General features: G+C 45.1%; 2 protein-coding genes and 1 pseudogene across 4 annotated transcripts; 2 read left to right on the forward strand and 1 right to left on the reverse strand.

The window, feature by feature from the left end:
* Positions 1-8,849: 8,849 nt before the first annotated feature.
* FOXE1 (forkhead box E1) lies at positions 8,850-10,386 on the forward strand. The gene has a single exon (XM_054727481.1). The coding sequence runs from the start codon at positions 8,850-8,852 to the stop codon at positions 9,981-9,983; it is 1,134 nt and encodes a 377-aa protein (XP_054583456.1). The 3' UTR covers positions 9,984-10,386.
* A 13,905-nt stretch (positions 10,387-24,291) lies between these two features.
* On the forward strand, positions 24,292-24,417 carry LOC114231763 (U2 spliceosomal RNA; annotated as a pseudogene).
* Positions 24,418-39,146: 14,729 nt separating this feature from the next.
* Positions 39,147-58,638, reverse strand: TRMO (tRNA methyltransferase O). 3 transcript variants are annotated; one of them, XM_054727253.1, is made up of 6 exons: positions 58,444-58,638; positions 56,514-56,688; positions 54,125-54,282; positions 50,764-51,426; positions 46,770-47,025; positions 39,147-40,210 (listed from the first exon to the last, which is right to left on the reverse strand). In XM_054727253.1, exons 1-6 carry the CDS (start codon positions 58,517-58,519, stop codon positions 40,204-40,206), a joined length of 1,335 nt encoding a protein of 444 aa, XP_054583228.1. In that variant the 5' UTR covers positions 58,520-58,638; the 3' UTR covers positions 39,147-40,203. The 3 variants fall into 3 exon arrangements, with proteins under 3 accessions (XP_054583228.1, XP_008140094.2, XP_028001765.2); XM_008141872.3 differs by lacking the exon at positions 39,147-40,210 and having other exon boundaries at positions 46,587-47,025; positions 50,773-51,426; positions 58,444-58,635; XM_028145964.2 differs by lacking the exon at positions 39,147-40,210 and having other exon boundaries at positions 46,587-47,025; positions 58,444-58,635.
* Between the last annotated feature and the right edge of the window lie 2,199 nt (positions 58,639-60,837).

Genomic DNA, 60,837 nt, shown 5'->3' on the forward strand with positions numbered 1-60,837 from the left:
ATACCACTGTACACTCACTAAAAAAGGCAAAATTTAAAAGACTGAACACATCTCAACCTGAGGGCTGGTGGATTCTGCTCAGCCGAGGGAAGAGCCCCAGTGCTGCTGGGTGTCAGGTAGTGATTCCCCCAGCTCCCCAGCCTTCCTGTTCATATTCCTGATCACCACCATCCACAAGAGTTGTCAGAAAAATCCACAATGCTCACCTGATCGACCCCTTCAGACCCACAGTGAGCCCCAGGCCTGGAGTTTGCACAGGAACCCAAGGCTCTAGAGGAGGCCTATCTCTAGAACCTCCCATCCACCAATGCCTGCAATTCAAAGGAGGCTCCTGATGATGGTATCCCCAGTACTCCTGAGACTCCTCAGAGACTACTGATATCACAACATAGATGAGAATAAAAATAATTGTTCTCAGTGAAAGCAATCAGACAAAAAGAATACACTGTGTTATTCCATTTTGTAAAATTCTATAAAATGCAAACTAGTCTATTGTGATATAAGTAGATCAGTGATTGCCTGCGGATAACAGGAATGGGGGGATTGGATCAATCCCAGGGGCATGAGGAAACTTTTAGGGGCAATTGAGGTTAATTATCTTGGTTGTGGTAGGTTGCAAGATGTCCTTGGAGACAATTTGGTAGCACTATATTAAGAACCAAAAATGTTCCTGGCCCCATAAATCTCACTCTTTGGAATTTGTCTTAAGGATATTTCCAAATAAATAAAAAGCTCTTTATACAAACACATTCATAGCAGCATCACCTATATCAAAGATACTGTAAATTACTTAATTGCACAGCAATTGTGAAAGGGTTAAATCAACACTAGACCTTTTCATTCACAATTACAGATGAAAAATGGGAAGTAAAAGGCAACATGTAGTTATGTTTACAAAACAAACCAAATGCACTATGTTCAAAGATTACAGAATTGTGCATATACTATGGTTACGCCTATGTAAACATGTGTGTGTGTGTGTGTGTGTGTGTGTGTGTGTGTGTGTGTGTAAGAACACAAAGGAGAAAAAAAACATAAAACATAGAAAAACCTAGTAGATGAATGATAGGTAATTGGCATGTGAGTGACTTTTTTCTTCCTGTTTTATCACCTGAAATGTTATAATGTTTTCATAACACTTTTTAAAATGACTTTGTTGGTTTTGGCTCAGTCTCCCAACCTGATGATTGTTCCAATTCTTGTAACTGTCAGCTACCAGCATCAGCACCTCAGTGTGGTCAGCCACAAGCCCAATCAGCTTGCCTTCTGTGTCTTCTTCTAAATCATTGATAAAATGCTGAACAGTGGTAGGGGGTGGTGTAAAGGGACGCACTCTTTTCTTCTCTTGGTGGAATTCTTCCATCACTGTTAGTCTGTTTAGTTTTTTTTTCTATGACAGAAACCAATTTCAAAGGGAGGAGTACTAGGTGGTCAGCAAAGTGAACCTGGAGGAAGAGGTGGAGCTGCTTACCTACACTTTCACTGTTTTATCCATTCATTGGGTAAAGCCAATGTCAATCATCTCTGGCAAGCAAATGCTCTAACAATCAGAGGCAGTTCCACAAATCACATATAGGAAATAGTAGGTGGTCTATGAGAAAGTTAGAACTTTGAAAAAGGAAGCAATAGAACCATTGCAAGATGTCCTTGGAGACAATTTGATAGCACTATATTAAGAACCATCAAAATATTCCAAGACCCATAAATCTCACCTTTAGGACTTTGTCTTAAGGATATTTCTAAATAAATCAAAGCTCTTTATACAAACACATTCATAGCAGCATCACCTATATCAAAGACATTGGAAATTTCCCAGCTGTCATGAAAGAGTAGAGGTTTCACTATGGTTATTTTACTGACCTAGAGCCAAGTCCCAGCAGTCCATTTGGTCCCACCATCTGGGTCCATTTTGGCCTGGCTAGGGCTCAGGGAAGACAGAGGAGCCACATACACCACCTGCCAAGGGTGAGGCTCCCTAAAGGACCCCCAGTCTCTCACCTCTTCCCTACTCTGGAGTATGTCCAAACCCACATCAGGAGGGCAAGTCTAGTTCCCTGACCTTCCCTGTGGATCCTGGAGTCCTACCCTACTGGGTGGTAGCACATGGACTATGCTTCTGACTATGCCCAGCCCAGTGCTGAAGCTTTCCCCAAAGCTCCTGCCAAAAGGTTGGACCAGATCTGCCTGAGCAGAAAACCAGGGCTGCATGTAGACCCCAGGCCCTACGTTTCAAGGAGACTAGGGAGCTAGGCTGCCCCTGTGAGACCCTTAGACCCTAGTCCAGTAGGGCCAAGTTGGCCAAACTGTCCCTCCAAGATGGCCCCAGTATCATCCCAGAGGCCTCTGTACCTGAATCTTGGATAAAAGATATTGTCTGAGTCTGAACCTTCCCTCATGCCCTCCGTATTACCTGTAAGACATCTGCTTCTGGGCTCTTTTGCAGCTGCCCAGCCTGCCTAGATGGCCTATCCAGTCATCATGCCTTCCAGATCCAGTGCTCTGCCTGCTCTCCAGGATGAATCCCCAATGCCAAGTTAGTGACAGACTTGAGACTTGCCCCCAGATCTCCTGATAATGTTAGTGTATTTAATGTATGTAAAGTGCTTAAAAGAGTGTCTGCACATAAAAGAGATTTTATGTGTTTGCAGTTAATACTGGTAATCTTCACAACTCTTACCACATCATTTTATTATCCCCATTTTATACATTGAAAAGTTGAGGCCCAGAATGGATAAGTGGCCAAAGGTCATATAGCTAAAAAGAGGCAGGCAAAGAAACTGATCCAAGACTCTCTAGGTAACCTGCTCTCACAGCAGGGCCATGTTGTGCCTTGGGCCAAGCCCTATGCTAATGACTCAGGTGCCCAGTTGCATGGAACCATACTTCCTGCCACTGAGGAGCTCCCAAAGAAGAGACAGTCACATAACCAAATCATCATACCATAAAATGTGTGACAAGTGCCAAAATCCAAACATGCTGGGGCCAGGCTCAGCAGAGCAGAGGGAGAGGAGGCTCCAAGAGGCCCTGGGGCAGAAAGGCCCGAGGATCGTGACTCCCACCTGCTCCAGTGTCCTCCTGGGTGGATGTGAGTTTGTCCCCGCCTTGCCACTGCCCAGCCTCCAGGAGGGAAGAAGCTGATATGGCAGCTGGGTCTTGGCTGGATTTCGGCGCTGGCTCCCTTCACACCTGCAGGCTCTCTTCAGCAGTGACTGGGGAGAAGTGCCCAGAAAGGGAGGATATGCACAGGCCGATTCACACACTGAGGCCGAAAGACCAACAGTGAGCTCGAGAGAAACACACAGCCCTGAGACAGAGAGAGACCACCCCCCCTCACCCCCCATAAAAATCGAAGGAAAGGGGCTAGAAAAGAGCTGCCTAGCCTTCCGGGGGTGCGTCGGGGTACAGTGTCTTCTGACGCCCTGGGGGCTAAGCCAGCAGCCCGCCCAGCAGGGGTCTTGTTGGGTGGGGAATGCCTAAGGCACCTGGCAAGCTCTCACGAGCTCATCCCCTTCCCGCCCGCACCCGGGGAACCTAGACGGCGTTGCAGGGGGAGCTGCTCTGATGGCTGCAGTACAGGCTGGAGGAGTCAAAGATCCCAATCAGAGGCCGGGGTCCGCGCAGACCTCTATTCATTCCTGTCTCCGGTGGTTGACCTGGAATCTGAGGGGGCCCTTTTGAGACAGCCTACAAACCCTGAACTCTATCGCCCAAAATGAACATCCACAATCTTCCGTGCAAATTCCAGGCTTCTCGGAGTCCCAAAGATCTGCAAAGAGCTCAGCACACTCAAAAAACCAGGACGCTCGACGACTCCAGGGGGCTGCTTTTGCACCCACGGTCCCGGAATTTAACGGACTTGTGCCTGCCCATCGCCACCTCCACCCGCCCCGGGGCCAACGCCAACGCGGAGCTCTCTCCCATCCCGTGGCCGGGCTCGGTCTGAGCAGGCTCGGGTCGTGCCTTCTGCTCCGCGGTCCTCGGCTCTGGAAGGCTCGCTGAGCGCCTGAGATAGTGTAACCTGGGGGAGTCACCTGGGAGAGGGGGCAAGGTCCCGGCCTCCGCTCAGGCTGCGCTGGGGTCCCGGACTCTCTGAGCGCGGACAGTCGGACAAATTCAAGTTCTCTCGAGTCTGGTTGCCCTTTTCGCCGCCGCCACTGAGCTCCCCGCCCGCTCGTGAGCTCCCGCTCCCCGCTCCGAGGACTCGCAGACATTGGGAGTGAAGAAAAAAGCGAGGTGCTTCCTCCAGGTGAACCCAGAGGCTGGTTGTGGGGAACAGAAGGCTCCCCTCTCTGGGCCTCAGTCCCTCCGTCCGATCCCCCGGGAGATGATAATTCTCTCTTCGCAGTATTTAAGTGAACCAACGGGGAGAAAGCACCCGAAGCTAACCCACCCCCACCCCCATCAGGCCGCAGAAAACATTTTACTTTAGTCAAGTGCTACTTCTTCCAGTTAGCTGCATCTTATCTCTGCCCATGCGTGGGTACGGCTTGAATTTTCCCCAGCTTGTCTTTTCTCACATCCAAGTTCGCCCTGAAAACAATTTAAACGACGAAGAAAACGATCTCGGGTCAGCGATGTACCCCACTTCATCCTCTGGACTCCCTGGAAGAGGGACCACAGGTTGTGAATCCCCCCACTTAACAGATGGGAAACTGAGGCCTAAGAAGGGCAGCCGATGGCTCAAGGCCTCCGGATCAGTAACGAACTAGCTAGAATCAGAGCTCTCATCCCGCGGTGCTGCTGCAATCCTCGCCCTCGGGCAGCGGCACTGCTGTGACAGGGGACCCCCTTCATGGCAGGGTATTGCTCTGATGCTCTCTGAGGCCATACAGCTGTGGCCCTGAGGGACTGTCCCAGAGTAACCCAGCCACTGTGTTGCCACTGCATCGAGATTCTTGGATCTGATTTGCAAGCAATGGGGCCAGGAGGTTCCGTTGCCACCGGTGAGGTAAGGGTAAGGCGAGTGGCCCAGGCGACCATTAAGCACAGGTGAGGCTCTGAGAACTCAGGAAAAGAGGAGAGGCTGCCCACCAGGAGGGAAGGAGCACCAATATCTAACTTTCCCTTTCGGTGCTGAGCCCTCCCTGCACGACGGTAAGCCAGCCCCTTGCCAATCTGGGCCTAGGTCCTTCCAGCTCAAATCTCCAAGGTTTCCTTAAGGAGAAGAGCTGGTTACTTCTGAATCTGCATGAAGGGCACCGGGTGGGTGAAGGGATAGGGAGGGATTTTCCATGACTCCTTGGATCTCCTCCTTTATATTTACAAATCCTTCAGGGCACTTCAAAGAAGTCATAGGGAGAAAGCTGACAGGGGCTTCTACAGATTGCCAGCATTTCCCCCACCCACCCTCACCCCAACGGGCGCACGTACACACGCACCCAAATTGTATATTAAAATATCCTTCAAGGCAGCAGGGTTTTCCAAAGGGTGCGGGGGATACACACAGGACTGAAGGTAGACACAAAGCAGATGTAAATCACCCACCAATGCCAACCTATCCCAGCTGACCGAGGAGAATGATTTCCAAGGGACTGGAACCTAAACAATAGCTTTCAAACGGTTCTCAATGGGGTCTGTTACCCCTGCGTAGCACCTCCCCAGAGAAGAGGGGAAGATTTGACCAGAGGAAAGCAAGGAAATGCCCACGCTCTGAGGGATCTTTTTGTATAGTTTTGATCCAAACGGGTAAACTGTCACAGTCACTCATCAAATCCTTTAATTCAAATGTTACATCGTGAATTCATAGACTCTTCAAAGTACAGAAATTTGAAATGCATCATTAGAATAAAACATTCATGGACTAGAATCTTTAGGATCTTTTGCTCATGAAAATCTTAGGATCTTGGGATTTCTAAACTTGGGATGCTAACTCTTGGTCTATGTGGTCACAGCAAAGTTTGAGAAAGAGGAATTGGAATTTTAGAATAATGGGTCCACTGAGAAGAAACCTTGATGAAGAAATCATGAGACATGAAGGCTTCTAACTTTAGCCATTGGAGCTTAAAGTACAGAATCATAAACTCATGTAACCAAATAAAAGTCATGACCGACCAAAGTCAATGGTCATGAATATTACAAGAATTATTAGAATTAGATTCTTTGAGTTAAAGAATAGTGGATCCAGTACTAGCATTTCAGGCTTAAGGAAGAAGAGAGTTGTGGATTAAGAGGAGCCAAATTTTCCAATTAGACATTCCTAGACAAAAATTCAACTTAAGTAATATATACCACCTTAGAGCTGCAAAAATATCTAAAATCTCGAGAAGTGGTATCATATTTTCAGGCACAAAAATCTTAGTCCCAGAATCTTAAAATATGAGGAATATGCTTTTAGACTTTGACCAGAAGCTTAAAATCACAAGAATATAGTTACAGTCTAAGAATTTAGACTTCTGGTCATGAAACCTTAGAATTACAGAATGTGAATTCTTTGATTTATGGAATTATGTTAGGATAGTGATCCAAAATTTAAAGTTTGGAAATCTTATTCTAGAATCTTGGGACCACAAAATCAAGTATTGTAAGATTGACATGATGTAATCCAGTTAAAATAAAAAAAATATTTAACTGGTTTTATTTTCCCTTTGTAAAACATAACTAGATTAAGCCTGGATTTTCGTGTCCGTGTGACTTTGGAAGAAGGAAGCTGGGAGTTTTGTTGGGCGAGTGAAAAGCCCCACTCCAGTCGTTCTAGCACCGCACCTATCCACAGAAAAAGGTCCTCATGCAAATCGTGCAATGGCTTCCACATCGCGAGTTGGCGAAGCAAGGACCTGGGTTCTCTGCCTCTTTCTTCCAAAGACTGTTGCCCAATGCCTGGCGGGGCTGAGCCTGCCCCCAGCTCTCCGCCACGAAGAACAAGACTAAAACTCCCAAAGGCTATGCCCCACCCTGCACCCACAGGCCACCCTGCACCCACAGCCCCGCAGAAAGCTGCCTCCGGGCAAAAGCCTCTGGATTTGGCACCAAAGCCCGGAGTCCTAAGGATAGAAGAGACCTCCGATCTCTGCACGTGCCCTCCCACCCTCTATTCACAGAGCAGAAAATTAAGGTTCTGCTTTCGCGGAAGGGTCTTTTTTGCGGAAAGACCAAGTAGCAAACCCTGGCGGGCGGGGCTGCCGCCGCAGGGAGTCTCAGGAGAGGGCTGAGGCTCGCCTTCGGGGGGAGAGAAGGGGGGGGCGGCTAGCTGGAAAGTAGACACCCGCGAAGCCAAAGGGTCCCAGCAGCCCGCCCCTTCCTCGGGAGACGCGCCCACTCGGAGCACCCCCGCGGCCATCACCTCCCGCAGCCCTCACTCTCCGCAGAGGAAGGGGCGGTTCGGCGGCCCCCTGGGTCTTGGGAGTCGCTTGGAGCCCTCCGTGACCACGAGAGGGCAGAAGCCCAGCCTTCATCCTCTAAGCTGCGCGCCACTCACCATCACACATACAGAGAGGGGTCTCGAGTCACCCAAAGACAGATGATTGCAGGTCGAGGGCGGCCTTTCCCTTAATATCCCCGTAATATCGGCAATAGAAGGAATCTGGAGATGCAAACCCTCCGTACAGTGGGTGATCCCTCGACCCAAAGAGAACGTGGCTGTCTCCAGCGCAGTCCGAACAGACGCGGGTGTGAGGTTCCCCTCGCAGCAAAATCACGGTGGGGCTATGGCAAGTCACCTCCCCTATTGGGTCTAGGAATCCTCCTCTGAAAGATGGGGGACTGGACCAGGAACGGGCCAGCAAGTCTTGCCTGGGGTTTGCAAATCATCCTGGAAAGACCTTGGGAGCCAGTCACCTGGAGAGTCTTCTCCCTTCCCAGTCCCCCACCCAACAAGAATCAAGCACCGTCCTGGCCAGTTCTCACCCTCCGTGGACAAAAAAAAAGGAAAGCAAACCCTTTCTTTCACCTGTGGGTCCCAGCGCTCCACAGAGGCTGGGAAAGTCCGGAAGCGCGGAGTTCGGGCGCCGAGATCCCCAAGACAGTCCCTGGCCTTAGTCTCCCCGTCGGCGTGCAGAGGAGGCCGGCCGGGGGATCTCCGAGCACCCTCCCCGCTCTGATGTTTGGGGCTCCCGCCCTCCACCACAGCTGCTCCTACCTGGAGAGGTGCGTCCGGGCCCAGGGGGCGGGCAGTCGCGGGGGGGGGGCGGGCGGGGAACGGGCGCCGCCCTAAGCTTCCTGGCGCCTTTAAGGAGAAGAAGCCGGCGGAGGGAGGAGCCGGTCCGGGTTTGTGCAGGAGGGGAGAGCCTCTTCTGCGGTGTCGGCGGTGGAGGCCAAGGCTGCGGAGAGGGAGTCGCCGGCCGTCCCGCCTGCCCCGCGCCTCGCCTCCCTGCTCTCTTCGCCATCCGCAGCCTGGGCCGCCCGGGCGCGGCCTTAGCGACCCCATCAGAGTGCACACGCCCTCACTCGTTGCCCTTCTGGCCTTCGGGCCGAAGCACGACCTCGACGGTTATCCTCTGATCAGCGGGAAGCCCAGACCAGTGCAGACGCCTCGGCCCCGGGACCACTGCCAGACCCGTTGACCTCCTGGCACCGGCGCCAAAGGACCGTTCAGCCCGCGACGGGGCCTAGTCCCGGTCCCAACGCCACTGCCGGCGCCTGGCCTCGAGCTCCCGAACACGAGCAGAGCCGTCCGTGGGCAGGACACGCCGCTCGGTGCCTACCGAGGCAGCCCGAACGCTGCGGGTGCCAAGCCTCCAGCGCGCCGCCCCTGCCGGGGAAATCGTGCTCGGGCGCCAGCCCGCGAGGACCTCGGGAGCTCTCCTCGGAGGAGCCCGGCGTCCTTCCCGGGACCCTGCGCGCCGGGCCTGCGGTCCTCAGACCCGCCCCCGCCCCTCGACGGAAGCGCGCGGCGGGGACGCGACGGCTGCACCATGACAGCCGAGAGCGGGCCGCCGCCGCCGCAGCCGCCGCCGCCGCAGCCGGAGGCGCTGGCTACCGTGAAGGAGGAACGCGGTGAGGCGGGGGCCGGGGTCCCGGTGGAGGCGGCGGGCCGCGGCTCGGGCGGGCGGCGACGGAAGCGCCCCCTGCAGCGCGGGAAGCCGCCCTACAGCTACATCGCGCTCATCGCCATGGCCATCGCGCACGCGCCGGAGCGCCGCCTCACGCTCGGCGGCATCTACAAGTTCATCACCGAGCGTTTCCCCTTCTACCGCGACAACCCCAAAAAGTGGCAGAACAGCATCCGCCACAACCTCACGCTCAACGACTGCTTCCTCAAGATCCCGCGCGAGGCCGGCCGCCCGGGCAAGGGCAACTACTGGGCGCTCGACCCCAACGCCGAGGACATGTTCGAGAGCGGCAGCTTCCTGCGCCGCCGCAAGCGCTTCAAGCGCTCGGACCTCTCCACCTACCCGGCCTACATGCACGACGCCGCCGCCGCCGCCGCCGCTGCCGCTGCCGCCGCCGCCGCCGCCGCCATCTTCCCGGGCGCCGTGCCCGCCGCGCGCCCGCCGTACCCGGGCGCCGTCTATGCGGGCTATGCCCCGCCGTCGCTCGCCGCGCCGCCCCCGGTCTACTACCCGGCTGCGTCGCCGGGCCCGTGCCGCGTCTTCGGGCTGGTGCCCGAGCGGCCGCTCAGCCCCGAGCTGGGTCCCGCGCCGTCGGGCCCCGCGGGCTCCTGCGCCTTTGCGGCGGCCAGCGCCTCGGCCACAGCCACCGGCTACCAGCCCGCAGGCTGTGCGGGAGCCCGGCCTGTCAACCCCTCCGCCTACGCGGCCGCCTACGCGGGCCCGGACGGCGCGTACCCGCAAGGGGCCAGCGGCTCCCTCTTTGCGGCTGCTGGCCGGTTGGCGGGGCCAGCCTCGCCCCCCGCCGGTGGCAGCAGTGGTGGCGGCGTCGAGACCGCCGTGGACTTTTATGGGCGCACGTCGCCCGGTCAATTCGGAGCGCTGGGGCCCTGCTACAACCCTGGTGGGCAGCTCGGAGGGGGCGGTGCAGGTGCCTACCATGCTCGCCATATGGCCGCCTATCCTGGCGGGGTGGATCGTTTCGTGTCCGCCATGTGAGCCGAGCAGACGGTCGAAAATTCATAGATGCCTTGGCTGTTTGCACAAGAGTATCCCCAAGACTGAGGACAGGACTGGAGAGAGGGCCGAACTGAGGGCTACAGAGGAGAGACGTGGACGGGAGAGTCAGCCTCCGAGTGCATCGCGTACACACCTGGTTCACTTTGTAAATGGGAGGACGTTGGGACAGGCAGCTCAGCTCACGGACTGGGACAAAGGACCCTCAATCAGGTGACGCTCCTAAAGACATGCCTTTCAGGGGGCGCAGTGTCGTGTCTACACCAGACTCTAGGATCCGAATCACATGACTTCACTCTTCCCTGTACGGCGGGGAAACGGGCCTTTTTACACGGGTTCCGCCTCTTATGCCTTTAACTATGTTACTGCAATAAAAGGCTCCAATAGCGCCTTACTTTTAAGGTGAGGAAGACAAGTTTGCAAAAGAAGTAGTTTTGTTGTTTTCTTTTGTTTTGCAATTGGGGAAATCGCTCTGTTTTGCCTGGCCTGCCGCTGGTTTTCCCTGCCTCTGAGAATAGCAAGATACGGCCGGCCGAGTCTGGACTGTGCCTCAGCTCCACAGTGTGACCCAGTACCATCACCCACACCCCAGTCTCCCCGCTGTTATATACAAGAGGGCTGCAGCATTCACATGATCTTGAAGGGCCCTAGCACCGTGGATGCTGGCCTGTATATTTGGCAGCATTCGTGGGCCACCCAGGGCCTAAACTAGCCCTATTCCAGGGAATTAAAACAGAGCTCATGGCAAGCATCTAAAGTCTCTGGATTCGCTCCAGGCCGTCATTATATCATAATTTCTTGAATCTTTTGAGCATGATGTGCTGATCATTTGGCAGCTGTTTCATCTGGGTCCTAAATGTAGTTTTCCAATGAAGCAGGTAGAAATACATTTGTCCATGCTCCACTCTCCCTTTTCATCAAGCAGCCCTGGACCCAGTGGATGAGCTCAAGTTCAAAGGGATGACAAGGATTCAGGGGAGCCCATTAGTGACGCTTTCAGTTTATGGGGTTGGCTGTTCCATCCCTGGCACCCTCTGCCACCCTCTCCCCGTGCAAAAAGGAAAGTGAAAAATTAATTGAGGTGGTCGGTGAAGTAAGCTTTAGAAAGAAACTAGATTTTTTAAAATTTTTGTTTTGTATCTGTTTGTTTGTTTGTTTGTTTTGAGAAGCAAGCTAACCAAAAGCAGAAAATCCAACAACTTTCCCACCTTTCTCTTGAGAAATCTTGTAAGTTTCTATTCTGGAGTAAACATGTCCAGCATTACATATTTCAGAGGCTCAGGTGCAGCTTTCAGATAAACCTGAGTGTTCAGATGAACCATTTTAATAAAAATCTTTGAGCAAGTGAGTTCTGGCAAGAGAAACTCGGCCTCTTTCTGTGTAGTTAACTTGGTAGGGAAGGGTGGTGGGTATGTGAAAAAGAAGACTAAAAACCACTGGTACTTACTTTTAATTTTGGGGATTGCGCTGTCCCGTTCACATGCATGTGAATGTGATTCATTCCAGGCGGGTATTTGTCTAATTCAGTGTTGTCCAATAGAAATAGAATGCAAGCTACATGTGTAATTTAAGTTTTTCTAGTAGTCAACATTAATAAAATAAAAAACAAGTGAGATTAACTAATAATATTTTTGTATTTAACCCAATATAGCCAAACTATCATTTCAACAAATAATCAATATAAATATTGTTGAGATGTTTTTTGGTTTTTTTTTTCATACTAAGTCTCCAAAATCTGGAGTGTATTTTACAGCTTTAGCTCATCTAAATTTGGACTAGCCACATGCCCCGTGGTGGATAGGAGTGTGTGGCTGATGACTACTGCGCTGGACAGTACGGGTCTAGATGCTGGCCCTTCCTGACTTTGGTGGTGCTAAATGACCACCTGGAGGCAGAAGGTGGCAGGAGCACTGACCCTGCTGACCGTGAGTCTGGGTTCGAGTCCCAGCCTTTTGAACTTGTGAAATTCTAGGGGTTGGTCATCATCTCCATATGGACCCGTGCTGGTATGAAATTCAAAGGTTCTCCATGCGCAGCTAGACCGGCTGGCTCTCCTAAGCAGAAGTCTGGATGCCTTGCCTACTTGGAAGCCCTGGAAATTGAGAGCCCTCCACCCAAGGGTTTTGTCCTTAGCTGCTAACAGCCCAGCAGGGGATTTGGGCTGGGAAAGGATGGTCTATGCGCCCGTTAGTACAGGAGTGTACCCTTTCTCTCTCTCTCTCTCTTTTTTTAAATTACCAAGTCAATTGATTTGACAGCGCCAATAACCTTAAGCCATTGTCCTCATCTGTGAATGGGAATGTGTGACCCCTAGCTCACAGAGTCCTTCTAACGTTGAACAAGACACCAGAGGTGAAAAAACTCTTCGTAAACAGTAAAGTACCAGGCACAGGAGGGAGGAAAGGCTTTACAATAAAAAAGCGCCACCTTATCCCCAAGCCTTCTGGAGCATCACCACAAAGCCCGGGAAAGGAGAAAGATGGAGTGTAAAGTGCCCGCGCCTTCGTCCCCCACGCTCCTTGTCAACTCGGACCACAGGTGAGAGTGTGCCAAAGCCAGGGTCTGTGCCCATAGAGGACGCAGCGAGGAAGGGACTTGGTGTGAACAGTGGGCACGGGGAGAGACAGGGGACCCTCGATGGTTGGAATCAAGGCTTTGACAGAGCGTCAGTCCTCAAGCCTCCCACCGGCTGCCGACACCCAACGCTCGCGTGCCACCGGGGCGGGCCTGGCTGGAACCGACGCTGCAGCGCCGGCGAGCGAGCGCCCGCTCTGGCTTCCGCGGTGGTAGGGAGCGCGGCCAGACCCTCCGCGTGACTGTAGGCTCTTGAGAACATTTCACTGCAGTATTTTGGAAATTCCAACTCCAAGAACCCCCCCAAACCGTGGGACAGGACCTCCCGGTTTCCCATCTGGGGGCTCAGAGACGGGAGGTGCGTTACTATTTACTTTTTCTTCTTCCTGTTATGAAGCCAGAAAAACCGTTTGCCCCTCTCTGAGCCCTGCACCCCAGCGTTGTGTGCAGGCGCCCCCAGGCCCTGGGTAATTAGATGCGTTCTTACCTAATTGCCCAAGGCTCGTTAGAATTCGCCCCAGAGCTGTGTAACATTTATTCTCTTTCAAATTAACTTTGCTTGCAATTAAGCTCAGGAAACCAGCAACAAAAGCAGAATTGGCCCGAGGTCGTTTACCAGAAAACGGATTAGGGCACCTTCTTCCCCAGTTTAAGGGGAAAGATTCCAATTCAGACAGCAGAGGTGAGGGGGAGCAGCAAGCTGCTCAGGGTGGCTGATGGTGAATCCTCCTCATCCTGGTGATTCGTGTGCCCAGAAGAGTAAGGGTAACTGTTGAAATGAATCCGGGCGATTAGAACTGAACTAAACAGCCATGACATGAAGCCGCGGTATGTAGTTACAGTTTACTCAGCACATTCAAACATCATCTCATTTACTAAGAACCTTGTGAGAACTTTCTTTTATTAAAATTAAATTTCTTTTTAATACAAAATTAGCACACATTCATTTATTTTTTAAAAGTTAGAAAGAAAAAAATGTCAAAAGAACCCATAGCTCACCCAGAGAAAGCACAGTAAACACCTCAGTGAGTGTTTTGTCTAGTTTTTGTTTTTCCTGTGTAGGAAGCCTGTGCCGGAACTTTGTCACTGAATTGCTGTGAGATTTTTTAATTTTTTTTATTTTTTAGCAACTTTTTAATTTTTCAATCACGGTTGAAATGCTGTGAGATCTTGAACAAGTTTCTTCCTGCACTGGCTAGGCCTCAGGTCCCCTTTCATTCTCTAACTCCTCTTTTCTTGGTCATTTGAATCCCGGATGCAGTTCTCCAAGGGACAGGAGACAGACTTGGAGAGAGACTTAGAGCTGAGGCGTGCCCCCCCCCCCCCCCCCCGCCACTTTACACAAGAGACCCAGACCCTGAGGCCTTGCAACTCTTAAGTGGAGGCCATAGGCCAGCTGCATGGACAACCCCTGGGAACTGGCTAGACATGCAGAGTCCTGGGCCCTACCCCAGATCTACTGGACCAGAACCTGCATTTCAACAAGCCCCTTGGGTGATGCATATGCCCTAGGCCTGTGGTCGGCAAACTTCGGCTCGGGAGCCACATGCGGCTCTTTGGCCTCTTGAGTGTGGCTCTTTCACAAAATACCACGTCCTGGGCGAGTCTATTTTGAAGAAGTGGCATTAGAAGAAGTTTAAATTTAAAAAATTTGGCTCTCAAAAGAAATTTCAATCGCTGTACTGTTGATATTTGGCTCTGTTGATTAATGAGTTTGCCGACCACTGGGCTAGGCAAAGAGGCAGAACATTAGAGAAATGGGGGTGAGGAGAAATGTGCTATGTTGTTGAGATCAGAGGTCCAGAATAACTTCCAGGAGCCTCCTGTTTCTGACCCATAGCCCCAATACAGTGCTATCTTGCATAGAGGAGATCTGGGCCAGGGCTGTGGTGGAGCGTTTTACCTCCTGCCTCAGGTGCACTTTCTGAGTCTTGGAATCCTAGCCCTCAGAATGGATCTTACCTCATATTCCCAGCCTATGGCAACTGTGACAATGACATTTATTGAGAGTGCATCTAAAAGTATCTTGAAAGCTGGGGTACCAGTTAGAGCTGGGGCAGGAACCCAGGCTCCTGAGGCACTTTCTGGACCTTAGGTTTTGGTCTTCGTACACTCCCTAAGCAACAGTCATTTGCTCAAGCATGGAATAGACTTGGCCTTTGATCCTTCAGCTCTAGACCCAAGTCTGGGGTAGGTGGGGGTTTAGGAGAAAAGTAAAGCTTTCTTCTCGGGACACAATAGCCAGCCAGAAGTGGCCCCCTCTTTGAGTCCATCTGGGCTGAGGGATCCTCTAGTTATTAACCGGTTGGCGACCACTGCTCCAAAGATTTCTTTACACCAGCGGTTGCCAACCTTTCAGACCTCACGGACCACCAGTTGGCAACCGCTGCGAGTCTAGTAGAGCATTTTAAGTGCCCCTGGACAGCCCCAAATCCTGGGCACCTGAACAAGTCCTCCCCTGCCCCTCATACACACATCTTTCTGGAGAACTTGGTTTCTGTGCTCATTCTGTTCCTGAGAAGGGCTGACTTCTAGGTGGGAATTGGCATGACAGGTCACGTGGGGGGGTGGTGGTGGTGGTGGTGAATGTCCCTGATAAAAAGCAGTTCAGACAGGGAACATGTACCATGAAGAATGGGGCAGAGCCCAGATTGGGGAAGCATTCTTCCCAGAATTACACAGCAACTCACAGGGAGACCAGGACTCTCATCTCTGCTCACATGAGTTCTTAATAATAGGAAAAGATAGGAACATCACGAGTGTGTGTAGAATTTCTATAGAGCTAAAGAGGAGGCACATGACTTACCCAAGCTCTCATCGCTAAGTGCCTAAGTGCCCAACCGGACTAGAACCTGTGCCTTCCCCAAGGGAGACTGTATTTGATTATCATCTTCATACAAGGCAATGTGGAAATGGAAGTAATCACACCAGGTAAGGAGAAGGGGGCTCAGGGCAGCTTGAGGGAATTCCCTGTTAGACCCTCCATTATATGGATGGGTAAACTGAGCCCAGGACTGGTTTATTAAATAGTTTAGGACAACCCAAAGGGAAAGGCAGTGTGGGCTAGTGGTTCTCAGCCCAAACTGAGCAGTAGGAACTAAAGAAAAAATGGGGTGGACAGATGGGGGTAAGGATAGGAGGTCCTTAATGAGTTTGCCACTGGTCATTCCCTGAGCCTGCCCCTTCTCAGCAGAGCTCCTGGAGTGGCCCCTGCTGCTCCCGGGAGAGGATAACTGCTCTCTAGAATTCCCAGTGCCCCTCTGTCAGCCCTGCAATCCCTCTTCTAAGAGCTGAGGCTTTTGTACCTGATGGGTTAACCAGGTACCAAAGCAGGTAGTCAGGGATCATTTGTCAGCCCCTCCCAGGTGAGAAAGGGACTGGGAAGCTGGAATCAGGGTGGATCTCAGCTTTGGTGGAAAGAACCAGCTTATCTCACTATCTATGTGTGGGCAGAGCAGACCCTCAGCCGTGGTTTTTCAGGCTTGGCCGCACTCAGCAATGAGAGATGAAGTGTGAGAACCATAGCATCACAGAGACCAATTCTCGCCTCTGCTGTCAGTCCCCAGCAGCCAGCCAGGACCTCCCCATGGGTTCTCCTGCATCCTCCCTCCATTTTGCCCCACTGCCCTGGAGAGCAGGCTCCCTGGTGTCCACAGCAGAAAGCCCAAGCTCCTCACCTAGTACTCAGGACCCTCTATGATCCCTATGGCAACCCTGTTCTCAGCCTCATCTCGCATAGCTGCCCTTCCTGCATCCCTAGGCACCAATGAGCTTGCTGTTCCCCAGACATGCCTCTGTGTTCCTGTCACCATGAATTTGCTCTGACCATTACCTCTCCAGGAACTATCTAACCCCACCCTGCACCTCCAAGTGTCCTCAGAGGGGAGGCTCCATCATCTCTGTCTCATGGATCACAGCACCAGCCTCCTAATGGCTCTCTGCTCCCCTCCACTACTCCCCTCAGTCAGTCATTTCCCACACAGCAGCCAGTGTATGACCCAGTTCAAACATCAGCGGATCTTGTCACTCTCTCTCAGAGATCCAGACCTCAGGACCAGGGAGTGAGATTAGGAACATGGAATGCCTGTGGGAAGCCTTGTGAAGGGCTCTTTTTCTTTATTATTAAGAGAGAGAGAGAGAGAGAGAGAGAGAGAGAGAGAGAGAGAGAGACTTATTGTTCCACTTATCTTGCATGTGTCCTGAATGGGATCAAACCTGAAACCTTGGCATATCAGGATGATGCTCTAACCAACTGAGCTCCTCAACCATGGTGTGAAACATATATTTGAGAAACATATATTTAATATTAGCCTTTTCAAAGTTTGCCCCTCCCATGTAACACCTTCCTTTTACCCTAAATTTTCATTAGAGTCTATACAACTATTCAACCTCGGATGAAGTGAGGTCTGCTCACATTTTTCCTGCACTGGTGCTCAAAAGATGTCCTATCATGGGGACTGGACACAGGGGGCTTGATGGTAGAGCTCAGAGTGACCAAATGAAGCATGTGGAGGTACAGTGGGCAATGCTGAACAGAAATAAAACAATACATCCTCTTTCTGGAATATTCAAGAAGAAGGTGTGCCAGACACTGTTAGCTGTCTAGACTGCCCTTTTTCTTTGGTCACACGTCCCTGATCTTTTCCAGGTTTCAGTTGGTCATGTGTTTCAGGAGAAGTCTTACCCCTTGGGGTACCCCTGGCTCAATCTGAACTTGTCCAAGGTAAACATGGTGATGATTTCATCACTCTTGCCAGTGATTTTTTTAATTGATTTTTTTTTTTTTTTTTTTTTTTTTTTAGAGAGAGAGGAGGGAGAGGGAGAAACATCGATTGGTTGCCTCCTGCATGCACTCTACTAGGGATCATCAAACCCACAATCTGGGCATGTGGCCTGACCAGGAACCAGTGACCTCTCAGTGTACCAGACAATGTTCAACCAACTGAGCCACACCGGCCAGGGCTTGCCAGTGATTATTTAGAAATGGGCACAGGATACTTTCCAGGCCAGTGAGATGTTCAGAAAAGTCTGCTAGAGGCTTCTGGGAAGCATTTCTTTGTTTTTACAAAGAAGGGAAGAGAAACAGCACTTTTCCTCCTCTGAGTGTTTTTGGAATGTGACTCATGGAAATGTGGTAGCCATATTGGACCCGGAAGGCGCCAGCCTAGGAGAACAAACCAACCTGCTGAGGATGGCAGAGCAGAGAGGTGGGAAGAACCTGGGTGCCTGATGCCATCACTGAGCTGATGAAAGAACCAATCCTTGAACGATTCATTACACATGTGGGCCCCTACTTTTAAAGATAACAAATATCCTCCAACTTTAACCTTTTGCACTCGGATGTCGAGTGTGACTCGACACGGTTAGCATCGGTAGCAGGAATCGAGAAAAAGCAAGCGAGTGCAAAGGGTTAAGCCTTCTTCCTCCAGCTTTCTGTTACTTGCAGCCAAATGCATCCTAACTCATACAGAAGATGACCCTTACAGGGAAGGAAAAGAATTGATTCTTGGTTTATTCCCTTTGATATTTCCTTTGCCATTCTTATAAATAAACATGCAGCTGACAGGTTTTCATTTAATGGAAGGAAAACCAAGGCCCAGAGAAGGTAACTTTCCACGGTTGCACAGAGAGCTAACCTCTTAGACCTCCTTCCAGGGCTCTCTCACTACACCATTGCTCTTCCTCAACTTCACGTGGCTCAGCAGTGGCACAGCTGACTAATCATAATCCTGACATATTGAAGAGTGGCTGTGATCAGCGTGTACCAAGCACTTCCATATACATTACCCTTTGGGTCCTCACAACTGCCCTGGGAAGCAGCAGGTTTCAGCTGCATTTTTTTTCAGATGAGGAAATTGAGGGCCAAGAAGAGAGGACAAGCTCAAGGTCACATGACTGTTGCATGGAAGAGACTCAACCCAAGTGTCACAAAATCCACAGCAAAAGGAATCTGAGGGTTTTTCTTCCCTGGATGTGGGAATTGAAGATTTGTATCTATGTATTGACTGGAGCTCCAGGGAAATCCTCTCTCTTTGGACCTCTGAGTCGCGTGGATCCTCCACACGCCCCTGATTTACCTCCACAAAGTGTGTGAGGCTTAAAGATAATGTTCTGAAGTGTGTGGATCTGGTTGCTTCAGATCCTACAAAGTAGAATGTTTTGTTCCAAAGCTGAAGGAGTCTGGCTGTTAAGACAAGCCCATTATGGGACCATGCTTCCTGTCACCCCGCCCCGACCCTTCCAGCTTCTGCCAGCATTAGTCCCACCAATGTGGAAGCCGCAGGAGCAGGCACATAGGTCACAGAACACCTGGGAGAGGCTGTGGGCAGCTGGGTAATTTCCAAATTAACTGTAGGAGAAACCTAACAAAACAATCTGCATGCTAAGCGTCCTGGGAGCTCTGCTGTGAGACTGACAGCCTGGAATCCAGCAAGTACAATGCCGCCAACCACAGACAGGAGGGCCCTTCCTCCTTGTGGGGAGGAGGTCTGACTTCCTTCCAGCAGGGGCCCGTCTGGGCCTGCAGCTGCCTGATAGGAGAGCAAAATCCCAGAACTGAAATAGTCTTTCCACCCAAATCCCAAACTACAATGAACATACACAGCTTTTCTGAAACACGGCTGCCAGGTTGGCCAGCGCCCTGAGTTATATGCCCTGGCAGACACCTCACTTCTTTGCAAGGGGCTTTCAGGTCTCATTGAAGTTTTCCTCCTGAATTCATCCTCAGGAAACCTGAGCTGTCCTCACTGCCTTAGTAGATTGTACACATGCACGAAATGAACCTGGAGTCTATAACATATTATTAATAAAGGTAAAATCTTACCTTTGTCTGGTTCTTTCCTGTTTTCTGAGAGGCTGCCTGCCTTTGTCAGAAAAACACTAGTTCGAATTCTGGGTCTGGTACCTGGGGAAGTCTCAGCCTCAACTTCCCCAGCAATAAAATAGGTACAATACTGCCTTCCCTCTCTAGTAACAATCACAATGGCTAACATTCAGTTAAGTGCCTCTCAGTCTCCAAAATCTCCCCTGGGAGGTAGTGACCATGAAGTAGGAAATGGTGGGCGCAGAGTTTGAATTCCGGTTGCCGAGCATCAGAACTTCTAGGTGACACCAGTTTGCATCAGAAGGCTCCTGGTTCTCAGAGAGGCACTAGGCTGGGAGTCAAAACACCCAGGCCTCCCCCTCCCCAGCCACTAACTTTGTGTGTGACCTTGGGTGAGTCCCTTGCCTGTGGTTGTCTCACCTGTACACTTGGTAGGTGTACGTGACTGGAGGCCATCAGATGGCCTCTACTGTCCCTTTAGCATGAAGTTTGGTGAGTCTGAGTGCCCCTCCCTGAACATGAACAGGAGTATAGAATAGTATAATGTGAAGGTTTTCGCAAATTGTAGTGTGATAGTTTACTACCAAGATCTTCTCCCAAAGTGAATGAGATGGGCGAGTTCTTTTTATTGCATTCCTATCTAATAAAAGAGTAATATGCAAATTGACCATCACTCCAACACACAAGATGGCTGCCCCCACGTGGTCAAAGATCCTGCCCCCATGTAGATACAAGATGGCCAACAGGGGAGGGCAGTTGGGAGGGACCAGGCCTGCAAGGGAGGGCAGTTGGGGGCGATCAAGCCTGCAGGGGAGGGCAGTTAGGGATGACCAGGTCAGCAGAGGAGGGAAGTTCGGGGCAACCGGGCCTGCAGGGAAGGGCAGTTGGGGGTGACCAGGCCTGCAGGGGAGGGCAGTTGGGGGTGACCAGGCCTGCAGGGGAGGATAGTTAGGGGTGACCAGGCCTGCAGGGAGGGCAGTTAGGGGCAATCAGGCTGGCAGGGGAGTGGTTAAGGGGTGATCAGGCTGGCAGGCAGAAGCAGTTAGGGGAAATCAGGAAGGCAGGCAGGCGAGCAATTGGGAGCCAGCAGTCCTGGATTGTGAGAGGATGTCCGACTGCCCGTTTAGTCCCAATCCCAGTAGGGCTGGAGTAACAGGCGAGCTTCTGAGTGCAGAGGGCCCTGCACCTGTTACTCCAGCCCTACTGGGATTGGGCCTAAATGGGCAGTCGGACATCCCTCGAGGGGTCCCATATTGGAGAGGGTGCAGGCTGGGCTGAGGGACACACACCCCTGTGCATGAATTTCATGCACCAGGCCTCTAGTCATGTTTATAAAATGGAGAATTGAAGTCCAAGAGGGACCATCAGCTTAGGAGGCAGCCCACACTAGACTCCTGATGCTAGAATCTGACACGATGCTCTTGCTGTTATACTGTATGAATTTTCACAATGAATGGATGCCCACAGCATACTACTGATCCAAGTACAATGCTGTGCCTGGCATGGTGTCTTACTTGCAGTGGTGCTCACAACATGCAGACATAGGAAAGTGGCTTAGCAGCAAGAAGAGTGAGAATCAACACCCACCTTCGTCAGCCTGGGTCTAGGGGGATTTAGGACTAGTGCCCACCCAGATCCAGGGCCAATCTTATAGGCTACTCAGACCCAGGGTGCCAGGGATAGCCTGGGTCCCCAAGCCTCTGCCCTCTGTCCTGTTACATTCACCCTCCAGGTGGAGCACTGATCGTTGTCCCAGGCCTGACATGCCTCATACCCCATCTGTCCCTCATGCCTGCTCCACAGTCACACAGTGTGGTGGCAGCTTCTGACATGGTTCCCTCCCGGTATTCACACCTGTGTAACGCCCTCCCATGGAGTACGGGTTGGACCTCTAGTGACTTGCTTCTACTGAACAGGATACGGCAAAAGTGATAACACGTCCCTTCTGTGGTAGGTTGTAGGAGACCGTCATTTCCACCTTACTAGCACTCTCTCTCATTTGCGCTAACGAAGCAGGCTGCCAAGTTGTAAGATGCTGTGTGGAGAGGCCTTGGTGGCAAGGAACCAAGGGGCTTATGAGGAACTGAGCCCTTAGTCCACAGGCCACAGAGAACAGAAACTGCCAGCAACTGCATGAGTGAACTGGAAAGTGAATCCTTCCTGGCCGCACCTTGAGGCGACTGCAGGCTTGTGAGAGACCCTGAAACAGAAGACCTGTGAGATAATAAATGTTGTTGCTTTAAGCTGCTAAGTTTTGGGATAATTTGTTAACGCAGCAGTAGACAAGTGATGCACAGAAAGCACTCTCACTTATACAGTCTCAGGCCAGGCTGCCTGCCTTAGCCAGAACACACACACACACACACACACACTGATGCCTTGTCCCCTTGTGGTAGCAGATTTGGGTCCTTCTGCTAGGTCAGCAGAGACTTGGTGAAGGGACCCTGAAGCCTGGAGTTCCCGCCAGCCTTGTGCATTCCTGACACTCAGAGAGAGTAAAAAGACTGGAGAGCTCCCCTGAGATGACAGACTGAAGGAAGACAAGGAGAGCTGACCCCCAAGGGGCCTAGACCTTTGCTTTAGGACCCCTAGTTTTCAGGCCAAGTGACACTGAGTGTCACTCCACTATTTCCACAGAGAGGATCCAAGCTTCACAATATCCCAATCTACCTTGTAGCCTTTGAAAAAATGACTGTGCTGTATCAATACATGTAGATTCAATCCACTTTCTTTTGGCCTTTATGTCTGACATTAATATTAGAATTAACTGTTCCCAAAAGGAAGTGAGTAACATGCATTACAACCTTAAGTAGGAGGCTTACCTTTGGAGACTTCAGCCAACCCCCATCTGGGCTTAAGTTTTCTCAGAATTATGATCATGACTTCTGCTCCAAGCTGGACACTGTTTAGACACTGTTTGAAAGAGAGGCATGTCGCCGAAACTGGTTTGGCTCAGTGGATAGAGCGTCGGCCTGCGGACTGAAGGGTCCCAGGTTCGATTCCGGTCAGGGGCATGTACCTTGGTTGCGGGCGCATCCCCAGTAGGGGGTGTGCAAGAGGCAGCTGATCCATATTTCTCTCTCATCGATGTTTCTAGCTCTCTATCCCTCTCTCTTCCTCTCTGTAAAAAATCAATAAAATATATTAAAAAAAAAAAAAAGAGAGGCATGTTTCCTAACATTCCCTTCTTCTGCATATTGAGAGCAAATGCTCTAAGAAGAATCCAGAAACTACCTGAGCCCATGGTAAGATCTTTCTGACTGTGCCATAGAAAAATTTTGCAAGATCTGCCATGTTTTTAAGTAGTACTGTGAGTTCAAAAAAGAAACAGCACAGGGGCCAGCTAGGGACACCAGGATGGGTACTGGCATGTGTAAAGACAGCTTAGACAATGCTGTGCTCACTGTGAGTCAGGAGTGTCATGAGGCTACCATATTAATTTATTTTACTTGAGGCTTCATTAAAAGAAGTAGAGTTCTCAGAGTGAGGAGGTGATGGTTCTGCCTGACTTTGCCCAGCAAAGTCACAGAATATAAGATAAACATACCAAAATTATATTTCTATGTACTAACAATGAAAATATGTACATCATGTGGGAGTGGGGGAGGAGGTAGTGGATAGGGGGGATAAATAGTGATGGATGGAGACTAGACTTGGGGTGGCGAACACACAATACAGTGTACAGATAATGTGTTGTAGAATTTTACACCTGAAACCTGTATAATTTCGTTAGCCAGTGTCACCCCAATAAATTAAATTAAAAGAAATAAAAATGAAGACATCAAAATTAAAAATACAATACCATTTACAATCACTTAAGAATTTGAGATGTAAATTAACAAAACATGTACAGAACTTGTATGCTGAAAACTATAAAATGCCAATGAAAGAATTCAAAGAAAATCTAAATAAATGGAGAGACATACCATGTTCATGGTTGGAAATTTCAACATACGAAGATGTCAGTACTACCCAAATTAACATAAGGGATTAATGTAATTCCTATAAAAATCCCAGCAAGAGCTTTTCTTGATATAGACAAGATTATTCTAAAATTTATGTAAAGGCAATGAATAGAATTAGAATAGTTAAAAAATTCGAAAAAGAAACAAATTTGAAAAATAAAAAGTATACCTTACCCATTTGGGGCTGCTATAACAAAATACCATAGACTGGATGGTTTATAAAGAATTAAAAAAATTTAAAGATTTTTAAATGGGTTTTTAGAGAGAGATGAAGGGAGAGGGAGAGAAAGAAACATCTATGTGAAATAAAAAACTGGCCACCTCCAACATGCCCCCCACCGGGGATTGACCCCACAATCCAGGCATGTGCCCTGAATGGGAATTGAATCGGCAACCCTTTGTAGCCCAGGACAATGCTCAACCAACTGAGCCACATGGGCCAGGGCAACACTAAAACTTTATTTCTTACAGTTTGGAAGCTGGAGTCTGAGATCAGGATGCCATCATGGTTGGTTTCTGGGGAGAGCCCATTTCCAGACTGCAGACTGCCAACTTCTTGTTGTATCCTTACATGGTGGAAAGAGGGTCCTTGTATAAGGTCACTAATATCAGTCATGAGAGCTCCACCTTCATGACCTAATTACCTCCCAGAGACCCCACACCTACTAATACCCTCACATTGGGGTTAGGATTTCAACATATGAATTTTGAGAAGAAAAAACACTTAGTCTATTGCAAAGGAATCACTTACCCAACTTTAAGACTTCTTATACTCTGCAGTAATCAAGACTGTACCAATGAAAAAGAATAGAGAACCCCAAGATAATAACAAAAACCTCAACCTATGTCTCATACTTTATACAAAAATAACTTAAAATGGATTATGGACTTAACCATAAAATGTAAAACTTTCAGAAAAACATGGTAGATTGCTTCTCGGTCTTTTGGCTAAGATCAAGTGTAGTATCTGTTCTTATCAGTAAAAAAAAAAAAAAAAAAAGAAAAACATGGTAGAAAATCTTTGGGATGTAGGACTAAGCAGACAAAACGTTCTTAGACTTGACACCAAAAAAAAAAAAAAAAAAAAATCAATAAAAGTAAAAATTGCTAAATAGGACTTATTAAAATTAAAAATATTTGTCTGTGAAAGACCCTATTAAAAAGAGTAAAAGACAAGCTACAAACTAGGACAAAATATTTTTAAACCAGCCCCAGCAACTTTGGCTCAGTGGATAGAGCGTCGGCCTGCAGACTGAAGAGTCCCGGGTTCGATCCCAGTTAAGGGCATGTACCTCGGTTGCAGGCTCCTCCCCAGACAAATCACAAATTGGACAAAATATTTATAGATCTGTTCCCAAAACTTAACAGTAAGAAAACAAACAATCTAACTAGGAAATAGGCAAAAGATATACTGCACAGAAGAGGATATACAGTTGGCAAATAAACATGTGAAAAGACGCTCAACATAATTAGCCATTAGGGAAATGCAAATTAAAACCACAATGAAACATCACTGCATACCTATCTCAATGACTAAAATTAAAAAAATAGTGACAACACCAAATGCTGGCAAGGAGTCAGATAAACTGAATCACTCATACATTGCTGGTGGGAATGTAAAATGCTGCCACTCTAGAAAACAATTTGGCAGTTTCTTGTAAAGCTAAACATGCAACAACCACACGACTCAGCAATTGCACTCCTGGGCATTTATCCCAGAGAAATAAAGACGTTTGTTCACACTAAAATGTATACATACATGTAATAGCCAAACAAAACAAACCTGGATAAAACCCAGATGTCTCTCAGTGGGTAAATAGTTGAACTAACGATTGTCATCCATATCATGGAATACTACTTAGCAAAATAAAGAATGAATTATCAATACACACACGTGGCCCCAGCTGGTTTGGCTCAGTGTATAGAGCATTGGCCTTCAGACCAAAGGGTCCTGGGTTCAATTCCGGTCAAGGGCGCGTACCTAGGTTGTAGGCTCCTCCCTGGCCCAGTCCCTGGTCAGGACACCTGTGGGAGGCAACCAATCGCTGTCTTTACCTCTCTCTTCCACTCTCTCTAAAAATCAATGGAAAAATATCCTCTGGTGAGGATTTAAGAAAAATAACAAAACACACAATTGGATGAACCTCCAGAGAATTATGCTGAGTGAAAAAAGCAAATCCAATAGGTTACATGCTGTGTGATTCCATTAAATAACATTCTTTTTTTTTTTTTGAAATTTCTTTATTGATTAAGGTGTCACATATTTGTCCTCATCCCCCCATTCCCATCCCCCACCCCTCCCCACGGATGCCCCCACCCCCCTGTTGTCCTTAACCATTGGTTAGGCTCGTATGCATGCACACAAGTCCTTTGGTTGATCTCTCCCCCCTCCCACCACCCTCTCCCACCTTCCCTCTGAGGTCCGACAGTCCGATCGATGCCTCCTTGTTTCTGGGTCTGTTCTTGTTCATCAGTCTATGTTGTTCATCATTTCCCCTAGATGAGTGAGATCATGTGTTACTAGAAATATACTTATAAGAACCGAATGTGAGACGAGCAATAATAGTTATGCTGACAGGCAAATGAATCAGTCTGTAGTAAGTTTCTTTCTGGACCAACAGTTCTTTTGAGACCCAATTTCAATGTCCACCAATTCCTTATGTGTACATGTCGGCACTGACTTTTCAGCTCTGGATGGTGGACAAATGGTGGTAATGCAGGTCCGAATCCCTCTGGTTTGGTCTCGCCCGGACCCAGGGGCGCAGCTTCACCCGGACTCAGGGGCGCACGGCCTCACCCGGACCTGGGACCCAGCATCACCCAGGCCCCGGGGCGCGTGGCCTCACCCGGACCCAGGGGCGCGGCCTCACCCAGACCCGGGTAAATAACATTCTTGAAAAAATTATATTGATGGACTACAGCTTATTGGTTGCCAAGGGTTAAAGAGAGTGTGCAGGTGGGAGTGAAGTGGGTGTATATATAAAAGCACAGCATGAGCGATCCTTGTGGTGATTTAAATATTCTGTATCTTGACTATATGAATGTTTCTATTTTGGTTATTATACTATTGTTTCACAAGACGTTAGTAATGGGGAAATTAGGTAAAGGGCACATAGGCTCTCTATATTATTTCTTACATATGCATGTGAACCTACAATTATCTAAAAGTGTTATATTTTAATATAAAATATGTCAGGTTAATAAAATAAGCCTTGTATAGCTGTAAAAATATCAGACAAATACATTTCATGGGGGTAAAAAAACCTTCACTAGAAATATGGTGGGCTACTTCATAATAACTTTTCAATCACCTGGAAGATAATGATTCTAAATTTGCATGCACCTAACAACATAGCTTTAAAATATAGAGCAAAAGTTAGCAAAACTAAAAGACATTTTTAAGAAATACATAATCACAGTGAATACATCTCTCTTAATAATAATAAATCAAGCAAGCCCTCGCTGGTTTGGCTCAGTGGATAGAGCATTGGCCTGAGGACCAAAGGGTCCTGGGTCCGATTTTGGTCAAGGGCATGAACCTCAGTTGCAGGTTCCTCCCCGGTGGAGCGTGTGCAGGAAGCAACCAATCGATGTTTCTCTTTGTCTTTGTCTTTCCCTCTCTTTTCCACCCTCTCTAAAAATCAATGAAAAAATATCCTCGGGTGATAATTTAAAAAAATAAATCAAGCAAACAAAAATATCATTAAATATAAAAAATACTTCAACAGCTCAATTAATAAGCCTAAGGTCATTTATGGAACGTGGCACCCAACAACAGGAGAAAACACGTGCTAGCCTCTCGACCTCTAGTCCAGTGTTGGTTCGTCTGTACCAGGTTCTTTGGCAGGGCTCCCTTTACGTTCCATTCTCTTGTGCATGAGTGGTTTGTCAGATGTTACAGGTGAAGGTTGTTGAACCCAGGGCTGCCAAGTGTGTAACTCCAGGGTCACCATGCACACAACTGTCACCTGGAGGAAAACTTCTGAAAAAAGAAATTGCCACTGGGTTCGGGACAAAAGACGGTCTGTGCCAACAAAATCATTATACAGGAGTTTAACTCAACACTCTGCAACCAGGTGCACCCATCTTGATGGACACCTAGCTGGCCCTGCCTCGGGTCATATAAGACACAACAGACGTCTGCTTTCATCCCCAGAATATCCTTTCCACAGCACCCTATCATCCAGGCCAGCTAACCATGCCTCTGTAGCCAAAAAAGAGCAGAGTAGGGAAACCCTTGTCTACAATGGGTTCTTGAATCAGTTTCCCCACCCACCCTTTGCCATTAGACAGATGGTAAAACCGAGAGTGGAGGAAGAAGATACTCAGGATTACCCACCAAGTCAGGGGCAGCACAGACTCTGAGCTGCCTGCACTAGGCTGGCAGCAGTGGGGCCCATCCACCCACCTTCCATGGAAGCAGCCCAGAAAATGAGTGCTGATGCCAACACTCTGCTCCTGACACCTTTACTTGGATCGAGGCCTTTTCAAAAGGAGCATTTCAAATAGGAGCCATCAACACTTACAGAGGGTGGGTCTTAATCCATAGAGGATCATTAGCTTCACCCAAGTGATGGCACATCCCTCAGCACCTCCCATTCTTCCACCAATTATCTATCTGCTAATTACCTGGGATTAAGAATTGACACGGAGCGACATGGTCATTAACCACATATTTGCACGGCTTATTCATGTTAGTGGGGCTGCTTGGTCTCACCCAGTCAAATTGGACACGCCCACAATGCTGCACAACACATTTACATCTACTTGGTTGTCAGCAGCCAATAAAGGACTGCAGGATGTGTTTACTTCCAAAGGGACTTGGCTCTTGGCAAAAGCTTTCTTGCGGGCACGCTGGGTGTCTTGGCTTTCTGGCAGTACCAACCTTGGCTTAACTCAGAGCACACACTCAATCATTTGTCAAACATTCATGAGCTCAAGCACAGTAGCAGGCAGGGCACTGTCCTGAGAGATCTTACATAGATGAATGAGACACTGTTCCTACAACTTTAGAAGTTTATCTCCAGTCAAGGAAACACATGCAAGCACAGAGAGCTAAGAGCCATGAGAGAGGGAAAAGCAGCATGCCCGGGAATGCAACAGCAGGAGGGATCTGTTTGGTCTGAGAAATCAGAGGAAGCCTCACATAGGATGTGGCATCTTCAGGAGAGCGAGAGGAATTCCAGGCTGAAGGAAGTGCAAGAGCAAGGGCACCGCGAAGTGTGAGGAGAATGGGGAGTGCTCCGGTGTGGATGGCACACATGGCACAGGTGGGAAGGAGGTGGCCTGCTGGACTGGGTCATATCACGGCAAAATGGGCTGTTCCACTAGGTTTGGAAATGCTTCCTCTGGGTACAAGGAACATGAAAGGACTTTTGTTTTAGTGTGTATGTGTGGGTAGGCATGTTTTTGTAAATTTTCTATTGAAGTATAACATACATAAAATGCAAACATGTTCACAAACTGACTACACCTATGTAAATAGCAGCCCAATAAATTTAACACCATAAATTAGTTTTCCCTATTTTTTTTGTAGTTGGCTTCTTTCACTCAACATGATGTTTCAAGGCTCATCCTTGTTGCTATATATAACTTTAATTTGTTCTTTATCATTGCTAATATCCCATTTCATGAATGTACCACAATTAATGAGCATGTGTAGTTTCCAGTTGGGGGCTGCACACCTTCTTGCAGATGTCCTTTGGTGCTTTTATGGGTGTACATCTGTTGGGTACATATCTAGGAGTGAAACTGCTGGATCATCAGGTATGCACATATCTATTTGAATAGACACTGCCAGGTTTCCAAAGTTTTTCTCCATTTATACACTCACCAGGAATGCACGGGAGTTCTGGTTGCTCTCTCTCTATACTCACCAACACTTGGTATTGGCAGTCTTTTTATGTTTTATGCTTGTTTGTTTGGAGGGGAGTGACACGGTCCCACGTAGGTTGAAGGATAGTCACTCTGGCAGCAGCATGGAGTGTGGGGTTAGGAAAGGGAGCTAGTACAAAGGGATCAGGCACAAGGCCAGGCAGTAAGGCCCAGGAGAGGGGTAATGAAATCAACAGCAATACAACTTGAATAAAAAAGGCTGATTTTTTTTTTTTAAAGGGCACTGTCTATGCTACACAACTGAAACAAATAAAAAATAATATTGAATGCAAATTGCAATTGAAAAATAAACTTAAAAAAAATTAAGTCTGGGCTCAGTGGTTGAGCATCGACCTATGGGCCAGGAGGTCACAGTTCAATTCCCAGTCAGGCCATATGCCCAGGTTGCGGGCTTGATCCCCAGTGTGGGGCATGTAGAAGGCAGCCAATCAATGATTCTCTCTCATCACTGATATTTCTATCCCTCTCTCCCTCTTCCTTCCTCTCTGAAATCAATAAAAATATTTTCTTAAAAAAAAAAACAACAGGAGTAGGGGTGGGGTGGGCACTGTAGGGGTGGAATACACAGGACAAGCATACAACGTAGAAATAGACTTAAGATGGAGGTGGAAGACAGTTTACATATGGGTGGAAGGCTGGGTGAGGGGTGTCACATTTGAAGGCAAGAAAACACCCTAGTTAGGTACACACTGTGTTTGAGATGTAGGATGATGAAATGGAGATATATAATAAACTTGGTTATACGGGTCTGTTGCTAAGGGATGAGGTCAAAGCTGGAAACACAGAGCTAGGATTTATCATCAGAGAGGTAGGGGTTAAAGCCAGAGGTGTGGCTGAGATTTCCCAGGGGGCAGGGGTTGTGTGGAATGAAAGAGAGGAGAGCTGAAGATCAGCCATCTACCTTTAGGGGGTGAGGGGAGAAAGAATAAGAGACAACATCGCTTCCCTTTTAAAATGCTGGCAGGAGCTGTGAAGCCTGAGTCAGGCCCTTTGTGTCCCAGCAGCAACCTGGGGTCCAAATCACCAGCCACAGTTTTCTCTTGAATGAACTTGCATCACCAGCCTCAAAGCTGCATTGCGAAACCCGCATCAGATTGCGTACCTCTGCAGCGTCCTAGGGACAATGGGCACCAAAGACTTATAGCATCTTGGGCCTGGGAGTTCTCCTCCCCACCTCCACAACATCTCTGCCAAGTAGTTATCCAGCGCCCCAGGCAGGGAACTCATAACTTCCCACGACAGTCCATTCCACCACTGAGCCAGCGAGGATGTCAGAAAACCTTTTCTTACAAAAGCAGTCTTGCGACGCTGGAAGTCAAAGGAAAAGATAAAGCTACACTCCAATGGTAATGACCCTGGGTGGAGTAAGATGCAAGAACTCTGGAAAATCTGTTTCTGTTCACGTACCTGCCAGCATCTTCCCGTTGGGGCTGGGGTCATGGCGTTTGCCTCCCCACAGGAAGCTGCAGTGATTTCACCCCCATTCGCACACTGGAGGGGAATGTGGTCATCGCTGCAGGCATTTCTCTAGCTTCATCAAGCAGTGAGTACTGTCCTGGAACATGGCCAGTCTCTCAGGACTGGAGCATGCATGCTCCAGCACAGACCCATCAGGCTGGACACGGGGGAAGAACGAGTGGCTGCTAGCTGAGCGTGAGCCCACTGAAAGCAAGGTGGGCGCAATGCCATTCTGTTCAACATGTGTGTTTTTTTCCTAAATATTTAAGTGCACCGGGCCCTGTGTGGGTCTCTGGAGAAGAAGGAAGACAGTTAGGACTTTGAAATGGCTCCCATCCTTGGGGAGACTGGTGGAAGAAATAGGCATGCAAGAAGGGAAAGTGGCTGAAACATTTTTTCCTCTGTTTTTATGTTTCCAAAATACCCACCTAAACAGCCTCTGCAAGATCTGAAATATGGAAATATGGTTTCTGAAAGATATGAGAGGAAAACTGCCCTTGAGCCTTAATGGGAAGGGTCTTGTCTGCCACTGTTAACAGTTGACACAGCATAAAACTCCAGAGTTAATCCTTGGATACCCATTTGCCAACTGAAAAGACATACATCACCTTCTCTTGGCTACAAGATATCCATTACATTAGGAGACCTAAGACTGAGAATTCTTAGGAATTTTCCAGAATCTGCAGACTTTGGAAGTGGGTAGTTTTCTATCCAAGATGATAGAACAAGATTAACTTTCTGATTCTACAGAATCCTGTTTCTTTCCCTTTACTTTACCACTCACCTTGTCTACTATTGTAAATTGACACCCTCTATTTTCTTAATATGATTCCCATTGTCTTCATTCTGGTACTTTTGACCTCCTATGGTCACAAGGATACCTGATCCATAAGCATGGAATCCCACTAAGCATAGCATATGACCCGGGGACTCACTTCACAGTGAGCAAGGTAAGGGAGTAAACCCATGGTCATGGGATGCACTGCTTGATATCACATATTGTACCTGGAGGCAGCCAGCTTCACAGAATGCTAAAATGCCCTTCTCAGAGCACACTGAGCCCAGCTGGAGTGGCTCAATTGGTTGAGTGTCATCCCACGTACCAAAAACTTGCCACTTCGATTCCCACTCAGGGCACATACCTAGGTGTGGGTTCAATCCCCTGTTGAGGTACGCACAAGAGGCAACCAATGGATATTCCTTTTTACATTAGTGTTTTTCTCTCTTTCTATAAAATCAATGGAAACATGTCCTCGTGTGAGAATTAAAAAAAGAGACTTAATATGTCACTCAAGAAATGATTTATTAAGGGATTCAAGGGAGAGCCTAGACCAGAAGCAATCAGAAAACACCCTAAAGATTTACCTGGACAAGAAGCTGGGTAGATGTCTCCAGCAGGAGCTCTGTAGAGGTGTGTATAGTTCATGGCTCGTTGCCAACTATAAACTGCCCCCTCCATAGTCACTTGGAAACTGGAAATTCCACACCTTCAGTAAATCCGGCACACTACCTGAATACCTCTTGGAAGCTTTCCTTCCTTCACCAGGCAGTACACAGGCACTAGGAGCCCAGAGTACACAGTTTGGGATACAGCAAAGGTACAGCTTACCTCTCAAGGTTCTCAAATCCATAAACTACTAGTAAGTGGATAGAGACCCAACCATGGCCCCTTCCCCAGTCCATCTTTCTTTCTCAGCCACTCAGGTTTCAGGGATGGCTAATCCAAGGTTGCTTAGCTCTACAAAAAACAAAACAAACAAACAAACAAAAAAACAAAAACAAAAAACTCTAGCTAATAAGGTTACTCAAGAATCTTCTACAAACCGCCGAGAAACTTAGTGAGACCTCGAGGAACTTAGTGAGACCTTCAAGGATCTTAATGAGAATGCCAAAAAAATTGAAAAGGACCAGTCAGAAATTAAGCATACACTGTCTGAAATAAAGAATAATATATAGAAATCCAACAGTAGACTAGAGGACCCCAAGAATCAAACCAAAGATTTGAAATATGAGGAAGCAAAAAACACCCAACCAGAAAAACAAAAAGAAAATAGAATAAAAACATATGAAGATAGTGTAAGGAGCCTCTGGGTACACAACTTCAAGTGTACCAACATCCGAATTATGGGGGTGCCAGAAGAAGAGAGAGAGCAAGATATTGAAAACCTATTTGAAGAAATAATGACAGAAAACTTCCCCTACCTGGTGAAAGAAATAGACATACAAGTCCAGGAAGTGCAGAGAACCCCAAACAAAAGGAATCCAAAGAGGACCACACCAAGACACATCATAATTAAAATGCCAAGGGCAAAAAACAAAGAGAGAATCTTGAAAGCAGCAAGAGAAAAACAGTTAGTTACCTACAAGGGAGTACCCATACAACTGTCAGCTGATTTCTCAACAGAAACTATGCAGGCCAGATGGGAGTGGCAAGAAATATTCAAAGTGATGAACAGCAAGAACCTACAACCAAGATTACTCTACCCAGCAAAGCTATCATTAAGAATTGAAGGTCAGCCAAAACCGGTTTGGCTCAGTGGATAGAGCGTTGGCCTGCGGACTGAAAGGTCCCAGGTTCGATTCCGGTCAAGGGCATGTACATTGGTTGCGGGCACATCCCCGGTAGGTGGTGTGCAGGAGGCAGCTGGTCGATGTTTCTCTCTCATCGATGTTTCTAGCTCTCTATCCCTCTTCCTTCCTCTCTGTAAAAAATCAATAAAATATATTAAAAAAAAAAAAGAAAGAATTGAAGGTCAGATAAAGAGCTTCACAGATAAGAAAAGGAGTTCATCACCGCCAAACCAGTATTATATGAAATGCTGAAGGGTATTCTTTAAGAAGAGGAAGAAGAAGAAAAAGGTAAAGATAAAAATTATGAACAACAAAGTGACAACAAATACATATCTATCAACAAGTGAATCTAAAAATCAAGTGAATAAAAAATCTGATGAACAGAATAAACTGGTGAATATAATAGAATCGGGGGCATAGAAAGGGAGTGGACTGACAATTCTTGGGGGAAGGGTGAGTGAGGGGTGCGGGAAGAGATTGGATAAAAATCTTACACCTATGGATGAGGACAGTGGCGGTGGGTAAGGGCATGGGGGGGGTCAGGTGGAGGGGAGGAGGGGAGCTATGGGGGGAAAAAAGAGGAACATCTGTAATAATCTGAACAATAAAGATTAAAACAAACAAACAAAACAAAAACTCTAGCTAAGCTAGGCTAGTTGAGAGACAAGCCAATAGCAAACTCAGTCCCCATCCTGGATAGTCCTTTTCCTGCCTCCTCAGGTTTGAGCAAGGAATGTCATAAGGCCCTTAGTCCAAGGAGAAGAGCAGACAAACCAAGGAGAAGAGCAAACAAACTCCTCATACCCATCTTCATGGATAAATCATGGCAAAGTGGGACTACATAGTAGAGGGGGCAAGAAAGGCAGTCGAGAGTCACTCCAAGTCAAACAACGGCAGGACATGACCAAAAGTATGAGAGTGGAGTTGTATCCTAACAGACTCCAGCCATGGAGGAGCAATGCCCTAGAGGCAGAGAACAGAGTGTCTGGAGAGTATCAGCACAGAGAAGAGCATCTTCTTGGAGTTTCCACTTTAAGTATAGGATGTTGGAGATTGATTTAGGGATTCCTTCAAGGGCCACAGAGACCAAGAAGACTGTCACTCCTCAGCCACAACTGGAAGATATCATGAGAGCCAGTGAGCTGGGAGATATACAGAAACTGAATGACTGAGTGATCAAGGGGCTCCAATGACCAAGGAATGCTCCCTTAAAGAATGACTTGCTGATGAATTGAGGCTCACACTGGGGGTAGAACTACAGAGCCAGACTTAGGGTTTCCCCTTGCCTCAAATAGTCTGCCTACTCCATTTCCTTTAAGCTGTAAATTTTAGGTGTTGATATCTTAATAATATCGCGTTGTCCAATTCACGAATATCATAGATCTCTTCATGTATTTGGATCTTCAATTTCCCTCAGCAATATAATTTTTGTTTGTGTACAGATATTACATATATTTGGTAAAACTTATCTAAGAATTTCATATTTGTATGTAAATGGAATTCTTATTTAAATTTCCAATTGTTCAATGCTAATATACAGAGATAAAGCTGATGTGTTTTTTTTGTGTGTGTGTTTTGTTGTTGTTAATCCTCACCCGAGGACATTTTTCGATTGATTTTTAAAGAGTGAAAGGGAGCGGGAGAGAAAGAGAGAGAACCATCAATGTGAGAGAGGCAAATATATTGGTTGCCTCCCACACATACCCCAACCAGGGCTGGGGATCAAGCCTGCAACCAAGGTACATGCCCTTGACCAGAATCAAACCTGAGACCCTTCAGTTCTCAGGCTGAGGCTCTATCCACTGAGCCAAACTGCTAGGGCTAAAATTGATGTTTTTCACTTTATATTCTGTGACTTTGTTAAACTCACTAATTCTAGTGGCTTTTTTGTTGATTCTTTAGGATTTTCTACATAGACATGTCATCTGTAAATAAGGACAATTGTATCTCTCCCTTCCAGTCTGTATGCCTTTTATTTCTTTTTCTTGCTTTACTGCATTAGCTAGTAACTCTAGTACAATATTGAACAGAAATGGTGTGGACATTGTCTTGATCTTAGGGTGGAAAGCATTCAGTTGTTCACCATTAGATATGATGTTGGCTGTAGGTTTTCTTTTTTGTAGATGCCCTTTATCAGCTTCAGTTTCCTTCTATTCCTAGTTTTCTGAGATTTTTCACCATGAATGGATATTTGGTCAAATGCTTTTTCTGCATCTACTGAGATGATCATATGGTTATTCATTTTTAGTGTAAATATGGTGAACTGCATTGACTGATTTAGTATTAAACTAATCCCACATTCCTGGGATAAATCCTCCTTGGTCATGATGTATTGTCCCTTAATATATTGTTTGGTTAAATTTCCTAAAGTTTTGTTCAGAATTTTTGCAACTAGACTCATGAGAGATAACTGATCGGTAGTTTTCTTTCTTGTACTAATTTTGTCTTATTTGGTATCAAGGTAATGTTGGGCTCATAGAATGAGGTGGAAATTATTCCCTCCTTTTCAGTATTTTGGAAGAGTTTGTTTAGATTTTTTCTTCCTTAAATGTTTGATGGAATTAACCAATGAAGTCACCTACACCTTAAGTTTTCCGTGTGGAGTTTTTAAATACAATTTCAATTTTTAATAGATATAAGGGCTATTTAGGTTATTTCTTCTTGGATGAATTTTGGTAATTTGTATCTTTCATATTTTTATTTAAGTTTTAAAATTTATTAGGATAAATTTGTTCATAACATTCCCTTTAAATATCTGTGGAATCTGTAAAGGTGTCACCTCTCATTTCTGGTATCGTTAATTGTTGTCTTCTTTTTTTCAAATCAGTATGGCATTTGGCAAGATGTTTATCAATTTTATTTATTTGAAACAACCAGCTTTTGGGTTTATTGATTACCTCTATTTTTGTTTTCTATTTCAATGATTGATGCTTTGATCTTTATTATTTTCTTCTGCTGCTTACTTTGGGTTAATTTGCTCTCTTTTTTGCTGCCATTTATTGGAATTTTAGCATGCAGCAGAAACAAATGCTTTGGTTCACTCTGTGTTTATACAGAAACCAGAGATGTGATTTAAGGGAGCAAGGTGGTAAACTCTGCTTTAGTTTTCTGGCTTTTCCATTCATACATATAAAACTGCCATTTGTAGATTTTCTTAGGCTAGAGACCATGAAGTTAGTGTTTAAGAACCTTGGTTTTGCAGTTTGACATACTCAGGATTTATATACTACGTCTTCTCCCTTCCTAACTATATAATCTCATAAAGTAACTTACTATCCCGAGCCTCAGTTTGCTCATCTGTACAACAAAAAGAATACATTTCCTCATAATGAAATAATTCATGTAAAACTCTTAGCTTCATACCTAACCCATAGTGCTTGATATACACTGAGTGGCCAGATTATTATGATCTCTGAACGCATAATAATCTGGCCACTCAGTGTATATCCTATATAATAAAAGGCTAATATGCAAACTGTCCCCTCAACCAGGAGTTCGACCAGCAGGCAGGCCGGCCAATCGCCCATGTCCCCTCCCCCTGGCCAGGCTGGCCGGACCCCACCCATGCACGAATTCATGCACTGGGCCTCTAATACACACACACACACACACACACACACACACACACACACACACACACACTGAGTAGCCAGACTATTATGCGTTCAGAGATCATAATAATCTGGCCACTCAGTGTATGTTAGCTATTATTTATTATTACTCTTTCATTACAAAAATCCATCCTGCACTAAAGACCTCTTCATCATTTAAGGATTTTTTTTCATATAAAGTCTTCTATTAGATAAATTCCAGCTTTCCACTGCTTAAGAGTATGGTAGCTAAATGTATAAGCTAGTTTCTGCTCTATATGTATCAAACCACCTCAAAATTAGTGGCTACAAATAACACATTTTCCTCCCATGATCCTATGTGTTGATGAGGCAGTTTTTCCAGTTTCAGCCAACTCAGAGAGAGCTAGATAATGCAGGATGGCCTTACTTATATGTCTGGTGATTGGTTCAATGTCAGCTGAGACTCAGCCATGTATCTGCAGTCATCCAGCAGGCTAACCCAGGCTAGTCCATGTGGTGATAGGATTTCCAGAAGGAAAAGAGGGCAAGCTCTGGTGGCCAAGGTCTTCCCACTTGTGACTCAGTGGACATTTTGTGTGTGGCTTCACCAATCAACCCATTTTGTGTCAATTTGTTTTCCCCTTGCTTGGTCATTTGCAAGCACTCCTTATTCATGCTGGCCTACAATATCGAAGATATCTTTGAATGTGACCTTTTATCTTGGAAAATATAAGGTATCAGGCAAGAATTAAGAAAGAAAAATCTCCAGCTCTGATATGTGGGGGTCCCTGAGGTCCCCTGGATAACCCACCTAACCCCTCTGGGATTCAGTGCTGCCTTGGCTCTGCCAATTTTCTCAGACCTTGACTCCTCCCCCAACCCAGGGAAAGCCTGAGTCTCCAAATCTATTGACAGCCCTACTCCACCTCCACACACAAGCTCTGCTCTGCCACCTGCCAACATGCCAGCCTGTCCTTCCTCCTAGTCTACCCCATCCCTTAGCATAACCCCTTACCCAATGGGCACAGCTGATTCCCAGCTCCAAGCCTCTTCTTTCTTGCTGACTGAGCTCAGAGTTCCCATTCTGACAGTGGGAGGGCCAGCCCTGGGGATGCAGAGAAAAGAGATCATGGCCCATGAGCTCACTAAATGCATGTAGACAGAAAATCAGTGGGTGGAGCTGATGAGTGAGTGGATCCTGCAAGCAGAGACCCATCCTTTAGTCCAGATTGGATAAATTGCACAGCTTTGGCGAGTACTGGACTAAGGCGCTCTCGGAGGCTCAGACCTCTGCCAGCAACACCATTCGCATGGGTGTCTGTCTTCTGCCCAGAGACACAATGCTTTATCCAAAATCCTGTGTTTGGAAGTGCAGAAAACATCATTGTATCCTTAGGCCCAGCCAGTTTACCTGCCCCAAACTGGCTTAGTTCCACAGCCAATGGGTGGCTTCTGGTTTTTGGATCCACATGTGATGCTCCAGGAAAAAGCAAAAAGGTCTTTAAATTTATTTATTTAAAAAATTGGTGTTTTTTCCGGGGGGGAGGGGCAGGGGAGGAAGGAGGATATATAGCTATGTATTTAGAGATCTAAATTGAACTTATTTAAGTTAGAACACTTTACTCTCCTTACTAGTATGTACCATGTATAAAAATAATGTATGCTCATGATTAGAAAAAAAATCCACAATATACTTAAGAGAATAAAATGAAAAATTCCCTTCCCCAATGAGCCCCCAAAGACCACCTCCCAGAGGCAACCAGTTAGCATATTTTGTTTATTACTCTTCTAGAAATTTTCTCCGTGTAACATGGATTTGTATAACCTTGTTTTAAACAGATGAGTAGGATATTATAATACATACTATTTATGTTGCATTTATAAGTTTTCTCATATAGATACATGATTAAAACTTTTCAAAATATAGATAGTCCTTGACTTAGAAACATGTGATAAACCTAAACCTTAATTTGTAAATAACTTTTCAGAAAGGAACTCAAAACCCCCTTTCAGAGAAATGTTCTAAATCAGAGTAAACAAATTTTTACTTTAAAGGGCCAGACAGTAAAATATTTTCAGCTTTGCAGGCTACAGTCTCTGTCATGTGTTCTCTGGACGTTTTTGTTTATAATCTTTTGTAAATGTAAAGACCAATCTTAGCTCTTAGGCTCTACAAAAGCAGGCTATGGGCCCAACTTGGCCTTCAGACTATACTGTGTGTACCGGTTAACAATGGCGGATTTTGTAATCAAAGAAAACACAATAATTTCAAGAGAAACATCCAAAGTGCTTTATTCAAAGTAATGTCCAATGCTAGCTACACATTTCCCCCATCTTTCAGGTAATTTGTGGATACCGTCCCAATAGAACTTTTCTTGTTTTGAGGCAAACCATTCAGAGACCCAATTTTCCACTTCTTCCTACGTTTTGAAGTGCTGCTCAGAAAGTGGGTGTGCCGTCATTCGGAACAAGTGGTAATCTGAAGGAGCAAGGTCTGGTGAATACAGCGGGTAGGTTAATACTTCCCAGGCAAGACCTTTTAACATGTCTTTAACTGGTTTTGAAGTGTGTGATGGTGCATCATCATGAAGCAAAATTACTTTGCCGTGTCTTCTGGCACATTCTGGTCATTTCATGATCGAAGGGTGGTTCAAATTGATTATTTGTTGTCAATAGCGATCAGTATTAACGGTTTCACCTGGTTTTAGAAGCTCATAATACACCACACCTTCCTGATCTCACCAAACACAGAGCATTGTCTTCTTTCTGAAGCGATTTGGCCTTGCAGTCGATGTTGATGATTGACCTGGATCAACCCATGATTTTGTGCATTTGGTATTCTCAAAATAAATCCACTTTTCATCGCCAGTCACAATTCGATGCAAAAAATACTTTCTTTTGTGTCGTTGAAGCAACATTTTACTGATGCCTTTTCGGTTTTCCATTTGTCTTTCATTCAGTTGATGTGGCACCCATTTTCCTTCCTTTAATATCTTTCCCATTGTTTGTAAACGATCGGAAATTGTTTGCTGAGCAATGTTTAATCTTTCTGCAAGTTGTTTTTGAGTTTGACACGCATCTTCATCTAATAATGCTTGTATTTGTTGGTCTTCAAACTTTTTCGGTTGACCTGGATGTTCTTTGTCTTTCACATAGAACTCATCACTTTTAAAGTGTTTAAACCAGTGTTCACAAGTATCTTGAGATGGAGCATGTTCACCATAAGCTTCCTGAAGTATATGATAACTTTTTCTTCATAATGAAGTAATGATTTAAAACTTCCCGTGAATTCTCTTTTTTTGGCACGAAATTCGATATTTTTAAGCGTAAAAATATCTATGATGTTAACACCTTAAGCAAATTTGACATATGAAGTTTTGAAACTTGCTGTCAATACAACAAAAAAGCATACATATCAAATCACATATATATCAACATATGTGTAATTCCATCTATTGAAAAAAATCCGCATTATTAACTAGTATACCTAGTAGTTTGCTGACCCCTGTTTTAAATAGTGGTTAGGTCTCCAGCTTAGGTCCCAGAAGCAAAATTAACCCATCATATGTTGCAAAGATACCAAATGAGATAATATATTTAAAATTGAGATTAACCAAAGAACTTATATGCATATATGTATAACCCATGGACAGATACAGTACAGTGAAAGCCTAGTAAGGGGGTAGGACGGGAGAGGGGGAAATCAATTGGGGGAAGGAGGGACATCTGTAATACTTTCAACCATAAAGATAAATTTAAAAATAAAAACAATAAAATTGCTTTGTAAAGTATAATGTCTATACCAGTGTGAAGAATCATTACAGTTCTTCAATATTTAGCATGTGAGTAACTTTTTAAAATAAAAATTGTTAAAACTGAATAAAAACATTTTGTATATTTTGAATTGCAAAAGGAATTAGTGAAGAATCTGAATAGAATGCTCAAGTAATTTACAAGACAGAAGAGGTAGATAACACTATTATATCCGATCCTACCTTTTCTTCATCAGCACAACATAAATACACATTGACTTAAAAAAAATTTTTTTAATCCTCACCTAGGGATATTTTTCCCATTGATTTTTCAGAGTGAAAGGGAGGGGGAGAGACAGAGAGACACGACGATTGGTTGCCTTGCACACGCGAGGAACTAAGCTGGTGACTACATGCATGGGCAGTGAAGGCAATTTGTGGCAACCCCAGAAGGGAAAGCCAGATGGGAAGAAGTTGCCTTGGGCCTATGGCAGAACGTCAATTAGGTCCGTAGGGTGGGGGCATTTTGTGATATCTCCCTTAACAAAACATCCTATAACTTGCCAAAAGGAATCCCTTAAAAAAATAAAAAGCATCTATACTAATAAAAGGGTATTACGCAAATTGGTCAGGACTCCCTCACAGCAACGACAGAATAGTAGGCTGCGTGGGGCGACCAGGCCAGCAGGGGGGTTAGTGAGGGACGACCAAATGACCGAATAGCAAGCTGTGTGGGGCGAGCAGGCCAGCAGGGGGGGCAGTGAGGGGTGACCAAACAACCAAACAGCAGGCTGTGTGGGGCGAGCAGGCCGGCAGGGGGGCGGGCAGTGAGGGGCAACCAAACAACCAAACAGCAGGCTGCGTGGGGTGACCAGGCTGGCAGGGGGGGCAGTGAGGGGCGACCAGGCTGGCAGGGGGGGAAGTTGGGGGCAACCAAGCTGGCAGGGGGGAGCAGTTGGGGGCGACCAGGCTGGCAGGCAGAGGCGGTTAGAGGTGATCAGGCTGGCAGGGGGGACAGTCAGGGGCGATCAGGCAGGCAGGCAGGTGAGCAGTTAGGAGCCAGCAGTCCCGGATTGTGAGAGGAATGTCCGACTGCCGGTTTAGGCCCGATCCCCGGATCGGGCCTAAACCGGCAGTCAGACATCCCCTGAGGGGTCCCGGATTGGAGACGGTGTAGGCTTGCCTGAGGCGACCCCCCCTCCCGTGCACAAATTTTGTGCACCGGGCCTCCAGTTTCTATAATACAAAAAAAAAACCAGAGGCATCTATACATTGGATTTTAGGGACCCCTTGGTTCTCCTGAGTCTACTTGTCCAGCCATGTAAGATGGAGCAGAGTGCAGAGAATGAGTGTTAATGATTATAGGCCAAATAAAATATTACCTAAGGTTACAGACTATTAAAGGGTTTAGAAAATATTCTTCCAAGCATTACCCTTGTAACAACTCTGTAAGGTCAGGGAGTTGGAGATGAGCGCAGTGATTTGCCCAAGGTCACACAGCTAGGGCAGGACAGAGCAGAAAACAGCACTTGAAGTTTCTGAGGCCAAACTCAATGTTCTCCACATCTCTCAAGCTGCTTCCCAGGAGATTCCATGCGGATCTAGTGGAAAAGGATGTTTCTGCTTTTATTCCTCTGTCTGTTCTTCAGTTAGTGGTCAGGTTCCCACAACATCACTTAGTAATGATGCTTAGTAAGCATCCCATGCTTAGTAAGCATACGGAATGACTTACCCTCAAATAAACCAGAATGGTTTTCTAAGCATCTACATCTGGAGCCAAGCTGGGGAGAGAGCCAACTCTGGGGCCAGCCTGGGTGAGCTGACATCCTCAATGCTTGCTGATCAGCTATGTGAGCTCGACCTAACCTCCGATCAATGTATGAAAAGCATGTAGACGAGTGCCAAGGACATGATAAAAGTTCACTAACTGACACACATTTCATTATGATTGAGTCCTCATCAGCCTTCTCTGGGACCATATCATAAAAAGAAAACTATCACAAGAGGTGAATTCATGACTTTAATTTCATTTTCTTCTTTTCGAACAAAAAGTCACAAACAGGTAAATAGAATGAATGCCTTGTACACACATGCTTGTAGGTTTGGTAATGAGACTTTCTGGTTGTGTACAGCCTCTACATCAAGCATGTCAAACTTGTGGCCCACACAACGAATATTTTTGCAGCCCAGCCAATATAACGGTATGTAAGAAATGTTTTAATACAAATTTCATAACTTAATTTTTATAATATCCTATTATACATAATCTCTCTCTACATATATAAAACCCTAATATGCAAATAGACCAAATAGCAGAACAACCAAACAACCAATTGCTATGACATGCACTGACCACCAGGGGGTGCACACAGAACATGGTGGGTGTCAGCAGCAGGCAGCAGAGTGCGGAACATGGCGGGTATCGGCTGTGGCAGGATGGTGCAGCAGGTGAGTGAGGACACCAGACCAAAGTGGGGCGTTGGTCGCTATCATCAGGACAAGCCTCTGGTGGTTACTGAAAATTCTTTGCTCCCATGTGTCACGGTCCCGCCGGGTGCTCACACCCACTGCTGCTCACACCCACTGCCAGCACTGGCCCTGCTCTCACCCGCAGCTGTCACTGCCACTCACCCACTGCTTGCGCCTGGTCCTGGTCCCGATAGCTTGGTGCCATCAGCAGCTGCCAGCCCTGATCACCCCTGAGGGCTTCTCCACCTCCCCCTGTTCCTGAGGGGTGATTGGGACAGCAGCCACCGCTCATTCCCGCTGTTGGCACTGGCCCCAATTGCTCTGCGCCATCAGAGGGTGCAAGCGGGGCTGGTGCTGTCAGTGTGTGGGAGCGGCAGTGGCAGGAGCGGGGCTGCTGGCACACAGGGGACCAGGGGTCATGGTGGGAGGGGCCAGGCGGGGTCGCAGATGATGGGCTGAGACCCGCCCCTATGACCACTGCAGCCTCGCAGCCCACAGTTCCTTCCAAGGTGCACAAATTTGTGCACTGGGCCCCTAGTTATTAATAACGAACCACAACGTTTGCTACTGACTGATTACTACAATCATGTTGCATTCATTTCCCTTATGCACCTTATGCACAGGCGCACCATTTCTTTCCCCTAATACTAGCAATGAATATTTTAGAAGTCGATTGCCACGTCATTAGTCCTGGACCGACTTGTTTGGTGTGTGCAACAGGAAATATTTTGCTTTTGGAGAACAAGAAAAATAGGCTTATTTGCTTTATGCTTATTAATTTGTGCAGTCATTCAGTGTCTGGTACACACATGCTTGAACAAGTTAATGTTCAAGAAAAAAATATCAACTTTTATTAAAATGTTCTATTACGTTAATGATTACTCATTATTTCAGCCCTTTGTATTCAGCATGTCTCTATTGAAATAAACCTATGTTTCTATGAAAATTGAAGCTTTTGTTTTTTTGTGGCCCACATAAACTTAAGCCTTGTTTATTTGGCCCGTGTTAGCCTTTGAATTTGACATGCTTGCTCTGCATACTGGAATAATGCATCCCAGCCCTAAACCAAGCTCCAATATACAAATTTAGTAAATGGCACTTGTCCTTCTAATCTCTTCCTATATGTCATTGATCAACATCTCTTGTGGAAATTACTGTTCTGGAAAGCTGGGACAGGAGGGCAGAAAACCTAAATTACCGGAACAGCTTGAACTCCTGGAGTTTATCTCCAAGCTACTAAAAATAATCAGCTATCAAGGGCTCCACCTACAGGCACCAAGAAGGAAAGACTACATTTAAGGTAGATGTTATTTATGCATAGTACAGAGAATTGTATCCCTTTCTTCTTCTTTTGAAAAAGTTTCCAAGAGGAAAATAAATGATAAGACTTGCTTCTCTTTCAGCCCTAGCTGGTTTGACTCAGTGGATAGAGCGTCAGCCTGCAGATTGAAGAGACCTGGGTTCGATTCCAGTCAAGGGCAGTACCTTGGTTACAGGCTCCCAGCCCTGGTCAGGGTGTGCCAGAGGCAAACAATCAATATGTCTTTCTCACATCAGTGTTTCTCTCTGTCTCTCCCTCTCCCTTCCACTCTCTCTAAAAATCAATGGAAAAAATATCCTCGGGTGAGGATTTTAAAACAAAAACAAAACTACTTCTCTTTCTGAGGGATGGAAGTTCAAGACCTAGAGATCCAAAATTCTTCACAACAGGACACTCAGGAACTCAAGGGTTGGGGTGGAGAAAGGCTTCCGAACATGTTATATGAGAAACAGCTGAAGAAAATAGGATGGTGATAGATGAGAGGACTGACGGGTGGGAAGCTGAATGGTATCTGACAGGCTAACATGGGAGTGAAATTGTCCCAGTAGAGGATGGTTATTGGAGAACAGATTTTATGTCATATAAAAGAAGAAAATTTTAATAATGAGCACTGTCCATACATAATGAGGATGGGGTGAAGGATCATCCTGGAAGGTTTCAAGCAGGGGCTAGAAGGTCAAACACTAGGAATATTAGAGACTGGTGAGTTGGCTGCGAATTAAGCTGGATTACATTTAGGACTTTATTTCTAAAAGTTTGAGAATGTATATTAAAACCCCAAACAATTGAACAGCGCTTTTGCTAGAAGGCTATTTGGTATCATCCTCAGACTTATTTTTTCCATATGAAGTATCAACATTTTGTACTTCAAGCCCTTATTCAGTCTCAAAATAATTTTAAGAGAAAAACATCAAAGTCAAAGTTTAGGGTGGATTATACCAATGTCAACATCCAAGTTTTACTATAGTTATGTAAGATGTTATCACAACTAGAAGCTAGGTGAAGGGTACTTGGAACCTCTGCACTATTTTTGCAACTTCTTGTAAATCTATTATAATTCAAAATAAAAAGCTTTTAAAAATAAAATTAAAGATATTCCCCAAGAGGTTCTAAATCACCTCATAGACAACCTAGTTGGATTCACAAGTGCAGTGTCATCAGCCACAAATGACTGTGCAAGAATCTGCAGGCAGCAGAGCTCATTTCAAAACCATGATCAATCAGCTATTAAGATTTACAATTGTGATTAGGAAAGCCTATGTCATGTTTACAGGTATCTAATTTGGTTACACTGATTATAAATCTTATCTGAGATCACATCAATAAAATCACCTATAGGCAATATATTATTACAACTGCTTCCTACATGGTACTACACAGAACCAGGTACATACAGATTTAATTACTATATACTTATCTAACATAATACAATAATGTCCTTATGTCTTTTTCCTCCACTAACTATGATTTGCAACAAGAATTGGATCATATTCATCTTATTTTATCACCAAAATCTAACCCACTAGACAGTCATAGAATAAATAAGAAATAAACCACTAATTAAGTTATTTTCTTAGACTTCTGGGGGTGACTTTTTAAAACTTTTTTATTTGTATTGATTTCAGAGAGGAATGGAGTGGGAAAGAGAGATAGAAACATCAATGATGAGAGAGAATCATTGATTGGCTGCCTCCTGCATGCCCCACACTTGGGACCAGGCCAGTAACCCAGGCATGTGCCCCAACCAGGTCGAACCATGACCTCCTGGTTCATAGGTCAATGCTCAATCATTGAGCCATACTGGCCAGGTTGACTTTCTTATACAAAGAAATCTATGTCTCTATTTTGGAATCAGGATTAAATATATATACACATGCATGCACATGTGCTTGTCTGAGGCACAGGGGTTTAATCTCTAAGATCTTTATAACCATTTGTTTTTGATTTGTTAGTTTCCCAGGATATAGTAACTCAGCTTGATTTAGAATAAAATAGAGAGGTCAGGCTTTTCCAAACAGAAAAACCAATATGAATTGTTGAACAGGTCCCCTCAGCTTGCAAGACCCTGCTAAAATGATCTCTGCCCAATTTTATCAAGTGTCAAGAATAATCAGCTTCTTTTAGAAATCACTGAGAGCATCATTTTGCATTCTTTGATATTAACCACTCAAGAAGCATATGGCAATTTCTTTAAATTTTACCTCTCAATTTATTAAAAGACATGTTTACTCAAATCAAACAAAGCAGTAAGACCACAAAGTGCTGCTTCTTTCTGAAAAGAAGGCACATCATTAGCCTGTACGGAAAATCGGCTAGTCACGACCAAATTCAAGTAGGCTGTCTTAACGATGTGATGGCAGCTACTTACGATCCCAGAGACACCAATGACTCCACAGGGTCAGTCATCTGAACAGGCTCAGAAGCTGGCTTGATCCTTAGGACCTCTGCAAAGCCATCACCAAACCAGCAAGTAACGTGTGCTATGTCTACAGTAAAGTAGAAAAGGCGGTCCTGGCAGAGCTTCCGTCGATATGCAGACCGGGGGTCGGCTGACAACACAGCCTCGATGGCATGCCTTGCTTCCTCTGCTGACTGAAAATACTTAAATGAAGCCTGACCAACATCTGCAATGAGAACAACACAACTTAATGCTCAAAATCACGCAGGTCAAATTTTATTACAATAAACTTCAATGAGGAGCTTTATTAGTTCCTTGAGTATCACTTGAAATGAAGAGGGTCTGGAAATCTATTCAGTCATTAGAGAATGTCACCTTCAAGTAGTACTTAGAGTAATATCTTTTCCTCTAGGAAGCCTTCAAGTGTCATTAAACTTATGGATCCCCCAAATTTCCACTTGCTAAACAAAAAATATCATGGTGATATTTTTCCTTAGTCCCTTAATAGGAGAGCTGAGCTTTCATTTTCTGGCAACCTAAATGTCACTTTTCTATGCTCAATGTAGACTTTAATTCAATTCCTTGTCATTTTCTTCTCAGAATAAATGGAGGCATGATCAGGGAAATACGTGACAGCCCCAGCATTCTCAGAAAGCCACAAGAAAGAGGACTAACCCCACATAGGCCCAGAGCACTAGCTATAAGCAAGGGAAGGTGCCTCCGAGAGCAGGTGTCACACAGCCCCACAGTTAAGTGACGCCACATTCTCTAAGGAACAGAACCTGAGAGAGTCCTTGTGAAAATCGTGGAACAGATACACTGAGAAAGTTCAAAGCCATCACTAAAGAACAGGCCAACCCATTCTACCCAGGTGTGTATGTCAGGCAAAAAGATGTTTACCTTGCCAAATAGCAAAACTTCCTGCATTTATAGCATTGTAAAATCCTGATATATAAAAACCCCGGGTCCATAACGTCCAAAACGACCAAAGGCTCAACAGACCGGAAGTCAGTCCTGCAATCAGTGCTGAGTTGCCATGGTGACCCAGCACTGACTGCCAAGGGGGCTGTGGATCAGGCCCAGAGAGAGGCCCAAAGAAAGAGGCAGGGTCTGATCCGCAGCCTCTGTGGCAGCTGTAGATCAACCCTTGCCTCTCTCTCTCTCTCCAGGCTTTGCCAGCAACCGTGCCTGTTTCTCTCTGGGCCTCCACAGGGGCTGCTGATCAGCCCCACCTCTCTGATCAGGCCCGGAGATAGGCCCAGAGCACTGACTGCCCTAGAAACCGACCAATCAGAGCCAAATCTGGGTGAACTGTGAGGAGCCAATGGCTGCCTAGGAGGCAGAGCTTTTGACGCTGACTGGCATAGAAACCAACCAATCAGAACCAAATTGGCTGGCAGGGGAGGGCAGTTGGGGGCGAGATCAGGTCAGCAGGGGAGGACAGTTGGGGGCGAGATCAGGCCAGCAGGGGAGGGCAGTTGGGGGCGATCAGGCAGGCAGGCCGGTGAGTGGCTAGGAGCCAGCGGTCCGAGATTGTGAGAGGGATGTCCGACTGCCGGTTTAGGCCCGATCCCTGTGGGACTGGGCCTAAACTGGCAGTCGGACATCCCCCAATGGGTCCCCGATTGGAAAGGGTGCAAGCTGGGCTGAGGGGAACCCCCCCTCCATGCATTAATTTCGTGCACCAGGCCACTAGTCTATACATATAAAAGGCTAATATGCTAACTGTCCTTCTCTCTGTCCGGATAATGACATCCCGTAGCGTAGCAACACCCAACTTCCTCTTCCTAGCAATGACTAGCCTCCTTGCAGTTTCTGCAGCCCGGCAATACGACTTGCTTTATAGCTAGGGGGAAACACTTTACACTGTAACCAAAACTGTGAAGTGTTTCCCGTGCCTCATCTCCTTTGATCCTCACAGAAGTCCTGGAGTAGGTAGATAGGCGACGTGGTGGAATCTCATTTTCTTTTCATTAGCCAGAAAACGGAGATTTAGAAAGCTTAGAAACTTGACCCGACTGAAAAGAAGAAATGGTGGACCTTGAAAATGACTTTAGGTTTTCTCACTGCATGGAATATAGTCAAACACTGCTGCAGTTAAATATTTTACCCTTTGTTCTCCATGCGTGATCTACAATAATAATCTGCTTCGTGTTGATATTTACTGCTGTGTTGCTGACAATAACCTGGAAGAGAAGTTGGGGTGCTTCACTGGGCTGGAAAAAGTTTAGCTAAATCAGAAAGCAGGTCTAATTAAGCAAGTTTGTTCTATATCTATAAAAGGCTAAGCTGACTTGCACATGCATGATACATATAAAGCTCTCACTGGCGCCAATCACACACGTGTGTTTCCATCTGTCATCGTCAATCATGAATTTGGTTGACATTTCTATTATACAGAAAGGGCAAATAGCTATATTAAAATACTTCTTCTAATGAATTTCCTTTCAATGTGCACGAATTCATGCACCAGGCCACTAGCAGTTAAATAAAAAATGAACTGTGACCTAATTTTTAATAGCTATAACATAATACATATATCCAAATGAAGGATGGACCTTTACAGAAAGGCATGTGCTTTAAACAATGTTGTCCCTGTTCAAAATATCATCTAGAGCAGTGGTCACCAAAAGTTTCCTTAAGCCAGCAGTCGCCAACTTTTTGAACCTCATGGACCACCAGTTGGCAACCACTGATCTAGAGTGGCTGTGGGTTCCTCTCCTCCTGAAAGGAAATTTAATTTTTAGAAAACAGACAAGATTCATATATTTATTCCAATAAATACATTTGTAGGTAAAGCCTTGAAGTTCAATTTTTGATCAAAAGACAAGGACCAATTACACACTGCTAAAATTCCCTTGTTGCACAGCTCATAAAGTGACTCTAAAACCACTCAAAACAGCAAAGTTCCAAAAACATCCACACACAACAAAGAAAAAAAAGAAAATATAAAAACAAAAAACAAAACAACAAAAAACATCACATTCTTCAGTAACAGTGTGTCTGGCAGAAGAAGCTCCAGGCCTCTGCTTGCCTTCCCTCACTTCCCTGCCTACCTATCCTTCTGGGCTAAGCTCAAATACCTTTTCCCCTAGGAAGCCTTCCCAGATTGTCTCCCTGCTGCACAAGTCAGAATCCTTCTCTCCCTCATGTTCCCACAGCACTCTATCAGTGCCAACCTCTCTCCCTCCATTCAGTATCTTTCATCTTTTCTAGACTGAACTTTCTGAGCTCATTTCTTATTTCTCTACAGGCTCTAAAGTCTGCTATCCGTTATAAATCAATCCCTGTTTTATAGTTATATTTTGTAATTTCTTTTTTTAACTATTTTTAATCAAGAAAGTACAACACTGTAGTTTGAAAAAGAGAAAACTTTCCAAAGTAAGAAGCATTCAACAATAACCACAAGACAAAGGGTAAGTGTAAATATAAAGTATCTTCTAGGAAGCACTGCTTTGTTCTACTATAAAAAATCCTTTTAAAACTGAACTTCCTCCTCCCCATCAACTATATCGAGTGATAAAACAACTTTCATAAACAAAACTTTTTAATAAAGAGATCAATTTAAAAAGCAAATGTTTTGTTTAAACATAAAGCCTTAGGAAGAATGAGAAGCACAACCCTTCAGGGGCAGATGAAATCTGATATCTCCTTCATAACTGGCTATTTCTATTGGAGCCGTTGCACCCACCTCTTCACAGCCCGTCCTTCATTCTTGATGGCTGCTTTGGATCTGCTATGGGCTGGAGAAACCAGATAACGTTTTAAAAGAACCACATGTTAAAAAAAAAAACAGGCTCCAAGTAAAAGTCTGGCCTCTTCTGCAATAAAGTGCATGTTTCTAGTGCTAGGACTTTATGTGGACAATTTCTGTGCTAAGAGATCTTACCTTCAGAAATATCAAATTTGGCTAAATCTCCTATAAAAGCTCCTCTCTCATTCAGAAATAAGAAATGGAAAGTACCTGGTTCACCTTCTGAACTGAGGTGCTCAAGGTCCATCTCTGCGTGAGGAGTAAACCGGACTTCCAAGGTGGCCGCAGGGGCCTCTCGCACCCAGGCGGGAACCACACTGTGGTGGGCTGCGTCAGCCATCCTGGGAGGGCAGTGAGGAGGCACAGGCTGCACCTCCACCCTGCCTCCTTGTGGGACCACGGCTTCTTTCCTTCTCCGTGGCCACTCATCTGCACTCTCCTCTGAAAAGCTCTTCTCCAGGCGACATGGGCCAATCTGCTCCTCTGCCACACTCAGTCTCTGACCACTTCTGGATTCTAAACCCACGTCTGCTATCTCCCTGTGCTTAGGCGAGCGTTGTTGGATTTTGGCTGTGTCTTTGTGTTGCATGTCATTTTCTCCTGAAGCTCTGTGTTCGGAACATTTAGGCTTTTCCTTAGTTCGACTGTAGGGCTGTGATTCCTCGCACTCTGAGAGCTGTTGCTGAGCACAGCTGTCAGTCTTGGCATCAGACTGGGACACAATTTTTGGTTTATATTGGTTATTCTGTAAATTACACTCCCCTAAAGGCTCAATCAAATTTTGTGGTGAGTCATAATCAGCAATGTAGGGCTTTATGTCCAGTACAGGTGTGCCATGAATCATGTCAATTCCAGAAAGGTATATAGCTCCACCTATAATGTGAAAAATACCTCTTAGAAGTAACAATGAAGAATAGTGCAAACAATTGAAAGAACCAGCATTGTCTACCTATGCTTCCCTAAGCTTGCTCACAATTCCCTTATGTACCAGGCTCTCTTACACCTGGTGCTGACATATACTGGAAACCCACCTTCTTCTTTACCTGTCAAACTCCTACTTGCTCTCCAAGGCTCTCACATAACACCTCTTCTGTAAAGCCCTCCTGGCTCTCCCAGACATAAGCGCTCTTTCCTTTGTGTTCTAGAGGAACCTGTATACAAACTTCTCCTAGAGCCCTCTTCATGTGGTCCGGCAATAACCGGCTTAGAGTCTCTCTCCCTAGACAGTGAGCAGTTGAGCCTTTCAGCACTGGGTGGGGCTGACTCTTTTTTGCATCACTGGGGCTTCTAACTGTCAGGCACATTGGTGTCTTAAATGTATCTCTGTGGGACCAAAGAAGGTTTCCATTGTGGCAAAAAGACTCTAAGGTGGCCCACCTCCTGGTGTTCACAGCCATGTATAATCCCATCCTCTTGAATGTGACTTGATATCACTCCAGTAACTATATCATGTTATCTCAGGTGCCTGTGCATGCTGGCAGACTCACTCAAGAGACTCTCCATGTGGACTTGATGAAGTAAGCAGCCACGCAGGCATAGCCCAGGTGGCAAGAAACTGCAGGCGGTGTCTAGGAGTGGAGGGCAGCCACCAACCAATGACCAGCAAGAAGCTGGGGCCTTCAGTCTCACAACTATAAGGAAGTGAATTCTGCCAACAACCTGAGTGAGCTTGAAAGTGAATTCTTCCACAGTCAAGCCTCCAGATAAGAACTCATCTCAGCTGACACCTTAATTGCAGCCTGGTGAGACCTTAAGCTGAGGACCCAGCTCCTGACTCACAAAAACATCATAATGTTTCAAACACATAATAAATGTGTGTTATTTAAACTGGTAAGTGCATAATTTGTTATGCAGCAATTGAAATTTAATACTCCATCAAACAATTAAGCAGAACACAAGTCACCATTATCAAATATTAAGAACAGGTCTCTTGTTTTCTCACTTACATAGCTGCTATCCAAATCCTACTACTGGTGCAAAGTCTAAGTCTACTAACTTGATCCTTGGGAAACTGGCCAGAAAAACTGTATATGATCACATTGGATTCTGTCTCCATTTAAGAAAAACATGACTAACAGAGGACTTTGATTTCTAAAATTATGCTTACTGTGAGTGAGCCTAGAACTTTGGAAAGATGATTTTTGTACTTTCTAAATGATTATTCCTAACAATGTCTACTGAAGAAAGAAAGGCACTGTAGCATAGATAGGAGCTCATGGGATCTGGAGTCAGACAATCCCCTGGCTAGATGCTATTATTAAAATTATCAAATATCAAAGAACATCAGTGGCCTCATCCATACAATGGAGATTGTTACCCTATCAAACCCACAGAGCCACTGTGAGATAACGCACATGAATGCTCTTTATAAACTGTACATACCACACAAACACTAGTAGTCACTATAATGCATATTTAGTAACTATAGTGTTATTGTGCTTGCCTTTCACCTTTCTGATTTGATCTCTCCTGTTAGGATGTTAAGTTCTTCTGTAGGGCAGGGATTTTTATCTGATCTGTTTATCATTCTATCCCCAGCACCTAGAACAATGCCTGGCACATAGTCAGTGCTCAGAAAATATGTGTGGGTGTACGAATGATCATAAAATGTTCTAGTACTGTTTACCCAAGTTGGTTAGTCATCACAAATTAATAAAACTCAAGTTGGATCAGCTACAGAATTTTTCCAGAAAACCTATCCAAGGCCTGGTTGAATACAATCCAGCAGAGGAGTTCAAGTTCTGAGAAAGAACAAGCAAAATAATTGCTCTCATCTTTTTAGCATCCAAAAATCTGAAAAGTACTCTTAGAGCTTTTGTCTTATAAGATCCTCAAAAAAGTCATGCAGAGTTGCAGAGAGGGAAGATGCTTCTTCTTTGCCCACTGAACAAATAAGCAAGCTGAAGCCTGGAGTGGTCTTCTGACTTCCAGTCCACCTGCTGTTTCATCTTCTGCCTCTCTAACAAATGTGATTAGGTCAGAAGTTCAAGCAAGGGATGCCTGCTTTCCAAATCGTCTGGCTCAGTAACTAGGTTATACATTAACAGGGAGTTAAAACTAATCCGGTATTCTACACAGGGACTTCCACAATCTGACAGATGTTTGATCCTATAGTGTGATTCATCCCAGGCCCTCTGCCACAAATCACAGTTGACGAACACAACTGCAAACACAATGCAAGTTCACTTTCTTAAGGCTGCAAGGAAGAAATGATACACCACCACTCTATGTGCTGATCATATATGCATGTATGACCAGTTATTGTGTGTTAAATTTTGAAAGCATCCAAATACTTTTTAATCATTTTGTATTTATTGCATTCCAAGTCAGAGAAATTTGGTTACTAATTTAATGATTACAAAATCTTATAAGTTTTTTTAAATAATTTAAACTTTGATAAATGTAACAATATAAATAAATTCTGAGCATCCTCAGAGGGTTTATGCCAAAATGTTTCTTGACATCACCAGTATTTGTCTGAATAACAGCCAGTTTTGAATACTAAGCTGATTTTATAAGACTTATTTTTAAGGAAAAAAAAAAAGGTTAAAAGTAAAAATGACCTGTGTACCTTCTACCTTTTCCAGCTTGGCCAGGGTCAGTCCTATTGCATTGGGACGATGTGGGCTCCTTGTGGAGAAAACTCCAGTCTTCGCACCATTCAGCCTAGGAGGCTGAACTTTTGCCTTACAACTCAAATGACCATTTTTGTGAAAAACAAACAAAATCCTATTGAAAAAAAACAAACAAACCACTGAGTAAGATAAAAAGCACAAGTTAATTTATCATAATGAGTTAAGGGGGGAAAATTTTAATTCCCACAAATTAAAACAGAAAGAATGCTTTTAAAGGTATTAAAATGTAATCTGTGGAAAAAAACACACACCATTCCTGTTTCATGAAGGAAGAGTCTTATCTCTGTATCCTTTGTCCCTAATACAATGACTGGTACACAGAACTTAATAGATGTTTGTCAAGTGCCTGAATAAGCAATATTTATGAGGTGTTTGCTATATGCCAGGCAGTATGCTAGACATTTTTATACTCACAACATTTAGTCTGCTTAATAATCCTAAGAAGTATAACTTATTCCCCATTTTAAGGATGAGGAAATTTCCGTTCAGAAATGTTAAATAACTTGACTAGGCCTTCCTACACAAGATCGAAAGCAAGAATCTATGAAGAAAAGCAGTTAACACATTAAGCGCCATGTCAGTCACCAGTGACTGAAACGGAAAGGAAGACAAAACAGGCTTGGTGCTTAACGTGTTAACAGATTTGAAATCATAAAGTTTATGTGCTATAAAATGTCATCCAAGGAGAAAGTGTTTACTGTGTGTATAATAGACAATGAATGCGTTAATATCTGTGGTATGTAAACTATTCCTACAAATCAAAGGACAACTCAATATAGGAAATGAAACAAAGACCATGAAAAGTAATTGACAAAAAAAGAGAAATAGCTAACAACCATATGAGGTGTTAAACCTTGTTAATAATAAAAAAAATTAAACTAAAAAACAAAATACTGTTTTTTCCTGTCAGGAAAAAAATGTAAAAATTTGATAACATATAGTGTTATCGATAGTGAATGGAAAAGGTCATTTTCTTTTACCCTTGAAGTATACATTGGTTATGCTTTTCAGAGGGCAATTTGGCAGGAGCTCTCCAAAACTGTAAGTATGTACACCTTCTAACCCAATACAGCCACTTCTCATATCCTATTTATAAAAATATACAAGTGCCCAACAATGTGTCTAAGGTTTGTTACAGCATGACTGTAATAGCAAATAAGTCTCCATTAACAAGAGAATAGTCAAATCATGGTATATCTATATTTTGCAATAACAGGTAGCCATTAAAGCAAAAGAAAGTAAATCTATATGTACTATCATGATATACACTAAGTGAAGAAAACATATTTCATTTTTTTTTTTTAAAAAACTCACTCTGTATGTATATATTTATGCTTCTATGAGTATCAAAAAAGAAAAAGAAAGAAATGGTCTGGCAGGATATACACCAATCTGTTAACAGCGATAATCCCTGAAGAGTGTTGGAGGGTGGGGATGAAAGAGGAGAAAAATAGAAGAATTAAGGAAAAAAAATATTCTCCTGAGTCCATTTTTTTAATCAGCAATGTTTTTAGCTTAAATAATTCAACCAAAATCATACATACTAGGTCATCAGAACACCCATGTTCTTTCTAATCTCCCCAAACTAACATGAAAAAAGTAACTATTTCAGAACAAACACTTAATTTTAGGTCTTCACCAGTAAAATTAGACCACTTCAGACTGCTGATGTTGGGGTGAGGAAAAATAGACAGAAAGAATTCCAAATGACACATATATCACAGGCTTTAACATAGGTAATACTTTATTATTATTATTATTATTATTATTATTGTTGTTGTTGTTGTTGTTGTTGTAAAAGGTGGAAATTTATTGAGAAACAAGCAGACTCCCATTTAAAGTCAGATATTAAATATTTTAGGGTTTGTAGGCCAACCAGTCTGTGCTGTAACTATTCAACACTGCTGCTGTAGCACATTAACAAATGCATGTGGCTGTTCCCACACACTTCTTTACAAAAACAGAAGGTGGTGGGATGGATTTGGTCCATGGGCCACAGCTTGCTGACTGCTGGTGCAGAGGACAGAATGACTACCCATAGACAGAATAGAGAGGGTCTACAGATTTCAGCTCAACAGAAAGGTGTTGATCACAATTAGAACCAACTGCAAAAGGACTGTGCCTCCTCAGTGTACCCCAGGCTTCCCTCAGGGTGTCCAAGTTATGTAGACAATCACATGCACAAATACAGTAGAGGAATTTCATGCAACAGACAGGTTGGTCTGGATGACCGGCTCCAAGGCTGCCTCCATCAGTGGTTGCATATCAACTGGAATACATTTTACTCAGGGGCAAGCTCTGGCCCAACGCTGTAAAACAACTTACCAAACATGAGAAAACTCTTCTAAACCCATCAAGGAATGTTCAGGATTATTAAAGATGCTCTTTCTAATTCTCAAACAAGCCCTTGAATGGCGACAAATGGATGGCTGCCTTGGAGTACCATTCTTGGCTGAGAAACAGGATTCCAAGTAGCCAATTGGCTCAGTTAAAAGATTCCCTATAGAAAAAAAAATTAGGTAAGAAATCATTAGTCAAAAGATGTATGAAAACATGTTTTTCCTAATGCATTGATTTCATAGTTTTAAAACCTTCCAGCTGCTATACAACTATAGAACATGATTCTTACATGCAGGATAGGAATAAGCACAGGCATGAAAATCACAGGGAAATGGGGTGAAGTGATTCCCTGAAGGAACATGGGAGGGTTAGGGCTAGTATCGGAAGAGAAAAAGGACAAAAACAACATAGAGCTATTACACTAGCTGTGTGACCTTGGACAAAATCGCTTACGTCTCTGAATCCCAGTTTTCTTATCTATAAAACAAGGATAATAACACCTGTATTAGAGTTATAAGATTATAAAAAGATGTAAAGCACCTAGTACAACAGAAGGTGCTTCAGCAACGAGTGGTTTTTAAAGCCCTTGCTCAGGCTTTTCCTTCCTTTTAACAATATTACAACTATATTAACTGTGTAATAAGAAAAAAACAGTAAGTTACTGATGTAGAGGTTCTGTACACAATGTTTATTTACAAGTCTTGTGCAGGCAGAAAAGGTCAAATGGTAGGTCCTTTCCATTTCTTGCCTGGACTATTAAATTACTCTTGTTATGTCTCCCTTCTGCCAGTCCCTCCCCTCCTCAATACACACTACTCAAATCCTCCAGACTCTGGGTTCCTTACATCATGCTACTAACTTTAACTTTCCATGTTTCCCACTGTTAACAGATGGTGCATTTCTTAGCCTGGTGTTCAAGGTTCTCTATAATGTGAATCCAATCAATGGTTCCCAAAACGCCCTGTTCCATCAAATACTTCTGGAGTTAAGTTTCCTAATCCCAGGCACCTCTGAGCCAGGCTCTTTCCTGCCTGCCAAAATGCTAGATTTGTAATCCGGCAGTGTGTAACTTTTTAAAAAATGAGCACAACCTTTGACCAGGTAACAGTACTTTTAGGAAATTTAAGTCAAACACTTAGAGCATACACAAAATTTTTAGTTTCAAGAACTTTCATTTAGAACAATGAAAACTGGCAATAACCTAAATGCCCAATAATAGGGAACTTAAGTCACAGGACATCTATAAAACAAAATATTTAACCCCTTAAAATTAAAATGACTGACCATAGATTTTTATGAATCTTAAGTTTTTAGGGGTCATATATCAACTCATATTTCTAGGGTGTGTGCAGTAAAACAAACATCAAGGTATTCCCAATGGTTTTCTCTGGGTAATGGCTAATTTTCTTCCCCTTGTATCCGCTGGTTTCTAAAGTTAACATAGTTTGCTCTACATACAGAGGTTAAAGTAAAGAGAAGCAAACTCATTTCCATCTTTCCGGGCCCAGTTTAAAACTACTTCCTCCCTCTGGCCTATCCAGGCTTTGCTCATTGCCTACAGCACAGGGTGCCTCTCACTGGTGGCACTAATTCCTAACCCGCACACCACCAGCGGTACATATCCCAGCTCTCCTATAAGAACAAAAACTCCCTTAGAGAGCCGTTACACTGGACGCGGCCAGTTCAACCACCGCGCCGTGACCGGGCGGACCTCAGCTACCGAGAAACAGGATGACGCCATCCAGCCCGCCTAGACACGTCACGTGGTAGACGAAGCACGTGAGCCGTGCCTTCGCAGTAAATGTGACGCACGTCAAAAGAGGGTCTTGCATTTCTCGTCCCTCTCTGCCGGGAAGCGGGCTCTCCACACCTAGGCCTCTTCCGAGCGCGAAATCGCCCGCCTCTCAGAAGTTACCTGTCTCCAGAGCCGGTTTCACGCAACCACACGGGGTCGCTGTGGGGCGACGCCCTGGTTCCTCCAAGCCGCGCATGGCTACTGGTGACAGAGGCGCCCACCCGACGCGTCCTAGCCTTCCGCTTCCGGTCTGCCTGCCTGGCGCCTGCGCAGCAGCCGCACCCACATGGTGGTGTCAGTATCCGGCGCAGGCGCGGGGGCTGGGGCGCGCGCGATGTTCTCGGGCAGCCCAAAGGTTACCTTTACTCAGAGGTGTTTGTCGTCCTCTGTTCCTCTCCCGTTTCGGGCTTCCTCTCCGGAACCGAACAGGTATCTTAGTTGTTCGTGCGGACTCACTGCAGTTGCCAGCCCTTTCAGAGCAGCCAGCGACTCCGAGTCCCCGCCCTTCCCAAAGGTGGGGGGCGGGGAGGGCACGTCCAAGATTTAAAAGATGTCTGTCTCGAAATAAGCAACCTACATATCAAGCGCATGACGCTAATATTTAAAGAAAAATAATGTGGGGCGGGAGGGGAAAGAATGTGTACGTGCAATCACCAAATAGCAAAATGATCGGATGTTAGGAAATGTTTAAAATTCTCCTTGGGTGGTGGGAATACCCATACATTTATACTTGTATGTATGCTCCCGTGTTTCCGTAATAAGAGTGATTTACCAGAAAGGAATCCAACTAAACCTTGTTTCGAATAAAATGGATGGGAAACCCCATACCGGATTAGTGGTTAAGAATTGGGACTGTTGTGCTCCCTACCTCAAATGAAATGGAGAGTCAACATGCCATTTACACGGAAGGGATTAGGGTCGTGGTTTCCGGGCAGCTCTGAAAAGTTGAGGGACAACGAGGATCCTTATTTTAAGTCCCATTCGACGAGCAGTTATCCCTGTAGGATAGCCTATCCTTTTACCCACTTGTAACATCATCTGTTATCTATTTTAAGTTTCTCTGTATGCATTTTTCTGTTTCTGGGCACTTTATCCAGTTGGTTCACGTGGTGTGGTGGTAGGATGGAGACATATTGCCTACAATATAAATTATTCAAAAGCATACAAATCCACAGACTTAAAAGCTTAACCATTTTTTAAAAAGCTGTTTCTAAACCTGTCCATTTGTTATGAACTAATAGGTCACTAGTAGAAAATAATCAGCAGAAAGAGCCAAGGATTTAGAGAGAACGTGGTTTAAAAGAAAGGCACTTAAAAAAAAAAAAAAGAAAGGCACTTGACAATTTGGAAAAGAATGCTATTATTCTGTTTCCACTTGGAAACAGCTCTGTGTAGCTGAAGAAACAAGTTGGAGAATTGCTGAGCTATATATACATTGTAAAACTGGCGTGGTAATAGCTGTGTTTGCCACTAGATGGTGGTGCTGTGGAAAGTGAGTCTTCCTTAATATGTGGACAGTCTAGTGTAGAAAATGAGGTATTTATTTGCCTTCCCTGCCTTAAACTCATATATAATTGACATTCACACACACAAAAAAAATACATTCATTACCAAGTGTGACAAGTACTGAAATGCAGAGCAGACTTGGAAACACTAATGAAGTAGATTGCTACCTCTTCAAGGTAATGTAACAATCTTAATTTCTTAAGTTTTGGTATGTGGACCATGGTTATAGAAGATGTCAACTGAGTGAGAGGTATACAGGAATATCTGTACTATCTTTACTTTTATGTAATAATAATTCTAAAATTATTATGTAAAATAATTCTAAAATTATTTTTCGAAAAATCATTTAAAACAAAATAAAAAATATACCTATGTCTGGATGTCATCCTAGGCAGGTGAATAGAAGCCCCGGGGAGGTGTCCGGGCATCTGTAATTTTGAAATCTTCCCCAGTGGTTCTTATATACCAAGAGGGTTGAGAACCACTGTTCTACACCATGAATGCTTGAGAGACTAGGATTGTCTTGTTCTTTACTGTCGCCTATACCTACATAGAAAGCTTCTTAGGCAACTGTGCCCTTGCTGAACCAAACTTTCAGACTTCTTCCCACCCAGAATAGTTCCTGCTCCTGCCCCCAGCCTCTCCTCATTTTCAGTTAATCCTGACCATTATCACCAAATAAATACTCCTAAAATACTAAAACTGCCACTTCATTGTTCAAAAGTCTTACTTAGTTCCCCATTACCTAACAAGTAAGGGATAAACTTCTTAGTTAAGTATTCAAAATTCTGTTCACTCTAATAATACAAGATTTTTAGCTACTAGGCTGCTATTCCACAGGGACCCTGTATTAACTGAACGTCTTGAACACTTGAATTCACTCCTCTCTGTAATTCACTCCACGTACCATAATAATGCTGTTATCCTCACCTATAATATAAATCCTCTCCATCTTTCAAGGCTCCACTCGTGTAATTTTTTAGGTCACTTCAACAAAAGAGAGCATTC

Source organism: Eptesicus fuscus, chromosome 15 (assembly GCF_027574615.1).
Source record: "Eptesicus fuscus isolate TK198812 chromosome 15, DD_ASM_mEF_20220401, whole genome shotgun sequence".
NCBI classification, from domain to species: Eukaryota; Metazoa; Chordata; class Mammalia; order Chiroptera; family Vespertilionidae; genus Eptesicus; species Eptesicus fuscus.

Coding starts and splice junctions, on each gene's coding strand:
- TRMO (XM_054727253.1), bottom strand. CDS start 58,519: ATGCGCGGCTTGGAGGAACCAGGGCGTCGCCCCACAGCGACCCCGTGT. Junction 54,283..56,513: donor GAAGAGTTTTCTCATGTTTG/GTAAGTTGTTTT, acceptor TTTTTTCAATAG/GATTTTGTTTGTTTTTCACA. Junction 47,026..50,763: donor CAGTTCAGAAGGTGAACCAG/GTACTTTCCATT, acceptor TTCTCATTGCAG/ATGTTGGTCAGGCTTCATTT.
- FOXE1 (XM_054727481.1), top strand. CDS start 8,850: ATGACAGCCGAGAGCGGGCCGCCGCCGCCGCAGCCGCCGCCGCCGCAG.